Source organism: Haliotis rubra, unplaced genomic scaffold, assembly GCF_003918875.1.
Source record: "Haliotis rubra isolate DU_JTF1 unplaced genomic scaffold, ASM391887v1 Scf70, whole genome shotgun sequence".
Lineage (NCBI taxonomy): Eukaryota > Metazoa > Mollusca > Gastropoda > Lepetellida > Haliotidae > Haliotis > Haliotis rubra.
In genome coordinates this window covers 2,324,777-2,396,865 of record NW_025767413.1, presented here as the reverse complement: position 1 = coordinate 2,396,865, position 72,089 = coordinate 2,324,777, and the positions used below count along the sequence as shown (strand labels likewise).

Sequence of the window (72,089 nt, the reverse complement as noted above, 5' to 3'; positions counted from 1 at the left end):
CAACATATATGGCGGCGGTCTGTAAATATTCAATCCAGTGATCATCAGCATGAGCATCGATCTAATATAATAGGATATGATGCAAATGTTTGAATAACATGTATACGAATGCCACTGTTGCGATGGCCTTTCAGTCACCTTACCCCGTGCCATGATACTTTTGAACATACATACTTTCAATCATTTACAAACTCCAAAACATACGTTTTGCGCAAATGTAAACATTCTCGCCGGGAATGGGCGAGGTAACTTAAATTTTAAGTTTTCGAAAAAAACAAATTCATTTTTTCATCCTTATCATATATTCATGATAACTGCATGTTGAATTTGTCATATCCTTTCTCAGAAACTGGTCACAGTGCGAGAGTTTCTTGACTTCTGGGTTTCCAGAATTAAATTGTGACGTGTTAACTATTTATTGAACCCGGAATTTCTGTTCGTAGTTTATTTCCTTGCACCGGTTTAGGAAGAAAGGCAGCACGTAATATCAAACCACTAGCAACTCGCACAACAGAAATATTGTGATTTGAAAGAACACAGCGGGCGCTCGGTGAGTAAAAAGACTAGTATTGTCTATCACGTGACATACAAAATATACCTTAGTATGTCCAAGTCAGCGAATCTGACCAACCGGTCCCGTTAGTCGCCTCTTACGACAAACATGGGTTGCTGAAGACCAATTCTAACCCGGATATTCACGAGTCCATATACGTCATATAGTCACACTGACACTTCTTGTCATTTCTTCTTTAGATGATTGTCTTACGTTTGAAGTCAGCATTCCAACCAGCTTTACCTATTAATATCTATCTAGGAAAATTATCTTTAGGTTTGTTTGTTTTCAAAACCTTTCAGCAAAGTAAATGGAAAATGTTTTCTTTTCATATAAAAAAAAACATGTTGCGAGTGAATTTGTGAATTTGAGACAATAGATCAGAGCATAAACTGCACACTAGTGACATTTTCATATTCGATTACTTTAGGGGGCGGTGGAGTTCTAGTGGTTAAAGCGTTCGCTCGTCAAGCCGAAGACCCGGGTTCGATTCTCCACGTGGGTACACTGTGTTCAAGCCCATTTCTCGATGACATGGCTAACAGAATACATGTTATTATGAATATATAAGATGTCGTTTACTGCAAAATTAATGGATTAAATTAGAAATGTACAGATACTTATTATACAAAATTGTTGATTGATTTAGATATGTACAGAGACTTATTTATAAATGTATAAAATGTAAAGTAATAAGAAATATTGTGACTTGACGCTTTGTGGGGTGGCTTGAGGTGAAATTGGGTTTAACGTCGTGCTTGAGAATATTTCGCTCATATGACGACGTGCATGCGTGTGTATGTGTATGTGCAGCTGCTTGTACTAGCCCAGACTGAAGCTGGTTTTATAGTGCTAGTCCACTGAGATACCATGCCGCAGTGAAGCATGAATACCCCACTCAGACACATTATACTGACTCCGAGCCGACCAGTCCTTGTTGTACCCATTATTGCCGAGCGCCAGGCAGGGACCAACAAGTACCATATTTTAATGTCTTTTGGTATGACGCGGTCGGGGATCGAACCCGCGACCTTCCGGTCTCCGGGCGGACGCTCTTACCACTACACCACCGAGGCGGTCGACGCTTTGTGAGTACAAAGACAATATTTTCTACTCACATGACAAAAAGATACACCTCAGTATGTTTTGGCGTTTCTTAAAATGTATTGAGCTACCTAGAAAAGGAGAAATATACAAGGGATATATAAGGAAAGAGATTTTTTTAAATAGGCGATAACAGACCTTCTTATACTCTCTATCAATACATTTATTTAAAAATACTTACTTGTTCTATTAATTGCTGAAGGTTGTCGGTTTTTGCAATTATTGGTAATTAATATGTTATTATATTTTTGCAATATGTACATATACGTGTGTTACCGTTTCTAAATTCAGATTACTAAACATATAGTTTCATTCTTTGTTTTTTTGTTTTTTTCAAAAATTTTCATTCAAAATCAGTAGATACATGTATACAAAGTACATGATGCAACAACACTTGTACACCGTAGAACAGAAATTCATATGGGTTGGCATTACAGATATTGGGATCTTCATTAGGCTGGGAATGTGTGCAGTAGAGATGACCATTTTCTGTCAAATTGTAATATGTTTTGATTCTTACTGGCAATAAACTTTTCTGTCTTGAAAATATCACTCAATATTTTTACAAATGTATCCAGTGATAACTTATTTTTTAATACTTGATATATGGATATATTTTTTACTGGCAAGAAGTATGTGATTCATAAGGTCGTTATTATATCCGCCAATTAAGACTGTATATTTTGTCAGGGTAAAATTTTCTGATGATTTATCTTAAATATATTCTTTCAGTTTCAGCCAGAACGTTTTCACACGCTCACATTCCCAATAAACATGTATCAAATTTTCTGACATTAAATTACAAAATGAGCAAAGTTCATCATTTACTAATTTCATTCTCAATAATTCTTTCTTTGTGTAGACAATATTGTGGATAAATTTAAACTGGAAGTCAATCAATTTAGTATCTTTTGTACATCTTCATCTAATATCTTGCCATGGAATTGCAATATCAAAGATATTTTGCCATTTTTCACATGTTGATGGTAGGTTTTCAGTAGTTATAAGTTTATCATAGAAATATCTGGATCTTTTTGGTGCTGAAAGTCAATCTATCAGTGATGTGTTAAGATAATGATTATGAACAATCAATAAATTCTTTCTTATAGTTTCTTTCCATTTTTGGGGTATATTTGAAAGAACCTGATAATAGTCAAGAATTGTGCCTTTAATTTTGTAAGTTTTCTTAAGTTCACTAAATAGCAAAATACCTTGATCATTACACAAGTCTCTTATAGAGTGAATACCTTTGAGAAGCCAATGTCTTATAATGAAATTACTATTTTGGAATTGGTAATTGAACCAAAGGGGTTGGGATAAGATTTGATCAATATCTGTAAAATCAGTTTTATGTGTTTTATAGAATATTCCCCATGCAGCCAATACATCTTTCCAATAGGGATTCTTAATACTGACATAATTTTCAATATTGGCTCCAAGCAGAAATATATCTTTAAATGGAAAGATACTAGGGCTAGAACTGCTATTATTTTGAAGATATTTATGTAAAACTGACAGTTTTAAAGAGTTTATGAATACCTGTACATTAAACATTCTGAGTCCCCCCTCTTCATATTTTCTAATAAGTGTCGTTCGCTTTATCTTATCCCGCTTATCATTCCAGATGAATTTATAAAATATATTGTTTAATTTGTCAGTGAATTCCTTTAGAGGATTTGGGAGTGAAGTGAATATATGCACCAATGATGAAAGTGCTAAAGATTTGATAACAGTTATTTTCCTATTAATGTCAACTTTCTTTTCCTCCAATTCCCTAGAGTTCTATTAATAATGTCTAGTCTTTTTCTTGTATTAATTACCCAAAGGTTATTTAAATTAGGATTAAGTCTTATTCCTAGAATATCAAAATCCCCATTATGCCAATCAAGATTAAGATCCTGGCATAAAATCATGCTATTACCTGCCATTGAGCCTATCCACACTGCTTTCGTTTTATCTATATTTATTCTTAAACCAGACATTTTGTAGAAATTATTGAGAGTGTCAGTTGCTGCCCTTAAACTTTCTTCACGCCCATCGAGAAAGAATTCAGTATCATCTGCATACTGTCCAATTTTATGTTCAGTGTTATTCAATGTAATTCCTTTTATTGCAGTGTTGTTACGGATCATTATTCCTAAACTTTCAGCCACTAAGATGAATATATAGGGAGAAACTGGGTCCCTTTGTCTGCAGCCCCTTTCATTGTCAAAAAATTGTGATAAATGACCATTCTGTATAACACATGATTTAGCATTATTGATTAATATTTTGATCCATTTTTCCATATTGGGTCCAAAGCCAAACTTTCCAATTGTTAAAATTATACAAAAATTTAGAGACAGTGTCAAAAGCTTTTTCAAAGTCACTAAGTGACAAGAGTCCCTTTTTATCTAGTACTTTTGCTTCAAACATAATGTCGTATAATAGTCTAATGTTCTCGCTAATACACCTTCCAGGTATAAAACCTGTCTGAGTTTCATGAATAAGAGTATTCAATGTTGTTTTAATTCTATTGGCTATACATGTGCTGAGTATTTTATACAAAGAATTCAGTAGGGAAATTGGGCGCCAGTTTTTTAACAACTGTCTATTTTTGTTAGCTTTTGGAATACATGTGATGACGCCTCTGTTTATTGTTGGACTTAGCATATTTTGCCTGAATGCTTCTGATATATATCTACAAACCCAAATATGAAGATGTTTCCAGAAAAATTAAAAAAATGCTATTGGGAAACCATCTACTCCTGGTCTTTTGTTATTTTTCATTGATTTAACGGCTCGTGTTATTTCATCTATAGTAATATCACCCTCAAGATTTTCAGCCTGTACAGTGTGCAGTTTGGGTGTAATAATATCATCAAATATATTAATATATTTATCTGTTATTTTACCACCTGATGAGTATAGATTTTCATAAAATTGTCTTTGTTCATTTAATATAGCCTTACCATCTGATATTACTTCCCCTTTGTCATTGATAACTCTATTCATAAGCTTACTGGTATAATTTCTATTTTCGAGATGACAGAAATAGTTGGTTTGTTTTTCTCCTTCCTCGTACCACTGAATTCTATTTCTTATCTGTATACCTCTTATTTCATCTTCTTTTAATTTTTCAAACTCTAATTTACATTTGGATAGTTCAGAAAGTTTAGTTTCACATATGGTTTGGAAATTTTCTCTGATTTCTTCTTCCATTGCCAAAATTTTTCCTTCTAAATTTTTGCTTTTTCAGTTTTGATTTGTTTTAAGTAGGAAGAGAATGATATTGTTTTCCCCCTTACTTTCATTAAAAACGTTTCTAAGAACAAAGTGTCGCTTATATTAAGTTGTAGTTTAGAATCTTCAATATCACCTAGTTCTTCCTCAGTGCAGTTACAGTATTCTAATTTTGTTTCAAAAAGCATATCCTTGACTGTGTTTACATATTCTTGGTTATAAAGTAATGATGTATTTAGTTTCCAGTATCCTCCACCCCATTCCTTATTAAGTTGATTAGAAAAAGACATGGTAATTGCTGAATGATCAGATTTATATCCTGGAAGTATTGAACAGTCAGTTGTCATGTTTGCTAAATCTTGAGAAACTAAAAAGAAATCAAGTCTGGATTGTTGTTTAGGGTTTCTTTTCAACCATGTGTATTTCTTTACATCATAATTTCTCTCCCTCCAAATGTCTGTCAAATCATACTTTTCTATATTATCTAACACTACTTTTCTTGCTCTTGGATTATTGATATTTTTATAATTTTCTAAGTCTATGGAAGGATTAAGAACTAAGTTCCAGTCTCCGCATATTATGAGAGATTCATCAATTTTATGAAATAATGCATTATAAAAATCAGGTTGATCTTGATTAGGATCATATATATTAGTCAATGTGATTCTTATTCCTTCTATAGTTACATCTGCTATTATATAGTTTCCACTGTTGTCAGTCATGAATTTGTGGATACTTACTTCCAAATTATTGTTAAATAAAATAGCGACCCCTCTTGCATTTGATTTATATGGCGCTATAATGCTTTGAAGACCCCATTCATTTCTCATGTAGTTTCATCTTCCTTGGAAATATGAATATCTTGCAGACATATAATTGAAAACTTTCTTTTACGCCAAAGGTTCAATATTTCTTTACGTTTTGTCATTTCTGCCAGGCCTCTACAATTGGCTGAAGCTATTCATATCTTATCACCCATATTGCTTCATAATGTGTGTACTGGTATTATAACTCAAATGCCTACTGATATGAATGTTTATCATGTTTTTGGAGAAAACAAGATTGTTTGTTTACTATGTGGGACAATGTAGCAGGAAGAATGAAACATTGAACAATGGTTCTAGGTGTTAATTTAGTGTTATGTGCTATTTCCTCCTTGCAAGGAAACAGACGGACGTTATCAAATCCTATTTTTGTTGATGATATGAATAAAAAAAAAATGCATACGGATGTCACTGTATTGAAGGTCTTTCAATCACCCTACCAACAAACAACTTAAATGTGTGCCGTGTATATATGATTGTTTTTTATGTTTTGTGTTTCTTCAATATGCTATCTATAAAGGACTGGGAACGGTAGGTTGGCCCGGTGGTTAAAGCGTTCGCTCACTATAAAGAAATGATGAACGCTGAACGTTTGTTAAGGCCTTGTAGCCTTGATTAAACAAGAGTACCTCCAACTTTGTTAAAGGCACCAAATGCTGGAGCTACTGTAAGATTACTCGACATAAAGTAAACAATGGCTGCTTGAACGCCGTCAGCAGTGTCCAAAATCAGACACGAGTGACAACGCCTAGGGAGGATACAGACCTTCTCAGAAGACTTCATCCGTTCAGGTCATGTGGGGTTTTAAAACAAGAGTGGCTCCCACATCGTCGTTTGTCCAATAGAATGGTCCCCAAACCCCTAAATTCTGCCTCGTGTAGAAACAGACGGACTATCAGACGTCCGTTGTTTACTTACAGCACAAAACAGCATGACTACTTTCAAATTCGACCTCACTAGAATTTGAGGTCATCGATTAGGGTCCACTGATTGGACGAAATTCGAAAGTACTACATATATCCAGAGGAATATCTTGGAGAAAGTACGGGGATTTATTGTTGATGGGAGGGTGACTCTCACATGGCTGTAAAACATGTCCTTGCGACAATCAGACAAAATCTGAATGGAGAACGGTACATGAATGACTTCCTAGACAGGGTTGTTGTTCCACAATGGCCATACCCTGAACACAATGCCGGTCTACAGGGACTACAATGCTAGGCCACACCCTGCACGTGTTGATGGCGATTTCTTACGTCGAGGGGCAACTCCGCCTTGTTTGGGACATTATGAGTCGCAGAATACGCCAGAAATATAATCCAGTACAAAATATTGATGTACTGTAACAAGCTCTCCATCACAAATGGAAAGCAAATGGCTCAACGATGAACGCAATACCTGAAGTGAGAAGGAGGGTCGGGGATGTTATTTGCAGTTGGCGGATGTTACGCCTGATATTTGCATTGTGATCGGTTATTGATACTGGTGTGGTTTCTTGAGGACTGTGTGCCAGAGTCTTCAAAACGGTCGTATTTGCTAACAACATACTGCCATTGTTATAAACACCACAAAGTTTCGTTGCTATGGTGAATGGTAACATATTGTAACTGTGAAAAATATGGGATGTTGCGATACTTTTTACCATGTGTATATTTCGAATGTAATGTTAGGGGGATACATATGCTGATTTAATAGTCAGACAGCATTTAGGTATGTGTCCAGGAGGAAGTAGTAAGTACTATAGACGGGCATTATAGACGTGTATTATTCTGAAATATTGACAGATGTATTGAATTACTATAGGGTTTAACATTGACAAATACTACCAGCGAATGACAACACAACATACGAGTCTAAGCAATGAAACTAATGACAGCTGATACTGAGTGAATGTCGTACAATTATTATTAGCTTACTTGTGACTGACACTTTTAAAACTATGGGGTGCTGCGATACTTTTGTGAACGTGTATTTTTATCTCTTACAGGTCTATACAAAGGCACCTCTCCCTCAACAACATGGCTGATAAAGATAAAGATCTCCTCTACCTCTACAATGACACACAGATGAACAGTGCGCTACCTGTAATTGTATTTCTATCCTTGATAATGCTTACAGGTTTCATTGGAAACTGTACCGTTTGTTTTGTGTACCTTACACGGTTCAAGCCCAGTCCTCTGGGATGTTTTATTTTGATTACGTCGTTGTTTGATTTGTTCATTTGTGTTATTGATCTTCCTCTGGCCATTGTCAGTATGAGGTATTTGTACAACTCTGGAGAGTTTCCTGTATTGTGCAAAGCGTTTCATATGTTCCACGATTTCAGTTCCATTACATCAATGTTCATGCTTCTAGCCATTGCCGTGGAAAGATACAAGAAGATATGCCAGCCCTTTGAAAATCGCATGACTGTACCAAAGGCCCGAGTCGTTATAGTTGTTAGTTGTTTGCTAGCTCTGCTTTTATCAACCCCTGCTACCATTATTTATGGAGCACATTCATTCCCAATCAATGGTACCAACGATACCATTATCAACGCTACTCAATGTACTCTCGATGATCTTCATGTGTATCATATTTACATAATTACGCAAGTCAGTTTTGTGTTTTGGATTTCACTGGATATAGGTATGTTTCTAACCCTCGTTGTGCTGTATTGCCTCATATGGCGAAGATGTTGATCTGATGAGAAAGAAAACTCTTCCCGAAAGTCAAATTAATGTACCTCATGGGTCAGGTGAACATGCTTCTATTTCTGACACGCGGATAGATGAAGATGACAATATGACGACGACAAGCTCTGTCTCAAGTTCTGTCCATCGTCCCAGAACAACCAAGAACCAGTCCCCTACAAAGAATACCCATGATCGTCGAGGAACCCTTACAAAAGTGACCTTAACAATGTTCTATGTGAGTCTGGCCTCTCTTGTCGCCTACCTCCCCATTGTCTGCTTGATGTTCATTGGTTTTTTCGCTCCAAGCACAATGACGGCATTTAGAGAATCGGCTACATGGTTGTATTACATTGTTTGGCAATCGTATTACATTCAATGTGCTTTGAACCCTCTAATCTACGGTTTCTGCAAAACTGCCTTCCGGTATGAAATGAAACTTGCGTTTAAAAAAATAACTTAAAATTAAAATCAAAATCAGCCCTTTTTTATTGAGACGATTGCACGTACCCTTTGTCATATTGATAAAGAGGAGATCAGCACTGATATTCTAACATTGTCTGTGGTCTCAAATCATGGTTTGTGATTCTTATTTTTCTCCATTAGATATTTTGTTATTTTTTTATCATCAAGTCATATAATTATGCTTACATGATGCGTTGCATTGGGGCAGAACCTATGACAAATCGAATTGACGTGTTCCTGACAATGACACACACAATGACACATGTGTACGAAATAAAATGTAAAACATGGGTTAAAATTACGCATATACCTTGTTGAGCACCTTCATGTGCAAATGTTTCTTATAAAAAAGTCAAAGTTTATCACAAATGTTGCAGCATTGATGGCAATATGGCGGATTAAGCTGGGTGGTCAAACAGCTCCGTGTGTAGTACATATATCTGGATATGAATGTATATGCATATAGTAGTACAGTGGAAATATGTGTGGAACAGTTTCGTATGAAGATGGGATGTTTTCCGCAGTGTTCTGGATCTGGAACAGATTGTGTAACAGGGCAGTGGCACCTCCAGCACCACGGAAATGTGTAATGATGAACATGGGTACAGCCACCAACCTGAACTTGATTTTGATGTTATAGTTTAGTGCGGGTGTGGAATCTGACCCATTGCAAGGGACCCATTGATATTAGAGGGCATTAATGCTTTTGACTGATCCAGAACAATTTTGAAAGTAAAGGTGACTAAGTGGAATATCTTGAATTATCATCAGAGACGATCGATGTAAGATTATGACATTAAAAGACACATCCATGTTGACGAGTCAGAGAGAAGAGAAGACGTCTAACACAGATATTGATGCAACCCGGAGAAACGTCAGTGAAATCGAAAACATGGACTTTCAACATGTCTTGTACAAATGTAATTTTTCCATGACATACTTGTAAATATTGAATATGCAGATGTATAATGTGCTTCAAATGCTGTGTCAATTGTTGGAGAAAACAACATGTAAAACTGCTGTAGACAGTATATCACACTGCCTTGGTGATATTCTATTCATATATTCTTCATACTTCATACATTCGTGTATAGATACACACATAGATAGACAGATAGATAGACAAATAGATAGATAGATAGAAAGATGGATGGAAGCGGATATATAATCACTTGCTTTTTAGGCGACTGCTGACATGTGAATTGTAAACGAAAAGAGGCTGTGTAACAGGCATCCATTTGTACAATTAAATGTTTGGTGGTAAGTGAGAATATCATTTCATGTTAAGCAATCGTTTCTTCTCTGTTCCACGTATATTGTTTCAACGTTACTGGGATAAGAGACGGTTTCCAGCTCTGCGTTTGGTCGTCATTTGGTCAACATAACTTGATAAAATATCATTTTCTAATTGATAAATAAGATGAAAACAGGAAATATTACTCTCTTTGATTAAATAGATAATACGCTGATACTGTCATTATTAAAGTAGAGATCCTCACTTACAGAGAAAAACATAGTTTCAAGTGTTGCGATTGTGAAGCACTGTGTTCTGTTATTATGTTTGTACTTCCTTATTTTCCACTTAACTATTAAATTGTCAAATGCTATATTTACATTCTCGTTCTGTTGTACTCCTGTAGCTCCATGGTGCCATGAATGTCCGTGTGATCTATTTGTGTAATTTATCCCATGTAATCAAGCTGGGACTGGCGTTATTACAGAGTCGCTTCCCTTACGTGCGCTGTGTCAGTAACACGACCATTTGGTATGTTATCCCATACTACCCGGCAAATCGCCGTCAAACGAATTTAATACCCTTGAGATCTTTTAGGTGCCAAATTGGAGCAAACGCCATAACACAGTTATGCATGAAAGGTTTCTGTTCTATTTCTGCCTCGGTATGGGACGCACTTACTGCCTTAAGGTATATGCTGTCACTAACGGGGTCTTAGCACTATAGAAAAAGGAAAGGGATGTAACGAGGTCAACAAACCAAGTTCGGTTCAGGGCGAATTCAACAATGCTCACTGTACTTATCCCATTTAAAGTATGCACACATTTCAAGCTCATAGCTTTACCTACCAAAAAAGACATACAGCATAAATCGTGATTTCTCGATTCCGAGCCAAAATCCCTGCTCAGAATTTGGAGCGGTAACTCACTCATTTTCTTTTTTATTTCACAGTATACACAAACGACATGCACCAAAACATGTTGAACTGATGGCACCTGTCAGCGCGCTAGCCGCCATTCTTTCGGAGACATTTACACCTCACTGTCATTATGAGTTTACGTACATTATTCATCGCAAAGAGAATTGTGTCGTGCCCGTTCGCCATTGACGACCTTGGCCTTAAGCCTTACAAGCCCCTGTGGTGGCAGACGAACGCTACCGATCGATATTCGAAGGGGCATAACTCTTGTAGGCTTAAAAAAGTAGGAAGATGTTGGAAGCTGGAAAGTTAGGATGGATGCATACCACCTGTGAAACGGTTCCATATGCTACATTGACTACAATCCATCAGAGGTCTTCCATTTAATCTTCAGGGTAATAATACGAGTTATCATGGTTTGAAATCCCAAATTCTGCTGGTCAGCAACATATTCATGCTCGCGGCTTTCACACATTGGTTGTGTTGTCCCTTACACAACAAGCTTAGGCAATTTGGTGCCTGACTCTGAGAAAGTGTAATCTCAAATATCACATATGCTACATCAACCTTGTAGGACCTATAAACGACAAAGTCCTTGCCAAAAGGAGTCTCTGCTTAAAGCAGACTGGATTCCACCAGCACATGAGTGAGTGAGTGAGTTTAGTTTTACGCCGCTTTTAGCAATAATCCATCAATATCACGGCGGGGGACACCAGAAATGGGCTTCACACATTGTACCAATGGAGGGAATCGAACCCGGTTTTTCGGCGTGACGAGCGAACACTTTAACCACTATGCTACCCCATCGCCCAACCCTGTATAATATTGTTCAACACTCAGTGCTCCAATATTCAGTACAGTGTGGTGATCACCGTTATAAGATTGGGCGACTGGTAAGTAAAACTGAGCCTCCATTCTGAGACCCAGAATTGATTGTTACATCGCTACATTGTCGGATGCCCATTTCTGGTACCCCCAGCGCGTGATGGCCTCCATATTGATGAAAACATGCCACAACCACTCCTCGATGCCACTGTTAATGAGCGTTTTAGCAGTATTGGGCTTCACACATTGTACCCATGTGGGGATTCGAACCCGGGTCTTTGAGCGAATGCTTTAACCACGAGGCCAACCCACCGCCCCTACTGCGAAAGAAAGAAAAGGATCAGAATTGTACAGTCTGAAAATCATAATTACCCTGTACGTTTGCATAAGGCCTGCATGTGATTGTTGATGTGTCTGTAGGTGACATACTGGTGGATTTAGTTGTCAACGTGGGATTTCTGGTTAGAAGAGGTCCCTAGGGCTCCGTTCAACACGCAGCGGCTATCGTAAAGCCTTGCTTAGTATATGGGCGTTGGAATCGCCTTTAGCTACGGAACCAAGAAACCTACATTTGTATGCCTGAGGCGACCTAATCTTGATCGGGAGGTCAGGCTTCTTGACACAAAGGAATTAATAGTAAGTAAACGTCCCATCTCCGCCCTTGCTTAAATAGCTTCGAATTTCGATCGTAGCGCCACTAGTGGCTATTGTGAGTCATGCCCATTCTGTGTTCTTCCGACTGACCATTCAGATTCCACCTATGATAATGTCACATGCATTTATTTCATTTAGGGGCGACCTCTAGCATAATGAAACAGGTCACACCAAGCGAAGTGCATCAGATCATGTGAGCACTTTAATAAGGCATTAAACTTTTTGGAAAATATTAATCGACGACCAGTTGATGGTACAGTGGAGAAATCCTGCAACCGATTGAAATCTACAGTCACTATGTTGGTTAAAAATCAGACATCGAATTCGTAACGCGACTTTTTGAACTGCGCATAGACGTTTGGCTACAGTCAAACTATAACTCCATAGTTCGAACAAAGGTTGAAACTGGTCTTTGGAAATCGGTTATCTCCCTTGCATTAGGAAGCTGTCCTGGCCGTGGATCGCTATTCGTAATATATATCAATGGATTGTCTAGTCCGGACTCGACAATTCTATATAGCTGGAATGTATCTGACTGCGGTCTTTAAAAGAGGTTGATATGGTCATGGTATGCGTCAACTGTGGCCATTCGCTACATGGCTGAGACGCCTATTTTCGTTACGAAGGCCTCAATTACTGTCGATGTGACTTTAAATTGTTTTGTGTGAAACGTCACTCACTCATAAAGCAGTAAAAGCCTTATGTCTTCCTACAAACAAGGAATATAGTCTTTACTATAATACTTTGTAACTAAGGAAGCTGAATCTAGGGGTTTACCAAGATCAAATAATAAAAAATCGAACATGTTTTTCCTTATTTCGAGGATGTTAACAAATGTAACATATGTTATATTTGGGATTACACTATCTCAGTAAAGTACAGATTCTAGTGGCTGAGCGGGTTAGGCGGATGGCTTTGTGTGCTGGCGATTAGGTGCCTGACTCTGAGGTTGTGGGTTCGAATCCCGAATGGGACACAGCCCAACAAAAGTACTAGAATATGTACTTTACTGAGAAAGTGTAATCCCAAATATAACATATGTTTCATCTACCTAGTAGGACCTATAAACGACAAAGTCCTTGCCAAAAGGAGTCTCTGCTTAAAGCACACTGGGTTCCACCAGTATCATGAGTGAGTAAGTGAGTGAGTTTAGTTTCACGCCGCTTATAGCAATATTCCATCAATATCACAGCAGGGGACACCAGAAATGGGCTTCACACATTGTGCCCATGTGGGGAATCGAACCCGGGTTTTTGGCGTGGCGAGAGAACGCTTCCACCACTAAGCTACCCCACCGCCCCCACCAGTATCATGAGCACGCTTTAAAGAATCAGTATCAAATGATGATGACACCAGGTGTTTAGGAACAGGTGCGTGTATCCTGCCCAACTGGTTGCACACGTCACAAACACATACAAAGGAAAGTCAAGTATAATCATAACACATTTCATTCGGACATAATTTCGTCACTAATGCGCTTAAATTGGAAAAGTCTTCCACAGATCCACCGCAAAGCCTTCTGAAAGCTTTACTGAGGCATTTAAGTATTGAACAAGATTCGTATAGATTAGTATAGCCCTTTTTCAAACTTTCGTAGAAACAGCATGCTCGAAACAGCAGCTGGTGTCTTGCTCATTCTACAAGTTGTTCAACCTTAAGCTATGTAATACGGCATGTTTGTGTTTGTATGTGTATAACATTCCGTATTGATAACCATCCATCAACGCAAATCAGAATTATCTGAGAAATATTTTCAACACAAACACAATGATGTATTGACTGAATGTACAATCTGAAAACATGTTAAGAACACCGATACATTTAACAACAAACTTATTTGCAACAAAACTGTAGAACAGGGAAAAAGAATAATTTTATAATCAATTCACATTTGAACTGTCTATTCAGTTGGAGCTGCTAAATACCGCCCCGCTATTTAAAAACATCGCCTCTCGTGCTCAAAAAAGAGTAGTGTCGGAAATTGCAATGCTCATGGTAGAATCCGTTCATCAAGAAAACGATGTAAATGAAGGTTCTTGGGTAATTTGTACGCGACGTCGTCTACAGCACAGAACAGTTCTGAACAACCACACTGATTCTTCCCTGAATTTGTAGTTCAGGACGCCGTATATTATAGGATTAGCTACAGAGTTGACAAAGTAGGAACGAATGAATATATTGAATGCAACAAGAGACGATCCCCTTAAGTCATGGTCAAAGTCTTTTATGATGGCTCGGGTGCACATTAGAGCAAGATGCGGAAGAAAGCTCAACACAAATACAATCGTCACCAAGAATGCAATTACAGTCGTCTTATTCCGTCGCTCGCTTGTCTTGAAGCTGTTCTTACTATCGAGTCTATACTGTGGTTCCGAAATACCTTTGTTTGACATTTCTATCGTTGAAACAACCGTATCAGATGCAAAAGAGGCACGTGCTTTCATATGGCTTCTATGAATCCTTATGGCTTTAAGTATGAACACATATAACACTAAGAGCACAGTTGTTGTGACGAGAAGACCAGCCACTAACACAACGTTATATATCAGGGGATAATGTGTACCAATCATTTGGTCAGCTGTTGAGCAGTCCCTGCCTGTAATATGAGGCTCATCTGTATCCGCAGATCTTATTCCATAGATGAGCAAGGAAGGCCATGAAAATCCAAGTGCAACAAACACAACAATGACAATCCAGATCCTCACATGCTTCACCTTTACCTGGTTTGTTAACGGGCGGCACACTTTGATGTATCGGTCAATTGCGATACCCAGTAATGTAAATACAGAACACATTGCACAGAAGGTCGTCACGAAGGTTAATAATTTACATGCAAATTCAGAGTCAAACATGTAGAAGTAGCGGACGTCAACAATCTCTGTAGGCATTGCAATCACACAGCTGATCAGATCAAACACTGCTAGACAGGTAATAAGGAAGTTTTGTGTTCCACGTCTGAATTTGAAGATGAAGACGTAGACTACCATGACGTTGCCGACGAAACCAACGATCATTAACACTCCAATGTACAGCATGACTGGAAGCAACGTCATGGCCATAGCGTCATTGACGTCCTTCAGGGTTCTGTTCCCGTTCCACGGAGGATCCGTTTCATTGTTAGTCGGGGGAAGTGTGGACGTGTTCATCCTGCTCAGCATTTAGACCATTGATGCAGTGAGTGGTTATAAGTCTTATTTCAGCAATATCACGACTGGGGACACCAAAGATCAGTTTCACACACTGGACATTAACACAACCACAACTGTTGTTTCAGGAGCGCCAGCATCCGATCATCCTTTGTCCATTACAGTTGTTCATTGAAGGCAGACAGCAACCCGCTTGTACATGTCACGGTATGTGTTCCAAGTGTCCTGGAAAACAAGATGCAAAACAATTATATAATATATCATTAACAAAGTGATAATTATATCGGATTATTTAGAAAGTCTGATACATATTTGTAGTCAAAGTTAAGAGGCGATAGGGTGACCCAGTGGTTAAATCAGTTGTTGCTCATCACACAAAAGACCCAGGATAGGCTGTTCACGTAGATACAATGTGGAAGAATATTTTAGTGTTTTTACTGGAATATTGAAAAATACAGTGCGAAGTCAAACAAACTCGCTCGCCTCTGTCTAGCTTACTTATTTCAGTTGTCCTGCCTCATACATATTAAAAAGGTTTGGAGAGGGTTGGAAGTGCATGTGTTCGTTAATTGAGACGAAATCTGTAAAAACTTGAGGCGAAATACAAAGAATTGTAACCACTTTCACACCACATCCCAAAACATTCCACCCCATCCCAACACACCCCGCCACATGTCACCACGTCCCACCCTCATCTCCGGCCCATTCTCCAGCATATCAGGTGGTTGATCCCCTATTCGCTCATATTCTACAATGATATAGTGATATATACTGTTGTGTCTAGACGGGATTATCCCCTGCACCTGCAGGACACAGAAAATATCACTAAACAAACACTGCCGGTCATAAATTTCACTCACCTCAGAAGAGAAAACGGATGCACAGACACGAGTCAAGGCGGAATGAGTAACGAGTACACGGTCGGGCTGACACAAGTAAGGCATATAGAAGAAACCGTCACCTTATCATAGCTACGACTCTCAGGGGGCTACAGAGCATATAAAAGGTCCCAGGTAAACCATGCAGATCGTAAGACCCGACAAATATAGACAATAGTTACCTTGTTTTACCACATCATGTGTTAGACAATTGTTACAATGTGTGATCTGATTATGTTTTAGACAATCGTTACAATGTGTGACCTGATTATCTGTCAGACAATCGTTACAATGTGTGACCTTATCATGTGCCAGACAATCGTTACAATGCGTGACTTTATTATCTGTTAGACAGTTGTTACAGTGTGTCGCTTGATTAAGTGTCAGAAAATAGTTGCAATGTGTGACCTGATGATGAGTCAGAAAGTAATTACAATGTGTGACCTTATTATCTGTCAGACAATAGTAACACTGTGTGACCTGATTATGTGTCAGTGAGTCACATAGTTGTTCATACTATTAACCACAGATACGCCTGGTAAAGGCTGAATTATTATAATTCTATATAAGCCGTGAAGGAAGAATATTTCTCCGACATCTACTTACTGAACAACAAGCTTTTCACTTGTTATAAGTGTCTTTGAGAAATATTTAATAAAACCAGATATTTACCTTTGACGACACAGTAAGCACAGTACAAGTGTCATCATGACTGATTGGGCGTTGGCTCTCTACTGGTTGGTAGCGTCCGGTTTGGAGGCATATATGTATACTAAATCACATCATAGCGTCATGGTTAACATAGTCCTTCTTTCACTGCGCACAAGGAAGTACCTCTATTAATGGGCCACCAGGGACTGAGGGATTGTTTGTTGATCCAGTTAGAGGTTTTGTCCTGATTATCAAGTTTCATTATGGAGCAGCTTGATAAGGAAAATATTCACTCATATTTATCAGTAATATTCACGATGTGATCACGTTTGTCCGAATCAGGTTCCTGGTGAATATAACTACAAGTAACATAAAAGCTGCATATGAAGTTTATCTTCAAATATTACATCCGTTGTCCTACTGCAACAGTCGGTATACATGGTGTATGTTCTACCACTGACTATTAAAATACTGGGAGGCAGTTGTTACTATGATTATTGTTTTTCATCATGTTGACCAAATCCTTTACCTTCAACCTTAGCGGTACCCCGCCCAACCGGGGATGGTGCATCAGGCTGTAAATTTTAGGAGAGCATAAACAAGGTTCCCATCTAAGTCAATTTATATTACTTTAAATACATTATAATTTACATGTTAAAAGGTTAAATTCATATTGTGAAGAAAATATTCAGTCTGCATGATTCAGTACCCCTATTCATTTCGCCTAGTAGTATCAGTTTCGCACGCAGGAATTAGTCTGTCACAGGCGAATAGAGGGTACCCGTGAATGTATGGATATACAGGCCCCCTTGAACTAGATTAGAAAGTAAACACCCACCTATACTACGGTATCCATTGCCCAGTCTACATATTTCCAGCATTGAAGTGTTTACAGATCAGCCGATTTACCCAACGGGAAAAAGAAACACAACGATGTTGACATCCAACAAGATTATATTTGATATCACAGATGACATTACCAAACCAAATAATCAGCTCGTGGTGTAAATGCACTTCATATTCATTTAAGCTGCCAAGTAAATGAAAGTATGCACGTTGTACCCATCCCATATGTCTGACCTCCTTCCTTCAATTCTCTTTTTACGTTGTACCCATCTCATCCCTCTGAACTCCTTCTTTCAACGCCATATAGCTGGAATATTGCTGAGTGTGGCGTAAAACTAAACTCACTCATTCACTCCTTCTTTCAACTCTTTTCTTATATTGAACCCCTCGTGCCTCGCTTAACTCCTTCCTTAGTCTTCTCCTTTCGTTGTACCCATCTCATCGCTCGGAACTCCTTCCTTCAATTATTTTCTTATGTTGAACCCCTCATGCCTCGCTAAACCCCTTCCTTAGTCTTCTCCTTACGTTGTACCCATCTCATTCCGCAGAACTCCTTCTTTGAATTCTCTCCTTATTTTGAACCTCTCACGCCTCGATAACTCCTTCCTTAGTCTTCTCCTTACGCTGTATCCATCTCATCCCTCGGAACTCCTACCTTAAATTCTCTCCTTACGTTGTACCCATCTCATCCCGCTGATCTCCTTCCTTCAATTCTCTCCTTACGTTGTACCAATCTCATCCCTCTGACCTCCTTCCTTCAATTCTCTCCTTACGCTGTACCCATCTCATCCCGCTGATCTCCTTCCTTCAATTCTCTCATTACGTTGTACCCATCCCATCCCGCTGATCTCCTTCCTTCAATACTCTCCTTACGTTGTACCCATCCCATCCCGCTGATCTCCTTCCTTCAATTCTCTCCTTACGCTGTACCCATCTCATCCCGCTGATCTCCTTCCTTCAATTCTCTCCTTACGTTGTACCCATCCCATCCCGCTGATCTCCTTCCTTCAATTCTCTCCTTACGTTGTACCCATCCCATCCCGCTGATCTCCTTCCTTCAATTCTCTCCTTCTCCTTCGTTGTACCCATCTCATCCCGCTGATCTCCTTCCTTCAATTCTCTCCTTACGTTGTACCCATCCCATCCCGCTGATCTCCTTCCTTCAATTCTCTCCTTACGTTGTACCCATCCCATCCCGCTGATCTCCTTCCTTCAATTCTCTCCTTACGCTGTACCCATCCCATCCCGCTGATCTCCTTCCTTCAATTCTCTCCTTACGTTGTACCCATCCCATCCCGCTGATCTCCTTCCTTCAATTCTCTCCTTCGTTGTACCCATCCCATCCAGCTGATCTCCTTCCTTCAATTCTCTCCTTCGTTGTACCCATCCCATCCCGCTGATCTCCTTCCTTCAATTCTCTCCTTACGTTGTACCCATCTCATCCCTTGATCTCCTTCCTTCAATTCTCCTTACGTTGTACCCATCTCATCCCGCTGATCTCCTTCCTTCAATTCTCTCCTTACGTTGTACCCATCCCATCCCGCTGATCTCCTTCCTTCAATTCTCTCCTTACGTTGTACCCATCTCATCCCGCTGATCTCCTTCCTTCAATTCTCTCCTTACGTTGTACCCATCCCATCCCGCTGATCTCCTTCCTTCAATTCTCTCCTTACGTTGTACCCATCCCATCCCGCTGATCTCCTTCCTTCAATTCTCTCCTTACGTTGTACCCATCTCATCCCGCTGATCTCCTTCCTTCAACTCTCTCCTTACGCTGTACCCATCCCATCCTGCTGATCTCCTTCCTTCAATTCTCTCCTTACGTTGTACCCATCCCATCCCGCTGATCTCCTTCCTTCAATTCTCTCCTTACGTTGTACCCATCTCATCCCGCTGATCTCCTTCCTTCAATTCTCTCCTTACGTTGTACCCATCTCATCCCGCTGATCTCCTTCCTTCAATTCTCTCCTACGCGCTGTACCCATCCCATCCCGCTGATCTCCTTCCTTCAATTCTCTCCTTACGCTGTACCCATCCCATCCCGCTGATCTCCTCCTTCAATTCTCTCCTTACGCTGTACCCATCCCATCCCGCTGATCTCCTTCCTTCAATTCTCTCCTTACGTTGTACCCATCTCATCCCGCTGATCTCCTTCCTTCCTTCTAGCCATCCCATCCGCTGATCTCCTTCCTTCCTCTCCTTCACCCATCCCATCCCGCTGATCTCTCGTTCAATTCTACCCATCCCATCCCGCTGATCCTCCTTCCTTCAATTCTCTCCTTACGCTGTACCCATCCATCCCGCTGATCCTCCTCTCCTTACGCTGTACCCATCTCATCCCGCTGATCTCCTTCCTTCAAGTCTCTTCCTTACGCTGTACCCATCTCATCCCGCTGATCTCCTTCCTTCAATTCTCTCCTTACGTTGTAGCCATCCCATCCCGCTGATCTCCTTCCTTCAGTTTCCTCCTACTGTTGAGCCCCTTATTCAGTTCTGGCCATCTTCTGTACCATTCTCGTGCCTCCGAACTCCTTCCATTTTTACATCTGTATGTTTTGCTCCTATCCTTTCTCTGACATCCTCCTTGGCCAAAGACGTTTATATTTTTGTCATCAATCACCTTGTAACACACCACCCACAACAGAAGACACGTCCAGCCGTCATGCATGTCTGCTTTGTCCGTGTACAATGGAGACTGAGTGATATGCACTCAAACATGTGTGAAATCAAGATGAGTATGTCGTCACGAAACGTCACAGCAGCGTGGTGTAGTTAATGAGTACCGTCACTGGATTCAGGTGTGAGCTATTTATATCGGTTTTATAGAGGAAATGGTAAAACATCACACAGACGCACACACAGGGACAAAACACACCAGACCTACACACGCATCGCCATCTAAAACACCCCCGCATGCATGCATACATACACACAGAGAAACACATACATACATCCATACGCACATATATATTTATATATATACACACGCACGAACGCACGAAGGAACGCACGCACGCACATACATACATACATACATACATACATACATACATACATACATACATACATACATACATACATACATACATACATACATACATACATACATACATACATACATACATACATACATACATACATACATACATACATACATACATACATACATACATACATACATACATAGGTAGGGGATAGATAGATTAACACAGATATCATTGCAAAGGCGAGGTATCCGAAACGCGTATGATTGATCGAAATGACATATATTGTAAAGTACAGGAATGCGTCTTGGAATATTTGTTGTCACATTGCCATAAAGTATGATTGAAAAGGGAATAGCATTACTCCAGCAATGGCTGAGCTGTGAAACTGTCGATAACGAGAGAGGCGCATGTCTACACAACGATGAATGTTAAATATTGCATTTGTGTTGCATATCCGTCGCTGTTGTTCCCAGTACAGTGAATGACCTGCCTCCCACAGCTGGCAGACATTACATTCTTTGAATGATTAACGTGTTTGTGGGCGATATAGGCACACAGTGTCTGCATGCTCTGGTCTGTAGCGGTTACAGGTTACAATATGTCTTTACAGTAAAGTACGTATAACGAACTAAAATGGACATTTAATTTTAGTTCGATATAGCCGTAGTTCGGCTGTATGTATGTATGTATGTATGTATGTATGTATGTATGTATGTATGTATGTATGTATGTATGTATGTATGTATGTATGTATGTATGTATGTATGTATATGTATGTATGTATGTATGTATGTATGTGTATGTATGTATGTATGTATGTATGTATGTATGTATGTATGTATGTATGTATGTGTATGTATGTATGTATGTATGCATGTATGTATGTATGTATGTATGTATGTATGTATGTATGTATGTGTGTATGTGTATGTATGTATGTATGTATGTATGTATGTATGTATGTATGTATGTATGTATGTATGTATGTATGTATGTATGTATGTATGTGCATGTATGTATGTATGTGTGTATGTACGTATGTGTGTGTATGTATGTGCATGTATGTGTGTGTATGTATGTGTGTATGTATGTGCATGTATGTATGTATGTATGTATGTATGTGTATGTATGTATGTATGTATGTATGTATGAATGTATGTGTGTGTATGTATGTATGTATGTGTGTGTATGCATGTATGTATGTATGTGTGTGTATGTATGTATGTGTGTATGCAAGTATGTATGTATGTATGTATGTATGTATGTGTGTATGTATGTATGTATGTATGTATGTATGTATGTATGTATGTATGTATGTATGTATGTATGTATGTGTGTGTGCATGTATGTATGTATGTAGGTAGGTAGGTGCCTGCGTGCGTGCGTGCGTGAGAGAGAGAGAGAGTGTGTGTGTGTGTGTGTGTGTGTGTGTGTGTGTGATCGTGCGTGTGTGTGCGTGTGTGCGTGCGTGCGTGTGTGTGTGTGATTCATACGGTTTGTTCCAAAGCAGCATACGGCTTGTCATAGTCAGAGATTTGGCTTCAGGTGTCAACCAAAAACGTTTCTTCCGTTATCCAAGCTTGCATTAGTGTAATATAATAATATATTGCGAATGCCTTTGTTTCAACCATTGTATCTAAACATCCCTTGTATGAAAAAACGTCAACGCAACGCCAGCTAATAACCAGTCTCGATTATCTCCGAAACAAATTCCCCTTGGTGTTTTGATAAAATAGAAGTGTACGTTTGACGAACGGATCTGTGAAATTTATTTTGACAATATGTCAAAAAGGCTATTGTCTTGACACTCAGATATAGAAATATGTCCTTATCAACTTGTTCAACATGGTGCTATCACATGACAATATATATCAATAACAACAACCACAGTTGTGTTTCTTTCATGACCTTCAAGTAACTCTATGTACACAAAAGCAAAAACGACCACTGAGTGACATGTTAATACGTTCACAACTTGCATTCATCCCCTTTCTTAAATATGTTAAGTGAATTAATGTTGTTATGGCCAGGAGATGAACTTTCTAGATTTTCTAAGGATAAATCATCCTTTGAGTATGAATTTCAAATGTTACACATATAAATACATGATTATATCCCAATAATGGCGGTTGGTTGGTTCGTAGAGAAGGAGTGGGTGGTTTTGGTTTTACTTTTTGGAATATTCCAGCAATATCACGGCGGGGGATACCAGAAACGGGCTTCACACATTGTATCCATGTGGGGAATCGAACCCGGATCTTTGGCGTGACGAGCTAACGCTTTAACCACTTGGCTACCCCATAGAGAAGGAAACAGAGAAAGACACTTTTATCATTTTTCTACACCACCACGGCAAAAGGTTACACTGTTGTGGAATCAGAATATTGACGAATGGGATATTCCATATCATCATTAATTTCCCATTTCAATCAATTTAAAATTCGATATGTATGAACGATCTTTCTAACGTTTTATATAACTGAGGTTAGTTATTGGTATGAATACGGTTGCCAGTTTAGTACAAGAAAAACTTCAATACGCACTGTATTCTGCAGCATGGATGTTGGCGTGAGTGTCACAATGTAGACATTTATCATCCATTGTTATGTTAAACATTTACTATTATCTCTCTGTTCTCTTGTGGTTTGGTTCAGTCGGTTTTATTACACAGGTAGAACGAGACACGGTGTTGCTTTACAGGTAGTGTTATTGTCATGGTAATACAGTGCTTTTGAGATACATAGCGTACCCCGTGTGTTGTCAGAATGTGGGACAATGACAAGTTGATAATCTTCCACCACCCCCATTGAATACTCCGTCAAGCTAACCACTGGGGAGGCTAATATCACGTGTGGAATTTTAATTATACCTGTAGGCCGTTGTGCTATGCAACGCAATGAATAACCGAAAAAATAAGGAATGACTTGCTAAATCATATATTGTGTTTTGACCTTAAACTCCCGAGGCTGTATAGAAGATGCATTATGAAAAACACGGGACATGAAATGTGACATTCTTCTTAAATTTTTTTTATAATAGTCCAAATTTTGCCCATTAAATACGCTACCGGGCAAACAAAGTTTACACTGAAGATTTCATTGGACCAAAACATAACCAATATAATCAAGACTTGTCTCTGCTGAATTGTTGTGAAATATTCTTTGATTTGCATGTAATATCTCCTATGATATCCGTATCACATACATCACTATTAAATAGTCATTTCATGTTTGTTTAATTATTGTCACCAACAAACATGGGCGTATACTTCCCAGAAACTACAGAAATTCCCACACTGGATAACGTAATGTATGGATACACGAGGTTTCAGTTTGTTGTTGTGAATGTTACAATGATCCTGAACCCGTTAGATTGTATTCGTGTTCTATTTAACCTCGAAAGATAAACAGCATGATATGCAAAACAAGCTTGATGTCATAATATCCCTAGGCAACGAAGTTTCGCATCATTTAACTTTACAACATCAGTTCATGATAACTGTGATGAGCACTGAACTGAACTCTGGCTAAAGTGGTTCTAACATTTGTCCTGCTCTATATGACACACAGACCATCTGTGGTAATAGACGCCAAATTAACTATGCTACTACCTTTCAAATAATATCAACATTAGTCAGAGCAATTATCATCGAGTGAGTATGTGAGTGAGTGTGGTTTTACGCCGCATAGTATTTTAACAATATCAAGACGGACACCAGAAATGAGCTTCACACATTTTACATATCATCCCACGGCATTCGGGTATGATAGTATTACATTTGATACCCCCAACCCCACCCTAAAATAGTACCTGGTGGATGTATGAGTTCAAATAGGTATAAGTGTCTCTGTTGACCATAACAGCATATTACTAATGATTTTGTTGATAACAATACCAATAAGTTAAAACCTATGAAAATTTAGAGAATAAATCTATATTTTGTAAATGTGTTATAAAGATCGAAACAGGGTTATCTCCAGTGAGTGAGTGCGAGCGAGTTTAGTCTTACGCCGCTTTAAGCAATATTCCAGCAATATCACGGCTTTGACACTAGAAATGGACTTCACACATTGTTCCCATGTGGAGAATCGAATCCTGGTCTTGGACGCGACGAGCGAACGCTTTAACCACTAGGCTACCCCGCCGGCCCTATCTCCAGTGGGAAGTGTAAAGGACATAGTTGAAATCTTAAACTCATACTATGACCTTCTATCCTGAGCAGTTATCATCAACAATGTTGACACAATAGGTGTATACTGACATATTATAATACGTATATATTACGTAGTGACAACTATTTCATTTACCTGTATTGTGTCGGTCTTGAGGCCACCTGTAAGGAGGAACAGCACATTGGTAGAGCTCTCCCATGTGGACGTTACGATATCACTGTCTGTGTAAACTCACAACAATCGTGACATCTCTGTTAACACACGTACGTTCAGGTAATATGTCATTAGCCTACGTAAAACCCTACTGCCTGTTTAGTCATCTCAACAGCATGACATATGGCCGGTGTAGGTAATAGTAGTTGCTCTCCCGGATCTAATATTCTAACCCCCTTTTCCGGGAAAACCACCTCATGAATGCCGCTACGGTTAAATTTTGCTGTGCATTTCTCGTGACCAGTGGAGCTTGACACTGCTTTGACCTGAAATTAGAGCTGTCGTATTTTAAGACTAATATTGCGTTATTCGTGACAGGGGCGAGGCTTCTTTTAACTACAACCCTGATGATGGATATTGGGTGAACTATTGTTGTGTTTCCTTCGCTCTGTGACAGGGAGTAATTGCTACAGGCGTACACGTTTGTACAATTCGAAGTAACAATGATTAATATTTATGTCAAGATCAGTCCTGGTGTGATCAGATAAGCGTACCGTTTAGAATGTAATAAAACACGCTGGGAGATATTAATGTCTCGAACTGTACGTCATATTTCTTTAAAAAGACATGCATTTGGTAATCGATACGCCGCCCTAGGTTTAAGACGGATGTGGTTTGGAGGTCTGGCGATTTGTCGTTCCCCATCAATAAACAGCCATTGTCAAAACTGCACCTACTGCCTGACTCCTATGTACTGCCTTACATTATATATACTTCGTGTTATATACGGGCATAGGAACGAATCGATTAAAGGATAGGTCCGTGGAATGTGGCTTTCCTCGTTATATAGAAGATCCGGGTTCGATTCCAATATGCATGTACAATCAGTGAAGACGGCTTGTATTTGGGATTGTGAAAGATATTTACATGAACTTTGGCGTTAACGAAGAAACGCAGTGTTCATTCAGAGCCATGATTTATTATTAGCTGCTTGCTAGATCAAATACACCCGATGCGTGCACATTTCGCAGGGTAACCGATATATAGTGGGTAGGTAAGTTTTTAGAATTTTATTTAGAATAAGGTCAGACGTATTACCACGAGACGTGAATATGAACAATCAACCGAGAGATCCTTGGAAATATCAGGGTTAGCATTCACCTCAAGTTCATATAGCCTTGGTGTACCTTCTAATTCAAAGTTGGGATATGTGTGACCTAATCGACGTTAGCGCCGCAATTCGCTATACAGAGTGGTGCCCCTGGGATATGGCAGGAACCTATCCTGGCCCTCCCTGATATGTGTCTAGGTTTCTCAGCTCCATACCCCTGCTCGATGGTTTCACGAATGTGATGAACATCTTCGAGCCTTTCTCCCATTTCAAGCTAACATAACATAATGTAAATGGATAGTGTTCCGCGCGGGGAGGTTGGCCGGATAGCCAACTGGTTAAAGCGTCCAGTCTTTGTGCAGAAGATTTGGGTTCGATTCCCCACATGGGTGCAGTACGTGATGTCCATTTCGTGTGTCGTCCGCCATGATATTGCAGTAATATTGCTAAAAGCGGTGTAAAACCATGCTCACTCACCCACTCGTTTCGGTACAGACCCATACTTGTGCATAAACGATGTCTGGCGTCCATGTTGGTGTCCTCTGTCGATATGTTGTTTGAGTATTGCTAAGAGTAGCTTAAGACCCACTTACCACAGGATTACAATCACGAGTGGGTACGTGAGATCTTCATTGTGTTATCCAGCCACACGAACACACCTTTACATCTACTGTATACGACATTGGCAAATATCTCATTGCCAACGGGTATCTCAGCGATCTCAACATACCCGTTACGCCTGACTCCACTGTTACTTATCGTGTTTTCAGGTGGTTATGTTGTGTGATTGTCTAATGTAACTGATGACATGGAGTGTGTATATTTGTTTGATCAAGTTTCGATACATGGGTAGCTCTAATTGGTCTGGCTGCGGTGTAAAACTACATTCACTTACTCGACAGATGGTGTAATATAACATAATATGTACATGACTGGGAATAGAATTATCCGCGAGAATACTTAATCTTCGTCAGCGCATTTCTTTATGTATGTGTGGTCCAGTGGTCCAAAGGGTGGAGACTCGTTGAGGAAAGCCCGGAGCCAGGATCAATTGCCACCCAAGTTTCCTCACGGTTATGAGGCTTTGTTCGTTTGTTTGGTTTGCTTGCGTATCGTTAATCAAAATAGGACCTGTACGAAGTTATCCTCCCTCGTTAGAGCACACTATTTGATGCTTAGGATACCACGGATGTTCTACGGAGACATGTTTTTTTCATTAGCTACATCCGCAAAACGTGACATTTTTTCAATTAATACTATGGGCTTATATATTTTGCTGCAAAAATTAACTTGCCAAAGAGTATTTTGTTGCTAACAATATCTTTTTGATAACAGTAAGGAGCACAATTAGGATTTTTAACAAAAACAATTCTGGGAAAATTTATTTAAAATGTTGATGTATTCAGTTACGAATATAAAACTACGCATGTGACTTACATTAAATTGTCTTTTTTTGATTGACGACCTGGAAAACAAATTGAAAAAAGAATAACAATTTTCTCGATTTTCACTTTGAATGGATTCTGCTGGGCGGAAAAGGCAAAATATTCGATGCTATATGTCGACAATCAATAACTTCATACACGTCTATATATTTATCAACGTCATATCGTGTTGTCACCATCATTTAACCCCAGGCTACAACACCTGGACAACTGACGCTGTAATTTACTTACTGCATTTCTTCAGCCTCCACATCCAAAAATAAAGGACATAATGATTTTTTGTTTACTTGTTTGTTAATGCAGACATCTGTTTCTTACACAGCCTAAATTCGCACCATTGTAGCATCGAATTGATGCATATAGCTGTCTTTTCTCATGACGCATTTAAGCATAACACACCGTCATTAATTGACGTCATTCGGTTGATTGTTTATTGCTCATAAAAAAGCGTGCCAACGAAAAAGATTTCAGATACACCTGTGCAGTATTGCCGATGATGACAATGCAAGCTAAGTAATATCGAAGAACATTCTTAAACTCTAAATTCGTAAAGTTTCGCCACAGATGTAAACTTACCATGAAGTGTAATAATGAAGTATCTGACTTCGGGTCACCACCACTAGATATTCGTGGACCTCGAATTCGATTGCCCACAAATGTTTAATACTTACTTCAATGCTTAATCTCAAGTGGATTTCACCCAACAGGTGTGTCAGAAAAAATGTGTGACAAGAATGCAAGCCTTGTGAGCAGTGATTCCATTCAAGCGTGTAAGTTTTCTCCCGGCATGCTGACGTTACAATGACGGTATCCTGACGTTATCCGGACACGCCCTGATATTACAGAAACAGTGTTCAAACAGCGTTACCAATTGATCACGTTTATCTTTGATGACATATACCTGTCTGACAATGTTTGTTCCTTCTGTACAAGAACGTATGTCGAGTTAAATTTTGTCGTCTTTGTGCCGTGTACACATCACTTGCTTCTCATCGACATCTTTAGTACTCCAATCAGATATTTACAACTCAGAGCGTTTCGATTATATATCGCGATTTGATCATTCAGCCATAAAGAATGACGGAGAAGATCAAAGAATGGGCTTCACATATTGTATCATGGGACTACCCAGATCTGAGGGCTGACGAAACTGTGCTTTAACGACCTCACGAATGAAACACAACTAGGGATATGCATATGTGCCCCAAATGAGAAGTACATGTATGTCATCGGTACATCTGACAAATCACCGTATCCCTTCACAACATTTTGAACCCGATGACAGCTACTATTCACACTAACCAATATTCACTGGACATTTACAAAACCAGTGTTTCAAGAAATCATCTTTTGAATCCCAACTGCTTAGGATGCTCACTTTGTGTGAGGAATTGTCAATCTCATAATAAAAGTTCATTGTTGCACTGTTTACGCTGAAGACTTTGATTGTCGCTTACAGGCAGTTTCAGTTTTGACAATAAAACTTAATGGCTGTTTTAGTGTCACATATATTATCATCAAAGGGGTTTTATTGTACACCCCGTTGTTCTGACTGTAACTAAACCGCATAGATAACCTAACGTACCGCATATTCGGATTAACAAAACATGAGGCATATATGCAGGGGACTATGAATTTTGTCCTAAACAAATGAGTCTTTAAACTGGATTTAAAGCTGTCAAGATCCTGGAGTGTTCTTATACTTGGAAGTCTATTCCAAGCAGTGTGCGAAATAGTTTCTAAATTTTGCTTGCCAGTCGATCTAGCTATGCCTGAACATTACTAGCCAACAAAATAATTCACTTGCCCAAAATCTGAATGTAGAAACTTAGCAAAAGATTACGAAAAGGTAAAATACCATAATTTATCACGCCATAAGTTTGCATGATTTAAAAGTGTATTATGACTTAACAAGTCGGAGAGTGATATATTTTTATAAAATGATCCCACTCGCCAGTCGGGCCAGGGACTGTGGAGATTTAGTGGCCCGATTGGATTTTTACTAGCCACAGGCTAGCGGGCTAGTGGCTATTTCGCACACTGATTCCAAGGGAATGGTCGTGCAGCCTGAGATGCCGAATGGATTAGTTCGTGTACTAACCGTCCTGGTCACACACTGATCAGATGATCATGTTGTTGGTGTATATTTCTGGAGAAGACTTGCTGAGTAGACGGGTCTGTTTTTATGTTGAGGGCCTTGAACATCAAGACAAGTAGTTGCTGTACTGGTCAGCTTAATTAAGTACTTCCTTTTGGCTTGGTCCTCTGTCCATCTTGGAGTTGTTTGTGTATAGTTAAACTAGTCCTCCTCATTTGCATCTCATCTTTCGACAATTTCGCTCTACCGAACTTTTAATCGTAGCACATTCGTTGTTTTTTATGGCTTAACTTTCCTACAATCGCCAGCAGTTGAAGGGATGGTGTAAATCCAACTAGGGTCCATGCAGGTAGCAAAGGTACTGTAAGTCCCCATGATCCCTGGTATGGTGATCTACCTTCAGTTGTTGGCGATCTATAGCCTGTTTTTATATTGTATTGTCCAAATAGTGATATTAGTTTTAACTTTCCTCGCTAGTTTTAATTCTAATTGTGATATTTTAGTTGTTTTACTGTCCTTTGACGACAGGTTTATATGATTATGCTTCATTTCAATGTCAAATATGTTCTCGCCACGATATGGCTGAAATATTGCCGATGTGACGTTAAATCTTAACTCACTCACTCACTCATCTTTCGACGTTGTTGCTGTCCATTGTACTATTAAGCATCAGAATATAATCTAACAGTGTGCCTTGATAACAGAGCATGCTGCTCAATAATATTCGCAAAGACACTGTTGTCGATCAACACATTCAGATGTAGAACTGCTTCTGAAATCTGTCAATGCAGCCTCAAGATCCCGACTGAAACTCTGCATGTTCTTTCACTTTCTAAACACAATTTCCTCCCTTAATCCACGGGGTACAAGGGTATGAACACTGAACAAAACAGCAATATGATCAGTCTTGACATTTTAATAATAGTGGATATTTGTAAAGCGCCAATGTCCACCCACTCATGCATGCTCATGGCGCATCCAGGCGATACACTGGATGTCAACGTCATCAGTTCTAGTGACAATTAAATCCAATGTATGGCACATGTGTAGAGTATGCATTCTGCTGTGGAAGACTTTATGATTGCAGAATACTATTGACCTTCCAGGCCTTGATTATGGGTGTGACCATTACCAGCCACAAGGCGGTGTTTCCGGAAGAACGGGTGTCTCTGTGGACACACATATATGCTGCACACTATGTATCAATGTAAAATGTCAAGCTCGGAAATACACGTAAATAGTCGTTTTATGTTGTAGTATATTAAGTTAAATATTTTGATGAGGTACATGCCGAATTAGCTGTTGTATACATTATACATTTACAAAATTGAAAAGTGGCTTTCTTCATTCAAATGTTTAAATACGAAAATAACACAACGACGTCCAACATTAATTAGCAATAGAAGTATCAGTTACGAAATATTCTCAAAATTAGAGGACTTCAGTGTATATTTACAATATTTCAAATAGGTGCTTATATGTACAGCAACGAGTGAGACAGGGCATGGGACACACATTCCAGGAAGTATAAGACAAGCATGACTTGTGTGCTGATATTAACCGTAGTTAGTTCTCATTGTTAACATGAAAACGAAATAAGCATTTTGTGATTTGTTAAAATTGTGTACAGCCTGTAAACAAGCATGTCCCTTATACATTTTCCTTTCCGCATTTGCCAACTTCCTGTGTATATATTATCCATGTGTATAAATACATATGTAACAATCCGCTCAAACGAAATTTCATTGTTTCACTAATTTCACTGTACCCTCTTCATGTAACTAGGCGGTGGGGTAGCCTAGTGGTTAAAGCGTCGGCCCGTCACGCCGAAGACTCGGGTTCGATTCCTACATGGGTACATTGTGTGAAGCCCGATCCTGGTGTCCCCCGTCGTGATAACGCTGAAATATTGGTAAACACAGCTTAAAACCAAACTCATTCACTCTTCATGTAACTCCTACATAAGCAACTGTATATCAAATTTTGATACTGATAAAAACATTTTGTTCTTATATAGGTGCATGTAGCTCCCAGTAAACTTATTTCCCCTTTCGATATCAATATAACTCTAATAATATATAGATGCAGTGAGAGAGTCTAAAATCCGGGCTGTGAAGTAACCAGGAGTACAGCCCGGATAACACATTCCGGATCGTAATCCACGGAAACGGGTTGTCTCCCTTTAAAGGTTTATGGACGTTCATAACATATGGAGTTTCGCGGTTCTTCTAAACATGTTCAGCTTAAACTGATGAAAACATGACTACTGTCTTGATGATATAATGAATTCATTTCACATAGCCGGTGCGAAGTAGTTGCTTTGAGCTGATCCACTTGAAACAATATTTCAATAATAATAATGATCCATCACCTGTCATGTTACGTCATTTCCGTTGTAATCCTTTCATCCGGGACAGACACTGTTGAAGAAGTAATCCTTTTTGTCTATTCTGTACATCACAATCGTCCGCAACAAAACACATTTTTCAGCACTTTGCAACACTCACGGCGAAATCTGACGTTCATGACACCGTAGATGATGGGATTTGCTGCCGAGTTCACAAAATATGAGCGTAAGAATATATTAAAGAATACAGTGCCAACATCATCCAGTTTGTAGTCAAAGTCTTTAACGGTAGACCTCGCAATAACTAAAGATAGGTGAGGCACAAAACTGAGTATAAATACGATCGTTACCATGAATGCTATCGTGGTAGTCTTGTTGGTCCGTCTCTGTGACGTCATACCTCGACGCGGACTATGCCCTGTTTTGTTGGGTACACTTCCGTCGCTATCCGCAGACGACAACTCCATAGTGGTACCAGTTGACGGTGTGTTTTGACCAACCTGTCTTGAGGTTTTGGTATGTTTCTTAGCAGTCCGCCACACTAAGAAATACAAGACACACAACACAACAGCAGTAATAATGAATAACAAAGCCAGGACGCCATTGTAGATCAGAGGATACAGAGTATGTTTGAGAGCATCGCTTGTGGAACAGTCTTTACCAATCAAGTGCTCAACACCAGTGTCCGCTGATCGGATACCATATATCATAATAGCTGGCCATGAAAACAAAGCGGATAAGAGAATTGAAACACCTATGACAATCTTCATCTGGTTAATGCCAAGTTGTTTCTTGTGAGGACAACACACCTTCCGGTAGCGATCAACTGCTATACCAAGGAGAGTGAGTATGGAACACATTGCGCAGAAGGTGTTGACACATCTAAACATTTTGCAGGCGAACACGGACTCGAACATGAAGAAGAACCTTATGTCCGCTATCTCTGTAGGCATGGCGATTATGCAGCTCAGAAGATCAAACACTGCCAGGCAGGTTATCAGGACACTCTGGGTACTGGTGGTCAGTTTCGTTGGGAAGACGTACACTACGAGAACGTTGCCAACGAAGCCCACTATCATCATGACACCCACATACACCATAGCGGGTATGAGCAGCATTGCCATGGCGTCGTTAAGTTCCTGTAACGTCACGTTGCTATGCGACATGTTCGCCATTTTGTCTCCTTCTAGTCTGTCTTCCAGATCCAAGAGAATAGATAAAACAGGTGTGCTACTGATGCCTAGAATGATTTTGCAAGTCGAGATATTCTCAGCTCTAGAAATAAAGGATTGTCCTGGGCTCCATTTGGACTGTTATTTAGATATATATGTTTTAATAAAATATCTTTTTCTTGTACTAAATATCAGTCCAGTCTCTTTGAAGTGCACACTGTTACTGGTGTGTGATTGCAGGGAATGTCGTCGTGTTTTGGAATTTGAATACAAGAGGTTTAATTAACCATTTTGAAAATTCCTTAACCAGTTGACATTATGGCCTAATTCATGGCATTATAATTATGTCCGACGAAGTGGCACAACGTTTGCAGTGGCATGACCTTTCGTAAAATGGCCCATGAATCACTGTTAATATGAAGGCGGCCTAGAGTACGGGTTGAGTTGTCTCCCTTTGAGTGTTTTCTCGTCACCTGAAACAAGCAATACAAACCACAGTTTAACATATATAGCAGTTAACATATATATATAATAAGCATGCTACGCACAGATATCCGCTAAAATATGCACCCAATCCTTTGGTATGATGTAAACATCTTGAAATCTACTAATCCACTGACGTATATATCGCTTATCCTAATATCTGAGGAAAATGCACGTTATGAACCGGGGGTAAAATGCCCGGAATACTGATGTTATTATAGTCATATTCATGTCATCTATTGCCCTTCATACATGAATCATACCTCACATAGTTATCTCTGGACACAAGTTACACAATATATGTTTATATTATCATTAATTATTTAGAATCCTTCTACAGATACTTAAGTTTAGCACTAGAAAAAAAACTACCACAAGAGATTTAATATCATTGCTGGTTTGTTTATTACCAAGTTGAACGAAATTCTTCCGTCACATTCATTACTCCAAAACACAGTATGTTCTTCACTCATCAATAACAAACTGCCTTAGTTTAAACCACTGCAAAATCATATTTGATTTGCTCTAAACACCAAGCCACACCTACACTTCGGTGTATGGTGATGACCGCCAATATTATACACGTTGATACCCGTCAGCCAGAGTAGTCAGAGTTATGTCCCTTGGGTGTGAGAGCATCCTGAATGTATCCTTAATTTGTCTCTATGAGTTCCATGGGGTTGCCCAGCGATGACACACTCACACACTCACTCACTCACTCACTCGCAGTATTATTTAAGACAGAATGGGTTCTACAGTAAACTGGTATTTATTCCCCATCTCAAATTGCTGTATGGTAGATATGTGGAACACGCATCAGTGATAAAATCATTTCTGATGTCATTCCCTACTTTGATTCAACATACGTTTCTGTGCAGTGATTGTTTTGCCTTTGCATGTGTTTTTGTCAGTGTCACTGGTTGAGAAGAATACGCATGAATCAAACACTTATTGGCATTATTCATAAACACAATTTAAGTTAATACTATAATGGAAATCGAGTTGAGTTCAACGTTTCACGAATGTTTCTTACCATTTGTGAAACGTTAGGGTTTATTCGCTTTATTCACAGGATCATTGTTCAAGATATGCTATGTTCACAGTTTTCACATGAATAAAATCCAAAATCAACGTGAATTGTGTAGAATTTGAATGAAAGTGAGTTTAAAGGCTTTTGAAATAATCCAAGGCAATTTACGACCGGTGACACAACGAACGAACTTCAAAACTTTAATAGCATCGAACATTAATCGGCGAGACGAGCAAACGCTTTACCCACTAGACTACCCGTAGACCCAGTTTGCAGTTGTCGGTTGATACGTAAACACTGTAAATGTTTCTATGCGTCAGCGCCAGCTAAAATTGAATGAAACAAGATCTCGGCTTCTTACGCCAGACGTAAGAATCACTGTGAAAAATCCAACATGGCCTACGTGGTTACCTCAGCAATGTGAATATAAGAACAATAAGCTTATATTAACGTACACCTGGTATCCCCAGGGACTGTCAGGTTGCAGAATGTTGACTAAGATGTCGTATAGATAGCTGATATACATTTAAAGCCCTTCATGCAGTACAAACAACAAAATACGATTATGCAGCCTCCTACTTATGTGCAAGTGTGTATCTTTTGTCGGGGTTGCTCGACAAATATTAAACACAAGTGCAGGAGAACATCCAGTCTCGACAGTCTATTTAATAGCTTCTGCTGGGTATAATAACAACAAAGTTTGGAAAACAACTTGTCACTAAACAACAGTTGTTCGCGGCAGAACCCGCCATTGTCACAATTTGCAATAAAAGTTTGATTGTGTTGTTTCACTGCAGCGTACATCAGTACACCTGTCGTCGGCCTTTACACAAGGGAGACAATCAAGTTATGGACCAGGTCCTAGATCTTCGAAGCTCTCTTAGCCCTAAGATAGTCGTAAGTGAATGTTAATGAATGGCACTTACGAATATCTTAGCGCTTAGAGAGCTTCGAAAATCTAGGCCGAGAACGTCGACGAGCATTTACCGTTTTGTTGAAGCAAAAACTCATATTAGAGCAGTAGTCACATCTTACTTGGTCTGATATGAGATCAAACATGAACACTGCAGTATTACCAGTAATCATTAATCTGGAAGCCATTGAGCCCTACGTTTATCAACGCAAATCCTTAAGACCACTCCCAGTTCTCACGTTCGTAAACGCTGCGTACAATTCCAATCTTAATCGCTCATCTCTTTGTACCGTTGTGACAGTGGATATAATTTAGTGTTGACACCCCATGTGAACTATGTAACCTGCAATCATATCCTTCTGTCAATCTGCAATGGGTGTTCATTATTGAATATTGGATGTCGCTACTTCTTTCATTGCAGCCAGCCACACCTGATAAGAGTGTAATGTATGCAGTAAACCGATACTTAGGTCTTTCATGTACGTCTCCATGCCTTGTGCGAAGAAGACTCATATGTCATTACAGTGTCAGAGAGGGCAATACATGTGCATATGTTGTACATTGCTAAGTATACGATAAATATTCATGGACATTTGCCCACCACAGTATCAAAGATAAACGATCATGAACATGAAATGCATGGATTTTAAATTTGAAAAACGAAACATCTTTCGTTTTATCAGAAGAAAGTTCGTTCCTGATTCGTGCGTGCATAAGGACGTGCGTGATTGCGTGTTTGTACTCGTCCGAACTAAGGCTGGTTCATAGTGCTGGCTGCATAAAGGGTTGGGGTTTTGTACATGTATCATGAGACCGGGAATCGAGCTATCTAGGCAAGCACTGTATCCACTGAACTAAGGAGTCGGTCCGGGCACATGTAACCAGTCAGAATGATGCATTGCATTTGATCCCACATGAGGTCGATGGGATTCCACTAGACTAAGGCTTAGTCTCTGAATATATATAATTTTGATAGTAACAAACAAGCCCATTTATATTGAAAAGGAACCCTAAGGAGACCTGAGGAAATCTAGACTTGCTTTATTTAGGGCTTTAGCACTGCAGAGAGGGCTTGGCAGTAGGAGAAATTATGTGGTTCAGGGACTGTGAGACAGACTAGGATTCCACGTGTGGTCGATGGGGACTAGGGACCAAACTGACCAAGGCATGCAGACAATGGCTTCCTGCTCTAAGTTGGTATCAGACACTTCTTGGTGGATGAAGTCCGGTTAAACTGCTCCAGTAGCATACAATCTCACGTAAACATCGTGAATCCCTGAAGTGCACACCGCGGAGGTCAGTTCCTCGAGTTGGACCGATCCTTCATCACATCATGATCGCCCACCTCTACTGTGGCAATGATCAACTACCGGTAGGTTAGACTCCTGATAACTATATCTTTGTCTACACCACACTCGGGAACGACGATCTGTGAAGTTTCATCAGTGAAAGATACTGGAACCCAGTTCAGGTCTGTCCAGTTGACATGATCTTCATCCTCATCCAAACTCGCCCTTCTGTAACGTTAAATCAGTGACATGCGAATGCTTCTTTCCGATACCAACCTCACGGAGGCTGAGCAGACAGGTCAGTCGTGTCCATTTCTGCGTGCGATGGCAGTCACGGACTGATGACAAAATGCGGCGATCAGGAGAAACCTGTCTACCCGTTGTCTTAGTCTGTCTCACAGTCCCTGAACCACATTATTTTCCCCACAGCCTAGCCTTCCCTGCAGTGCTAAAGCCCTAAATGAAGCAAGTCTAGATTTCCCCAGGTTCCTCTGGTCTCCCTGGGGCTCATTTTCAATTTATAATAGGTTTGTTTGTTACTATCAAAATTATATCTATTCAGGGACTAAGCATTAGTCTACCGTTGTCTGTACGCCTAAGGCCACCTACATCTCACTGGTTAGCTGATGCCAACAGCTGATACAAAATTCAAGCCGTGAAGACCACACGTTGGCTGAGACCTGCAGAGTGAAGGGTTGGTGCATATCTTTACAAAATCGTTCCGTTATCAAACGATGTCTTTGGCTCTGAGGGAGTATTTAGAGCATTCAGTTGTTACGATCCTCGGTGACACACGTTATTATGCTCTCTGATAGTAATGTACTACGATTGTGTCACGAAAACACCAAAAGGTTTGTAAATAACTTATACAAATCATGCACGGCTATATTCGTTCATTATAAAACACAGGTGTTATGGGGGTACCCAATAAAGATGCTGTTCCAGGATAATCTGTTTTTATTTAACATATATGATATGTTGTATTTGGGATTACACTTTCTTAGTAAAGTACAGATTCTAACATATGTTTGGCTGAGTCCCATCCGGGATTCGAACCTAAACCCTCAGAGTCAGACACACTAAGTCAGACGCCTAACCGCTCAGCCACCGCGGCTTCCACTGAGCTGAGGGGGCTAGGCGTCTGACTTATGTGGTTTATGTGCTGGCGATTAGATGCCTGACAGCGGGCGCGGATGGGACTCAACCAAGCAAAAGTACTAGCTATAGAATCTGTTCTTTACTAAGAAAGTGTAATCCCAAATATAACATATGTTACATTTGACCACTTTCCAAATGGCACTGTGTATGCATATTATTTATTTGTTGGTTTCATTCGTGTCATCAAACCTGATCTCCTGAAAACTTTGAGTGGCACATGCACACCTACGTTATGTTATATCATGTAACATCTAGATGAATGACGTAATTTGAGAATGCAACATTTTAGGGAATTCATGAATGCCGATAACTGATTACCCGTTGTGAGACACATCCTAAATATATGGGCAGCTATTACACCACTTGATGGTCATACAACATTGCCTGGAACATTAATAGCCTGTCAGCACATTAGTGTCATGTATCAATTAAGGTATGACGCCCAAGGACAACCATTAAGCCCATGTTCACACTTTTCTAACATTTCAGACAAACGTAGCATATATCTATATTTCAGTTTGCAAACGGAATAATATGCAAACGGTCAAGGAAGATTGCACTATATCTATAACAGTTTCGTATACAATATAAGTATATTTATAATATACTACCCACCAAAAGTTTAGACTCACTAGTGTAAATGTAGCCACTTGCTTCAATCAACTGTTCTGAACTAGATTTTGCAAAATATTCCATATTGTTTAAATGTAGTGTTTACACATGAACTGATGTATTTTAACACAAATGCGTAACGTTGAAAAGATTATTGTCATTTCAATAATGATGAAACTTAGTGAAAATTGGCTAATTCTTAACCAAACTTTACACCAAAACGCATCTGTTCACATGCACGATATTTGCACATGCTTTTCAGCAATTTGATGCATGATCCTCGTGAAATTCATCTGCATAAGGTTTGCAGTTGGTTCCCCAAAGTTCGTGGAGAAATTAATCTTCGATGTAACCACATATATATACATAACTTACAGTGAGTGCTTTAAGTGAGTCTAAACTTTTGATGGGTGGTATATAATAGCTAATAGTACACCAGATCGAATACACATTCTAAAGGTCACAGTAAACAGAATTGTAATTTAGTAAAGCAATACAGTGCCTACAAGGACGAGTGACAGACAGGTATGCGTATTGCCCCGTGTAGTGATGATTCGTTGTATACTGTTTGCAATGTACTCTGTTGCGATTGTGAAATGGGTTATCTATATCCGTATCACTGATGTGTCATTATCTGAGGTGGATGCGAGAAACTTGAATAGCACACATTGCAATAGGATTACGTCATGCTGAGAGGTTGACACAATATGTATGCATCTATGTTGCGTTAAGAAAGTTCCCTAGATTAAGAATAAGAAAGTGAAATATACCTGCGTTATTGAAAAATCAATCGACGTTTAAGTAAACTAAATATGGTGTTTTACTGAACACGGTGCTATTGGCATTTGCTTTCACCCTTATTTCAGTATGTAATGGAAGCGGAACATATCCCTATCAAATAAAACACTCCAGTAATGATTTGTGCTGCTAATTACTATTTGTAAATCATAACCATTACACAAATCTTTGGGACTAACACCAAGGACTATATCAAAATGACAACAATTAAAAACAATTATTAAGAACATTAATAAAACAGAATATGTCTAAACACACCTTCGCCATGATGACTACCTGGCATATCGTGAAGCCTTACCTCCGTGTGCCTACATCCCAGAGAGCACCTGCCTTGTATCATCACACATGTAAGACCAACATGAGCGATCAAAGTGCATGTATTTCATGTTTTATCCACAACACAACCGACTGTTGACAGTGACCAGAGTACAACGCTACATAATCTCTGTCAGGGCCATGATGTCCTACCCTTGCGCCCCGAGCGAGGAAGATCACAGTGATAACCTCGTCGAGCTGTGGATTCATTAAGCTGTCAGGCAATGTCAAGTAGACTGATGGGGTCTATTTATCTATCCCGCCAGTACGGCCTGACTGTACATAGAACGGAGGTAACTTTATATTGCCGTGGTCAGACGTGGATTATATTGGCATAGAAGATAGGCGTTGGTAGATATGCTGTTTATTTCCTTAGTTATAGGTAGTGATTGAATATTGTAAGCATGGGTCATTTACATGTCACTGAAGCCAACAATATACATACTAAACTGAATATATGTATCGGTTTCAACAACAATTCTATCGAATTTAGGCAACTGCCCCGGAAATATTACCAATATCGTTAGTGTATGTTCCCATTTATGAAAGAATAGAAGGGAAATATTTTTTATTCTTTTTTTCAATATTGTGTACGTCCTTTGTGGGTCATTAATGGCTTTACACCGAACTTAGCAATATTCCAGAGGGCATAGCAGGAATAGAATTCCTACATTGTACGGAATGGCGAGGGATGGTAACGAGCGAGAGCTTCAACTGCAAGGCTACCCCTCCTCAAAATGTCCTTTAAGACAGTCCTTACCAACTCAGTTTCAAGTAGTATCCAGCATCGTCTTCCAGAGTGAATGAGAAAAATGAAGACGCATTAACAATGATGTTAATCAGCATTAAATACAAATACATCAATAAATGTTGGTGTTGATGATAGCGTGAGCAGATTTTTAAAAAAACAACTATATCAGTTTTATGCATGCATGCATACGTGTGCATGTTCATTGAATGTCGATATACTGCATCCAAAACTGTTCCACCAACAGGCAAATGTATAAAACTATTTCCTTACTGTTAATTAAATGTCGTTAAAGCATGTATGTGTTCGTATGCGTGTGAATGTAATTATGAATGTAATTACTCCAGGTATAAGTACCTTCAAAATGTCATATCTAAGCATGTGTGCACACCCTTTGAACACTTTGCGAAAAGGTACATCCTTGCAAACTCAATCACTTGTGCTCAGTACACTGGCACGTGTGCTCGTACACGTATACTAATGTACATTGTATATTGTATGTGATTAAATCTTATTCATAATAAGTGTTAATTGAAATAATATTCATTTCGATCCCCATCTACAAATTTCACACAATAAAATTAAACTGTTTCATTGTTCACAATGTAGACCCACTAAACCATATAACTGTATCATTCTTCATAACGTACCAACACTGTACCATATAACTGTATCATTCTTCATAACGTATGTACCATATCTTCATAACGTACCAACACTGTACCATATAACTGTATCATTCTTCATAACGTACCAACACTGTACCATATAACTGTATCATTCTTCATAACGTACCAACACTGTACCATATAACTGTATCATTCTTCATAACGTACCAACACTGTACCATATAACTGTATCATTCTTCATAACGTACCAACACTGTACCATATAACTGTATCATTCTTCATAACGTACCAACACTGTACCATATAACTGTATCATTCTTCATAACGTACCAACACTGTACCATCAAACTGTATCATTGTTCATAACGTACCAACACTGTACCATATAACTGTATCATTCTTCATAACGTACCAACATTGTACCATATAACTGTATCATTCTTTATAACGTACCAACACTGTACCATATAACTATATCATTCTTCATAACGTACCAACACTGTACCATAAAACTGTATTATTCTTCATAACGTACCAACACTGTACCATATAACTGTATCATTCTTCATAACGTACCAACACTGTACCATATAACTGTACCATTCTTCATAACGTACCAACACTGTACCATATAACTGTATCATTCTTCATAACGTACCAACACTTTACGATATAACTGTATCATTCTTCATAACGTACCAACACTGTACCATAAAACTGTATTATTCTTCATAACGTACCAACACTGTACCATATAACTGTATCATTCTTCATAACGTACCAACACTGTACCACATAACTGTATCATTCTTCATAACGTACCAACACTGTACCATATAACTGTATCATTCTTCATAACGTACCAACATTGTACCATATAACTGTATCATTCTTTATAACGTACCAACACTGTACCATATAACTGTATCATTCTTCATAACGTACCAACACTGTACCATCAAACTGTATCATTGTTCAAAACGTACCAACACTGAACTATAAAATTGTAGCATTGTGCAAAACGTAGCCCCACTGTACCATAAAAATGTATCATTGTTCATAACGTACCAACACTGTATCAAACAACTGAATCATCGTTGATAACGCAGCCTTTTCCATGTGGTAATGCAAGGCTAGATAATGCTATTTCGAACAACGTGTAAACAGCTTCTAAGAAACAACTGCCAGATGTACAAATAATCATCATAGAATAGAGATGATACTTCTCCAGGAAGGGTCAGACATACGAAACACGATGACAGTCATTAAATGGCACTGTCGAAAGGGCAGTCGGTTTATATGTCTTGCTGACAGGGAATTCCACCAGCTTCTGTATTTTATGTTTCTGCGCAGCGTTCGAAATAGCTACTGGCCCGCTAGCAAATGCTAGCTGATTGTGAATCAGACCAATAATATATTGCTAAAGCGATCCCAACTCGCCAGCTAAAAATCACGGATAATTTGTTCTTTATTTAATGCTCATGAATATAATGAAGTCAATTATTAAGGTGTTAAAGTCTATCCGCAAAGGTAGATATATTTTCCTCTTGTCACAAAGGAAATCGCTAAATGCAGCACCGTGACAAAAGCGTTGCAAGAAAAATGGCGGCCGCTCTAAAGAGAGGTTCTCACCTGAAATTTTCAAGCAATGAATACGACTTTAAAATATTTTTTTTCTAACCTTGTTTTGACTAGTATTTGGTGATATAACCTCTCTGAATCCCTACACTTCTTAATCTCAGTGGAATTGACTGGTATAAACTAGATATATACACTGGGGTCAGGCTTTGCCAGATCTTAGTTACACAGTCTATGAGGTCCTGGCGTGTTTTGAGGCTGGCGGTTTCTTTTTAAGTCTAAGTTTGACACATTTTCACACATTTTCTATAATGTTGAGGTCTGGAGATTGTGCAGGCCAGACAAAAGTAGTGAGGTTGTTTGCTGTTTTCCACTCAGTGGTCAGTCTTGATCTGTGGGGTGTAGCATGGTCATCTTGGAAAATAAATTCATTATTTCCAAACACTTTGGTTACAACAGGCCATAAATGTTCATCAATGACTTCAATATACTTTTGTGAGTTCAGGGTACCCTCAACTGGTACAAGTGTTCCAAAGCACTCCTTCGTTATGCACCCCCAAAACATACAGCTAATCCGAGCCAGTACCTTCAGTGCGTTCAGACACTCGGGTCTCCACTTCTCATCAGATTTTCTCCAAACATAAACAAATATAGATACTAGTATACAAAGTCAGGGAGTGCATGACTCCAGCAGCAAACTTCATGGGTTGCAGGCATGCTCTAGCTAGTTATACATTAGCAGCAAGGAGTTACTAATTTCAAAGTGTGAAAATGTAGGTACACAAAGTCAGCGAGTGCACCACTCCAGCAACAGACTCCATGGATTACAGGCATGCTCGAGTTGGTTATACATCAGCAACAAAGATTTACTAATTTCAAAGTGTGAAAACATAGGTACACAAAGTCAGGCAGTGCACCACTCCAGCAACAGACTCCATGGATTACAGGCATGCTCGAGTTGGTTATACATCAGCAACAAAGATTTACTAATTTCGAAGTGAGCTAACATAGGTACACAAAGTCAGGGAGTGCACCACTCCAGCAAGAGACTCCATGGGTTACAGGCATGTTAAAGCTGGTTATACATCAGCAACAAAGAGTTCAAATTTTCAAAGCGTGATAATATAGGTATACAAAATCAGGGAGTACACGACTCCAGTTGCAAACCCCATGGGTAAGGCACGTTAGAGCTGGTTATACATTGGCAACAACAAGATACCAATTTTCAGAGAGTAAAAGTATAGGTACAAAAGTCAGGGAGTACATGACTCCAGAGACAAACTCATAGGTTACCGACATGTTGAGTAATTACTATTATTATGTTTTACAGATTAGAGATACTATGCAGCAGAGAGAGTTCGGGTGATCCTGGCACAGTCAGGCTGGTAAGGCTCATCATCAGCTCAGGGCGCTCGCCCCCTCTACACGCAGCCCAGACAGCGAATGGGACTTCTCCCAGGAAACAATGCCTAGTCGAACGCACCAAGAAACTTCCGGAGAATGTGAAGGCTCCCCAACACTGCAGCCTTCTGCATTACCCAGAGTGTCAGAAGGGCTGTGCTCCCGGTGGAGAACCCGGGCACTCTCCTGATCTGCGCCAAGAGATCAGTAGATACCAAACCAAGGGCACCGAGAACAATGGGGAGCCTGACGACAGTGTACTTGGGATGCAAGCGAGACATTTCAAAGGCGAGGTCCGCATACTTAGTATGCTTTTCCTGAATCTTGCCAATCACATTGCTGTCAAACGGGACAGAAAATTCAATGATATAAATAAATTCATTGGCTTTATCCAAAAGTACAAGATCAGGTATATTATTATTATAGGATATTTGGTTATCATTGACAAGAAAGAGTTACTAATTTCAAAGTGTGAAAGGATGGGTATAGAAAGACAGAGTGCAAACCTCCAGCCGCAAACTCATGGGTCATAGGCATGTTGGAGCTGATTATTTATTGGCCCAGAGACTTGCAGATTTTCAAAGTTCGAAGTAAAGCTATTAGGCCATTTTCTGTGAAATTTATAAATTCTGTTGTTTTTCTTAGCTATGTATTTTTCGACAAATAGAATATGCTGTATTGATTTCAGAAATCGTGACAATTGCAGCCGTCTGTTGTTTATACGTGAGACATATATGAATGGTTTCCCAGCGAGAATAATGTTGTTAATAAAATCATAGCCAGTGATAAGTCCCAACAGGAGTGTGAAATCTGACAATACAATGTCAATGCTAAAAGTGTTTTAGATAAAAATCCTTAGTTTGCTCCAGAACATCTGAACATGTTCACACGAGACAAAAACATGGATAATATCTTCTGGTTCTGATTTGCAAAATGTACAAATATTTTTGTCAATCAATTTCATTTTCAGCAATTCTTTTTCAGTATATATAATCTTGTGGATGAATCTACATTGGAAATCCAATAACTTAACATCCCGAGTACACTTTCTATAGTTTGTAAAAACAATACTCCAAGGCAATGTAATCAGAGTCATACTTTCCCACTTGTTGCACACATCAGGTAGCTCACATATTTTAATCAATTTGTCATAGAACCTTCTACAACCTTTTGAAGGTATAATAAGTTCATACACTGTGTCATTAATACCCAGATTCTGATTCTCATTAATAGAATTAATGACTGTATGTCTCTTTGAGACAGGGATATTTTTCAAAAGTCTACAAAATGTCCCTCTAACTGGATATCTGTTCTTAAACTCATTAAAAGAAAGTAGACCGGCAGGATTACAGAGGTCTTTAATTTCAGTGATTCCATACTCAAACCAACTTTTAAGAAAAAAAGGATGAATCAACAAACTGGTGATTAAACCAGAGGGTCTCAGAGAGTATTTTAGACAGATCATTCTCGTCAGTTTTGAATAGGCTTCTGTATCTCTTCCAAGATAGAAGAACATCTCTCCAATATGGGTTGTGCACAGTGCAGAATTGATCAATGTTTGAGCCAATCTGAGCAAGTTGATGAATAGGAACATTGCAAGGGTTATTAACGTCATTGTTAAAATACCTCTTAATAGTGGCTAATTTCAATGCAGCAATAAAAGATTTTAAATCAATCACCCTGTTTCCTTCTTCCCTGTAGTCCTTTCTTCATATTCCTCCTTTTAATCTTATAAGGTTTACCACTCCAGATAAATGTGAAAAACATTTTCTCAATATCATCCATGAAACATTTGGGAGGATTAGGGAGTGGTGTAACAATGTGTACTAAAGTAGATACAGCCAAGGTTTTAATAACAGTTATCTTCCCAGTAATAGTCAACTTCCTTTTACGCCGATTCCCAAGAATGTTCGATTTAGCCTTTTCCTGGTGTTGATAACCCACAGGTCATTCAAATCAGCATTTAAAACAATACCCAAAACCTCAAAGTTCCCTGAGTGCCAGTCCAGGACATATTCACTACATATTATATCTTTACTGTTAGCCATAGCTCCAATCCACAGGGCTTTTGTCTTGTCTACATTTATGTTTAGTCCGGTCATGCGATAGAAGAGAGAAAGAGTATCCATAGCAGCCTTCAGGCTGACACCGGAGCCATCCAAAAAGAACTGGGTGTCGTCAGCATATTGACCTAGCTTATATTCCTTGCTATTCAAGATAATACCCTTAATACTTACATTTGCACGAATCATGATACCTAGGATCTCTGCTACAAACAAAAATTGATATGGCGAGATCGGGTCCCCGTGCCTACAGCCTCTATTATTAGGAAAGAATTCGGAGAGATGTCCATTTTGGATAATGCAGGAGGTAGCATTTTTCGTTAGGATAGATATCCATTTCAGCATGTATGGACCAAATCCAAACTTTTGTAAAACCTTGCTAACAAATGTTTTTGAAACTGTGTCAAACGCTTTTTCAAAATCAATTCATAGTAAAAGGCCATTCTTATTTTGTTGTCTAGTTTCGAACATGATATCATATAACAGTCTTATATTTTCACTGATACATCTACCAGGGATGAAGCCTGTTTGATTGTCATGTATCAGATGGTCAAGTGTAACTTTCAGTCTATTAGTGATACAAGTAATTTACTTATAATCTTATAAATGGCATTTAACAAAGATATAGGGCGCAGTTCTTCAAATAATTTCTATCCTTTCCTTGTTTAGGTATGCAAGTTATGACACCCCTATTCAAAGTCAAAGTCAAGTGATCATTTTCAAAAGATTGATTTATATATCTAAGAATCCACTTTCCCAAATCCAGCCAATTTTTTTTGAAGAACTCGATTGAATAGCCATCAATGCCTGGACTCTTGTTATTTTGCATTGATTTAACTGCTTTAAGAATTTCATTGGCATTAATAGGCTTTTCCAGTTCATTTTGTAAAAGTTTTGGAAGGACAGGGGTGTTCAAGTCTGATAACGTCTGTGCACCTTCACGGCCATCGATACACTGCTGTTCAGAAAATAAATCCTGATAAAAGGCCTTTTGTTTATCTAATATACGTTTTCCATCAGTGATGATTTCCCCTGTATCAGACATAAGACTGGTAGACTTACTAACAAAGTTTCTGTTTTCTAGATTACAAAAATATTGGTTTTTTCTCCTTCCTCATACCATTGGATCCTATTTCTATTTTGCAATCCTTTAATTTCCTGTTCTTTAATTTTTTCAAATTCTAACTTATATTTTGACAAGTCAGCAAGGATGGTTTCGTCAATGTTTTGCAAATTGCCACGTATCGTATCTTCTAGATCATTTATTTTAGATTCTAATTCCAAAGTGTTTTCCTTTCTTTCTTTTTTTCACAAAAGAACTGTACGAGATAGATTTACCTCTAATATTCATTAACAAAGTTTCCAAAAATAGGCAATCATCTATGTTTAACTTTAAATCAATATCATCAATCTCGCAGATTTCAGAATGAATTTCATATTGTCTTTTGGTTGCCTCAATTTCATTTTTGACTATTTTAACGTATTCATGATCTCGTAGAAGAGATGTGTTAAATTTCCAGTAGCCCCTCCCTCTTGACTTATTGTCAGAGGGAAAAGTTAAAGTAATGGCTGAGTGGTCCGATTTATATCCTGGTAAAATTGCAGTATCAACAGTTACATTTGATATATCTTGTGAGACCAGAAAGAAGTCCAGTCTAGCTTGCTGCTTTGGATTCTTTTTCCACCATGTATACTTCCTGGCATCAATATTGAGGTCACGCCAAATGTCAACAAGATTAAATTCATCAATTTTCTCCATAATTATATTTCTAGCATTAGGGTTATTTACATGCTTATAGTTTTCTAGATCTATTGAAGGATCTATGACTAGGTTCCAGTCTCCACAAAGTACCATCGATTCATTATCAAATTCGTCAATTGCACCAAATAGGGTGTTATAGAAAGCAGGGTTATCTTTGTTTGGCCCATATACATTCATTAAAGTCAGTCTTGTACCATCAACACTAGTATCAACAATTATATAATTACCACTAGCATCTTTCTTGTATTTGTGTATGTCTATTTCTACATCATTGTTAAATAGGATTGCTACGTATACACCTCTAGAGTTTGAGCTAAAAGGAGCTATGATGCTATTAATTCCCCACTCATTTCTAATGATATTTTCATCTTTTTCAGAAATGTGGATATCCTGCAAACATATAATCGAGGCTTTACGTTTCCTCCATATATTCATAATGTCACGTCTGTTTTGTTTTTCTGCCAGACCCCTGCAGTTTGCTGAGACAATTTTAATTCTATTAACCATTATCCAAATATTCTTTGAACAGTTCTTTTAGATAATACTTGGCTGTGTACCTTATTGAATTCATGAGTCCAATCTATCCAACACTGCCTACGATTACCTTGCACCATACGACATAGTCGGCGATCACTTCTCTGGTCAGCCAATTTGGGCCTCCCACTTCTAGCCTTGTTTTCTACTGAACCGCAGGCAGAAGATTTCTTCCAGGCTCTACAGACAGTAGATTCATGTATCCCCAAAATCTTAGCAATGTTGCAATTTTTTTTCTCCACTCTGTTTCAAAAATATTAACCTTTCTTTCAACCTGGTAGTCAATTCTCTTCTGACAGCAGAGGGCGGTGGGGTAGCCCAGTGGTTAAAGCGTTGGCTCGTCACGCCGAAGACCCGGGTTCGAATCCCCACATGGGTACAATTTGTGAAGCCCATTTCTGGTGTCCCCCGCCGTGATGTTGCTGGAATATTGCTAAAAGCGGCGTAAAACCAAAATTCAGTCAGTCAGTCAGTCTGACAGCAGCCATGATTTCATCTCCAGAGTAAACAGGATGTCGTCTGCTCCACCTACTTCCTGTAGGTGCTAGGTGAAAAAGTAACCCCTAAAATATGTTCCCATATCAAAATTTATTTTTTTGATGTAAACAGTGTAAAAATTGTATCCAAATACCTAACGGCCATCTCAGCTCAAATACAGTGGCAGCCATATTTCTTGCAACACTTTTGGCATGGTGCTGTAGAAAAGATGTTAATAGGGATGCGCGAAAGAGGCGTCAATACCTCAGCATCTTCAACTTCCAAACACAAGGGATAAGTATTTCAATGTCAAAAATTGAAGGACCTTTTTTATAATGTTAGTTATCATTTAATAGTTGAATTTTTAAAAGAATTAGACTTGTTGACTGATCTGTAAATAGCTAAATATTTTATTATTGGTAGTTTATTATTGTTCGTGGCTGTACACTCAAAGGGGGTTGAAGTAGCGTAAAAATATTGTCCTCCTGAGAGGGTACGTAAGCCCCCAAACTTTCAAAGTAATATATAAGTTATCACATTTTAAACGTAGTATTTTAGTTATTTTAACTGTTTGCAAAATTTCCTACAATCGCCATCGGCTGAAGGGATGGTGTAAATCCAGCTAGGATCCATGCAGGTAGCAAAAGTAATGTAAGTCCCCATGGTTCCTAGTATGGTGATCTACCTTCAGTTGTTGGCGATCTATAGCCCATTTTTACATTGTATTGTCCAAAAATTGTTTTGTACTTTTACAAAGATATATGCAAGCTAGTTTTAACTCAATCTGTGATAATCTAGTGGTTTTACTGTCCTTTGCTGACAGGGTTTTATATATTATATGTATGTATTATGAATTTAGAACTAGTTTTAGTCACGATACGGCTGAAATATTGCCGATGTGACTTTAAATCTTAACTCACTCGCTCACTCACTCAACTGCCAAACATCACACTAATTCTGATGGATGTGCATTTTGAAATTGATATTTTGAAGGGCCAGTGAAGTGTGATGTGTTCTAGCAACATTTTTACTTAACTAACCCTCCTGGCCAGGGACTCTTCAAAATTAATTCATACGCTGTTTCTGTGTATAAGATTCCACTAAGAAATGAAAATTAATGAATTTCAATATATTTTGATATACTGGTTCACGAGGTAATAGACACAAACCTATGTATAAGGGAACCAACCTAGCACAGAACCCATATAATAAACTGACGTACTAAAGGAAGTATACACTTGATGCCTGGGGATAGTTTTGCAGAAACCGTATATTTTTAACGTATTTTGATTGTGTTTTGATTTGACTTACAATTCACAAGTTAGTGTCCGTGTTGTTAAAAATTCGTTTTGCTTTCAGAAACGTCCGTGTTTAAAATGCACGAATCGGATATCTGCCCCTGTATATTCCTGCTTTCTATACTAATATTATAAATGCTGATGAATATTTCGATGAACTTTGGCCCGAATTTTATCGGTCAGGTTATACGTGTATATACATACATATGTGTCCAACACTGTAGGTGTTGCAGACTGGATTCAAATTGAATGCTTACAGTATTGCGATCCTATTAAATCCCATATTTATCCTATTTGTTTATATGTTAACAAATAGAATCAGTATAATCAGACCATGATTTCAGTGTTTTAAAAGTTCATTCACTTGATGCAAAAATCACAAATAGACCACTTAGCATATTGAACAGGGTACAATTTTGTAGCGTGATAGTTGGCTTATGCTGAAGTGGGAACCATTCCATCTGCTGCAATATCAACGTTATCTGCATTGCACATTATATACTCACCAGAGGCCCTCCAGTGTCGTTAAGGAAACATTATCAACATCGTACATTATATACTCACCAGAGGCCCTTCCAGTGTCGTTAAGGAAACATTATCAACATCGTACACTATATACTCACCAGAGGCCCTACCAGTGTCGTTAAGGAAACATTATCAACATCGTACATTATATACTCACCAGAGGCCCTTCCAGTGTCGTTAAGGAAACATTATCAACATCGTACATTATATACTCACCAGAGGCCCTTCCAGTGTCGTTAAGGAAACATTATCAACATCGTACATTATGTACTCACCAGAGGTCCTTCCAGTGTCGTTAAGGAAACATTATCAACATCGTACATTATATACTCACCAGAGGCCTTTCCAGTGTCGTTAAGGAAACATTATCAACATCGTACATTATATACTCACCAGAGGCCTTTCCAGTGTCGTTAAGGAAACATTATCAGCATCGTACATTATATACTCACCAGAGGCCCTTCCAGTGTCGTTAAGGAAACATTATCAACATCGTACATTATATACTCACCAGAGGCCCTTCCAGTGTCGTTAAGGAAACATTATCAACATCGTACATTATATACTCACCAGAGGCCCTTCCAGTGTCGTTAAGGAAACATCATCAACATCGTACATTATATACTCACCAGAGGCCCTTCCAGTGTCGTTAAGGAAACATTATCAACATCGTACATTATATACTCACCAGAGGCCTTTCCAGTGTCGTTAAGGAAACATTATCAACATCGTACATTATATACTCACCAGAGGCCCTTCCAGTGTCGTTAAGGAAACATTATCAACATCATTATCATCGTGTGTCGTTAAGGAAACATTATATACATCACCAGAGGCCCTTTCCAGTGTCGTTAAGGAAACATTATCAACATCGTACATTATATACTCACCAGAGGCCCTTCCAGTGTCGTTAAGGAAACATTATCAACATCGTACATTATATACTCACCAGAGGTGTCCATTCCAGTGTCGTTAAGGAAACATTATCAACATCGTACATTATATACTCACCAGAGGCCCTTCCAGTGTCGTTAAGGAAACATTATCAACATCGTACATTATATACTCACCAGAGGCCCTTCCAGTGTCGTTAAGGAAACATTATCAACATCGTACATTATATACTCACCAGAGGCCCTTCCAGTGTCGTCAAGGAAACATATTCAACATCGTACATTATATACTCACCAGAGGCCCTTCCAGTGTCGTTAAGGAAACATCATCAACATCGTACATTATCAACATATATATACTCACCAGAGGCCCTTCCAGTGTCGTTAAAGGAAACATTATCAACATCGTACATTATATACTCACCAGAGGCCCTTCCAGTGTCGTTAAGGAAACATTATCAACATCGTACATTATATACTCACCAGAGGCCCTTCCAGTGTCGTTAAGGAAACATTATCAACATCGTACATTATATACTCACCAGAGGCCCTTCCAGTGTTAAGGAAACGTTAAGGAAACATTATCAACATCGTACATTATATACTCACCAGAGGCCCTTCCAGTGTCGTTAAGGAAACATTATCAACATCGTACATTATATACTCACCAGAGGCCCTTCCAGTGTCGTTAAGGAAACATTATCAACATCGTACATTATATACTCACCAGAGGCCCTTCCAGTGTCGTTAAGGAAACATTATCAACATCGTACATTATATACTCACCAGAGGCCTTTCCAGTGTCGTTAAGGAAACATTATCAACATCGTACATTATATACTCACCAGAGGCCCTTCCAGTGTCGTTTAGGAGGATACCGGAGCTTATTTAGCTCACATTTAACATGCCGTGCCTCCTCAAGGCGAGGACGACAATGCAGAACCAAACACGTCCGAGCAAGTGCAGTGTTCGGATCCAGATTAACCTAATGTCCTCTGCAGGATACCTCCTTGCGATTTCACTCTTGCTAAAGTTATGACCTCAGGAGTATATATTACCAGACACGTCACAAAAAAAGCATTTGATTGTTGACTGTATTGTTCATACGTTCACCTGATGGAGACAAGGTCAAGGAGTCGGCGGAACATGTTCGGCTAAACCGCCTGGGATAGTAAACGTGAAAGACCAGGTTGACTTCCCTTTAACAAAGACCAAACTGTATGTTACAATTTGTGAGTCAGCAAGGGAACGCGGAAACGAAAATGATTTACAAGGGCTCATGCAAGTCGCTGTGTCAACTGGCTTTGTTGTCGCTGGCCTCTACATTGCTGGAGTGTCAATATGTCCTACACAGGGTGTAACGAGTTAAGTCACGCTTCAAAACGCAAGCGAAAGCTGTGGGATTTAACTGCTAATACCTTAAAATTGACTGGAAAAATGTCTGCTGTAGTAATATTGGCATTAAATTTACCACTGTGCACGCGTGTAATTGTTCTAACAATTTTCACCCTAACTTTTGTAAAATGACAGATCTAAACACTTTGGGATTGTAACTTCGTACGTTTACACAAAGGCAATGGTGTTTCTTCATTTCTGAAGAATAATTATACCTCTGTATGAGTCCGAAACACATAATAGCGTCAGTGGCTTGATGCTCATTATGTCAATCACTAGATTGTTAGATTCTAACTCCAATATTTACAGACTGACGTCATGTACCTGGAATATTGCTGAGTGAGGCATTAACAAACAAAGCTGTGGGCAGATGAGCCTTGAAATATGCAAGATATTATAATGATAATCATTTTAATTCATGTACTGAGTATTACATGTTACATACCTTCACTTCAATGTGTGGTTCCATATTTACGTACAAATAGAATCTCGCATATCTTGCACTATCGATTATTCGATCAGGAATACACGATAACATGTGAATATGGTTGTGTTTGCAATGATGTTTATGTGTACACTGATCACTAAAGCATATATTCAGTGTCACATACTTTCAATGGAGATAATTATATCTTCTGTTGGTTTAATGTACGTTTGTTATTATCAAGCTGAAGCTGGAGATGGAACTACTTCATGGAACCTAGTCTCACAATGGTGACAAGTAGATGTGTTTAAAATTGCAAACAAAGCGAAGTAGTTAATTTGTAGTTGTATTTAACTCCTGGTGGATTGCCCCCTACTTCAAGGAGCACCTGGCTTACATGGGTGGCCAGCCGTGGCACTCACAGCCTACAGTGGGAATGGTCGAGGTGATATTTTCACACACATAAACCTTATCACTATCTGCAAGAACCTCTAGTATCTTGAGTTCCTCTCGGTTATGATGCATATAGATATGTGGGCGGGTGCTATTGTGAATATATGAGCCTAATGAAGAAATGTGTGAAATGGATAATGAAATAATTGGTTGTTGTGTTGTGTCAGTATATATATGTGTGTGTGTGTCTGTGTGTGTGTCTGTGTGTGTGGGGGGGGGGGCATGCTGAAACATAGGGTATCAACAAACAAACAATATCAATGTGACAGTGGGCGCGCTGTGTGTGTGTGCGCGCGCTGTGTGTAGGGGAGCTCTCTCTCTCTCTCTCTCTCTCTCTCTCTCTCTCTCTCTCTCTCTCTCTCTCTCTCTCTCTCTCTCTCTCTCTCTCTCTCTCTCTCTCTCTCTCTCTCTCTCTCTCTCTCTCTCTCTCTCTCTCTCTCTCTCTCTCTCTCTCTCTCTCTCTCTCTCTCTCTGTGTGTGTCTGTGTGTGTGTGTGAGTGAGTGAGAGATATCACCCTGTTAATGACAGTGTTACTTTACTTTCTTTCACGGTGTATAATAGCACCTGAACGAACGGGGCTATGTTAGTGATGAGCTGGTGTTGGCTAGCAGTGTAATATCTACTGTACTTCCAATGGGATCCTACCGTCGACAGAACTGCCAATCTTCATGGTATAACAGAGACCCGTTGAACATATAAGTATATCTTAAAACTATGAACTTGATTTGCCAAGGTCGCCAGTTGTTGCAATATTATGTTATTTAGGTTCAGGCATCACTGACCCGTGAAGATCCGGGTTAGAATTGGACTTCAGCAACCAATGCTTGTCGTAAGAGGTGAGTAACGGGATCTAGTGGTCAGACTCGCTGACTTATGTCATCGTATTCAAATTTCGTAGATCGGTGCTCTTGATGTTGATCACTGGATTGACTGGTTTTACAGATCGCCGTGATGCAGCTAGACTATTGTTGAGTGCGGCGTTAAACAACAAACAAAACAAACATCAGGCCATCACAAAATACAACTTGTCGAGGCATCATAGAACATTCACCTCAGAGGAACTCCGTGTTGAGTGTGCGCGTTGGGGACAGTCATTGTAAATGTCATCCTTATTGTGATATTGCACGCTTACCCTTTTTGCCAACACCTGGTGTCATCACTTCATAGTAATCAGTTATACAGTTCATCACTAATTTGCCTTTACGCCTTTGCTCGCAGTATCAAGCTATTCGTGAACACTATCTATCAAATCATATCAGTGTTAATACAAATATGTTTATGGTGATTCATCTGTTGTAATAAGCAGTATTGAATCATTCAGTATCGCTAAGAGTATTTATTATTATATCATGAATATATACATTTAAAGATAGAGAATAATTAACTAAATATCTAAGTTGAACAGCCTCATTCATGGGCTGTAATCAGTCAACATTAATTACTCGCTGTGTGACCGCCTCCGTGGTGTAGTGGTTAGAGCGTCCGCCCGGAGAGCGGAAGGTAGCGGGTTCGATCCCCGACCGCGTCATACCAAAAGACATTAAAATATGGTACTTGTTGGTCCCTGCCTGGCACTCGGCATTAATGGGTACAGCAAGGACTGGTCGGCTCGGAGTCAGTATAATGTGTCTGAGTGGGATATTCATGCTTCACTGCGGCATGGTATCTCAGTGGGCTAGCACTATAAAAACAGCTTAAGTCTGGGCTAGTACAAGCAGCCGCACATACACATACACGCACATGCACGTCGTCATATGAGCGAAATATTCTCAAGCACGACGTAAAACCCAATTTCACCTCACCTCACCTACTCGCTATGTGTATGCATGCATAATGATCATAACCATAATCCATTGTTTTTTACCTGATGAATTTTTGTCTTGTCTTTGTCTTAGTTATGATGCGTGTACACTTTAAACAAGTGTACTTCAAGAGAAGACAAGATGGTACTTAATGCACAAAGTGTACAAAACCCTGTAAGCCGCACACTTACACACATGTGCATGTCGCATTCAAGTTACATAACTACACTGCTTTGTAAAGAACACTCTCTACATATACCGTACATGAAGCTGCACCATGTATAACAGCTACACATATACATGTATACATGTTAACGTATGGCGAAAACCCATAATAACTTTGCCACAATAGACAATCATACATTCAAACTATGAATAAATTGAATACTGTACTGGATCAGTAAGGAAGCCAAAATCATAAACTTGCTGACTTCCATGTTAGTCTGTCATACAGACCCTGAAGCAAATATATCCAAGAAAGCCCACGCAAGTCTAGAAAATGTGGCAAGTCTAGATTTCCACAGCTCAGGGCTCCTTTTCATTATTTATTTTTTACTATGAACTTTTTTTCTGAAAGTACACCCAATTGGCCGTCTGTGGTAACGTATTGTTTTGTTTTTTAATTCTGTTGTTACAACCCTTCACGAATACATACAGGTGCCTTAACCAGGAAAGAAAAGAACGGGCAAGAACTACTATGTTTCAAATGGACATAAAAGAATCAAATGCGTTTGTGTTACGAGAAAATGCGAAGTTCTTACCTTAAACCGTCGACGCCATGACGTATTCCCATGCTCTACATTGACACGACTCGTTGTACCAGTGGAGTTCAGTATTTTGTCTTGTTTTGCTTGAGTGCGTTGTCTGTCCCAGCCTACCATATCCCCCGTCCTTAACCCTCTATGTTTAACAGTCTAACGGTGAACTAAACACCTCCTTTTACAGAAACACAAACATTTACACCCTTTATGTCTTATGACTGAAATGCTTTAAATCACAGGTAATCATGCTGAATTATTGTATTTATATAGCTCGTTTCGCCGCTTCCTCTTCCATAACGCACAAAGGGTTAACCGTATTATCATTCATGACACACAGACCGGGCGATATGCGTAACCCCACGTTTTGTAATCCGAATACAGTGGTTGTTCCCGGTTTTTAGGCGCTGTGTTTCAGAAATGATTGAAGCTAATAACGTACAAGTAGCTACACAAACAAGATGTAGACTAACGCTTAGTCTCTAAATATTTAATTATATAATTTCGGTAGTAACAAATAATCCTATTTGAATTGAAAAGGAGCCCCAGTGATATGGGAGATTCACTTGAGGAAATCTAGACTTGCTTCATATAGGGCTTTAGCTTTACAGGGTGAACTTGGCAGTAGGGAATGTAACGCGGTTCGGGGACTGGGAGACACACTAGGAGAGATGTAACCGACCTCTGCCTGGTTATATGACAGTTTAGCACCTTTAATGACATTCTTATTATGTTTGTTCTTGTTGTAATCCCTAGCTATATAAACAATATGTCTGTAGGCTTTTAACGTAGACAAACTTATATATTAGTGTATGGGATATATGTCTGCATGCTATGTTTACACATGATATATGATAAATACCAAAAAGCACCGTGCATTTCCGAGGTATGTGTAATTGAGTGATACTGAATTGTTCTGTATTGATGTTGTCAGGGGAAAGTGGTAGTTTTCCTTAATTGTGCTTCTTTCAAATTGTGAATGACATTGTATTGTATTGATACAGGGAAGTATTTAACATATTATTAACATAACCTTTTTTCGTTTTACATGCTATTGTGAAGTGAGTAAATATTTTCTCACAACTGTATTGTGTCCGTAATCAATATGTCAGCAATACGAAAGTAGCCTGGCATAATAAAACATCCTTAATCAGTTCATGGTGAAAAATAGTCAAAATATACCCTTCAAAAAATGTAGGGGAACCTGAACTTTCAATTTGGAAAGGACCTATAAGCATTAACAAACTTTTCAAAGACAGACATCTTATGAACACACCACCACTTTCTCTTTATCACCACCCCTTTTTTCTTCTTTTTTGTAGTGTATAACACGTATATGTGCAATATTTTGCACAGGTGCTCCCCACAATCGTACACATGCAAATTTCACGTCATACACCAATCACTAGTCTGTCTCACAGTCCCTGAACCCCATTATTTTCCCTACTGCCAAGCCCTCTCTGCAGTGCTAAAGCCCTAAATAAAGCGAGTCTAGATTTCCTCAATCTCTGGTCTCCCTAGGGCTCCTTTTCAATTTAAATGGGCTTGTATGTTACTATCAAAATTATATATATTCAGAGACTAAGCATTAGTCTAACCAATCACCTTCCAAGAGGTCATAAGGAGGTGCAGGTGGTGATGCACTCCCTAAACATTCATTATTATCATATCAACCTTGAAACCTTGATTGACTCTGATATATCTCCGAATTGTTTCAATCGTAAATAAAAAATGGAGTTCCCCTACTTTTTGTAAGAGTATATTTGGATATTTGGCGGATAGAAAGCACATACATTTTACATCCTTTTTCACACATTATGAAGTGGAATATCGAATTTACCGAGAATAATTAGTGACCAGTGCCTTGACCGTTTTCTCCCTTATATTACGGGTGCAGATGTAGCCGGTTATATCCCAAAACTTCCACATCCCAATACTACCACACACTGTGAAAACAACAACTCCTCATCACCCCTTTTTAGGTAATAGGGGGGCGGTGGGGTAGCCTAGTGGTTAAAGCGTTGGCTCGTCACGCCGAAGACCCGGGTTCGATTCCCCACATGGGTACATTGTGTGAAGCCCATTTCTGGTGTCCCCCGCCGTGATGTTGCTGGAATATTGCTAAAAGCGGCGTAAAACCAAACTCAGTCAGTCAGTCAGTAGGTAATAGGATAGCCCAGGAAGTTCACTGAACTGAAAACAACAGATAATGATACATCACCTGACTTAGCAGAGTAGAGATATTGGTAGAGAAGAGAGCAGTTAGTTAAAAAATCTGAAATATATATAATATACGTGTGTGCATATTTCATGTAGGCAAAAATTGTAAATTTTGTTTTCTTGTTTTACCTTGAAATGTTGTTGATTACGTTCATAGAATTCTGAATATGCAAAGCATAAATTATGCAAGCTTAATGTACATTTGATGTACATGTATGTCAAAATATGTAGTTTTACAATATGAGTTTTCAAATTTTATATTTATTGCTTAAAAGGGGCCAACAAGCCAAACAATTCCTTTCAATTCTGATTTGCAAATACTTGCACTACCAAATCCAGGCATAAACACATAAATCAATTTTATTTAATAAGGAAATTGATAATGTTATGGTATGGACATTGGCATTGATTGTTACGGTAGTGACATTTGTAACAATAGCCAGATTTATGTTTACTTTAAAAGATGATTTAATGAAATTTGTCAATCAGATAATTCAGAATGTTTAAAGAATATGTAATAAGCAAAAGATTTACATATGGGTGTCCCTGTCATGTATAGAACAGGTAAAGACTGCATGTTACGGCAGTGACACTGTGACGGTATATAATGCTCCAACAACAGCATAGAGTGACAGGGTTATGACTGTCAAATGTGCCGGTGAAGTATTGGACATAGGACATAAGTTTCATATAGATGTTCTACATAGGCTGTTATATGTAACAAGGGTGGTGCGCATGCGTCAAAAGAGACAAGACGTGTTCACGTCGAGCTGAAGAAAATGAGCCTTTTGGTTTCAAAACTGCTTTTTATCCAACGCAACAACGTAGTTGCGGGGAATATAGAAACGAGTTCCGTCCGTCCGTCCGTCCGTCCGTCACACTTTGTCCGAAGCATATTACCTAAACTATTGGTGATAGCTTAACCAAACTTGGTACACATGTCAACCATGATCCCTAGATGTGCCTTTTGGGGGTTAGACCTAGATGCGAATTTCATTTTTTGCGGTTTCCATTGAAACATGACTTAGGCTGTGACTATGAGGATGTCATCTTGTCCGGAGCAGATCTCCCAAACTATACATGCTAGCTTCATCAAACTTGGTACATATGTCAAGCATGATCCCTAGATGTGCCTTTTGCGGGTTAGACCCAGATGCGAATTTAATTTTTTTGCGGTTTCCATGTAAACGTGACTTAGGCTGTGGCTATGAGGAAGTCATCTTGTCCGGAGCAGATCTCCTAAACTATACATGCTAGCTTCATCAAACTTGGTACACATATCAAGCATGATCCCTAGATGTGCCTTTTGGGGTTTAGACCCAGATATGAAGTTTATTTTTTGTGGTTTCCATGTAAACGTGACTTAGGCTGTGACTATGAGGATGTCATCTTGTTGCATTTCCATGGCAACAAGTTAGGCGTCAACTGAATTTGACGGTAGTGCTCCTCTCTGGGGCAGATCTTAAAAACCTTTCAATACTCTCCTTCCACTTTGCTGTATACACTCCAAAACATTTGACATAATCATAACTAGTAGACATATTCATAAAGAGTATTGTGCCGTTGCGAGGGATATTGGTGACTTTGTCTTCTTGTTAACAATGTACTGATGAACAAGTGTCACCAGAAATGCTCTAGTAAGTAGTATTGAACCGAAATATCACAGATCGAGTGTATTTTGAAGACTTTTGAAGAAATTATGTATATACACTTTTGTACTTTTGGACACGAGGTCTTGAATACGAATAAACTTCTTCTTCTGATATGTAAATAGAAAAGACATGTATTTTTGTTAATAACCCTGACTTAATAAAATATATAATTTATTACTAAGTGACGGTTTGTATTCATTACCGATTAATGGGTTAAACCATTACAGACTGAGGTAATGCAGTATGCTGAAGTGTGTGCAGTCAACCAGAAATGTTGTGTTTATAAGCTGTGGAAGTTTTGGGATGTGGAAGTTTTCGGAGGAGTTTTTAGTGGTAAAGCCTAGGCCCGGAAGTCCGATTTCGACTACGACTGCGAAAATTGGTACAATGTGTGACTATATTCAAGGTTACCTATCCATGATATGGTTTGAATCAGGTATAAGACTGCAGAACTCTCAATAAACAGTCTGTAAAATCAACTACTTGTTCTCTGATAGTGACTTATGTATTCGTGAAGGGATCTGGTATAAGACTGCAGAACTCTCAATAAACAGTCTGTAAAATCAACTACTTGTTCTCTGATAGTGACTTATGTATTCGTGAAGGGTTCTGGTATAAGACTGCAGAACTCTCAATAAACAGTCTGTAAAATCAACTACTTGTTCTCTGATAGTGACTTATGTATTCGTGAAGGGATCTGGTATAAGACTGCAGAACTCTCAATAAACAGTCTGTAAAATCAACTACTTGTTTTCTGATAGTGACTTATGTACTTCTCGTGAAGGGATCTGGTATAAGACTGCAGAACTCTCAATAAACAGTCTGTAAAATCAACTACTTGTTTTCTGATAGTGACTTATGTATTCGTGAAGGGATCTGGTATAAGACTGCAGAACTCTCAATAAACAGTCTGTAAAATCAACTACTTGTTTTCTGATAGTGACTTATGTACTCGTGAAGGGTTCTGGTATAAGACTGCAGAACTCTCAATAAACAGTCTGTAAAATCAACTACTTGTTTTCTGATAGTGACTTATGTACTCGTGAAGGGTTCTGGTATAAGACTGCAGAACTCTCAATAAACAGTCTGTAAAATCAACTACTTGTTTTCTGATAGTGACTTATTGTAAAACCTCTAAAATCCGTTGTTTCAAGGCTATAATAGCTGGAGAGTGAGGACGGGGGATCACAAAACTTAAATGATTTGTGACCGTGGTGGTTTCAATATTGGAGTCTTATACCAGATCCCTTCACGAGTATATAAGTCACTATCGTAGAACAATTAGTCGGGATTAACAGCAAAATAGTAGCGATCATTTTGTGAACGGATTACTTAAAATCATTGATGACACCGGGTGTTCGCGAAAAGGAAAAACGTCCCGCTCGTCAACATGTTTGAACAAAACTTGAATTCATATAGAACGTATGTGTACACACTTTGTAATCCGCTGCAGTACAAACACGGATTACGAATACTTGAAATATGTCCTATTTGGTGCAGGCACACAGTGTTTGAATAAGGATAAGGGCAAACTGACTTGAAATCCCAGCCTAAATGCTGTCTGTATTGTCTGCAACCTGATCCTTTACACTTGATTTCGCAAGGTCCCAGTCCATAGATAACTAATAATCCCCTATACACATACACCACAGACACAACCCACCGTGCTTCGTTTGGTTGTATTGTTACACTTGCTGCATAACAGACCCAAAACCGCAGGTATTATTGTACGAAAACCATTCTACAGCTGTTTGTTCCCTGAAGAATACACGGTCATATCTGTTCCTCTTTACGCTCAGTGGGTCCATGGGAAATCTTGTCAAACCAATCTCCTCACGGCTTTGTCCTTCATATTAAATCATAAAGTCACAATACAGCGGGTTGTCATATCAGTAAATATCTATTGGGGTGTGTAATGCCATTGTGCGTTATGTGCTTTGACAGAGGGGCCTGGGGTCTGGTGGTAATTATGGCAATGATAAGAAAGGATACTGATTTGTTCGAGGTAAGGGTTTGAGACTGGCTATATTATCTATATTGTCTGCCGATGAGAGTTCATCATTCATCATTTATGCTCAGTAAGGAAAAATAAAATCATAATTTTATGATAGCATAATTGTATTACCTATATACAAATCTATAATGAAAGTATATATTAATACAGAGTGAGTGAGTGAGTTTAGTTTTACGCCGCACTCAGCAATATTCAAGCTATATGGCGGCGGTCTGTAAATAATCGAGTCTGGACCAGACAATCCAGTGATCAACGGCATGAGCATCGATCTGCGCAACTGGTAACCGATGACATGTGTCAACCAAGTCAGCGAGCCTGACCACCCGATCCCGTTTAATACAGACACCTGTATGAAGAGTGTATCGACTGAGTGAGTGAGTTACGTATCCATGTCACATGTTACGTGGCGGAGGAGTAACCTAGTGGTTAAAACGTTGGCTTATCACGCCGAAGACCCGGGTTCGAGTCCCCACATGGGTACAATGTGTAAAGCCCATTTCTGGTGTCCCCCGCCGTGATATTGCCGGAATATTGCTAAAAACGGCGTAAAACCATACACTTACTCACTCTGAGTGAGTTCAGGAGAGTTCAAAGTGACTCACAGAATGAACATTTAACACCTTGACGAACGCCACGAACAACACACGGCTTCCGTGGGCAAGTGTCGGTCCCGAGAACATGAGGTCGCTGGTTCGATTCGCTGGTTAAGACCTGTACAATGGTTTATGTTGTTACCTTAGAATCCACGATTTACCTGTGACAGGTGGGATAGTACCGTAAAAACCTGGTGTGTCCCATGGCCTCCATGGTGATGTGGATGTTGTCTGTCCTGAGAACAGGAGGTCTCTGGTTCGATCCCCTGGTCGATCAAAGACCTTTCTGGTTCGATCAAATGACGTAAAAGTGGTATTTGTTGTTACCGTACTACCCGTGTTCATCTCCGACATTTAGGGTAGGACTATTATATATAAAGAGCCCCGACCATGTGCGCAATATAGATAATGTCGGAAGCGCCTGTAAAATCTCCAAATCATCACTATCACAAGCAGACCTTTACGCAGTTATCTTGAACATCACAACCTATTATACTTACACTCACCTGATCAGACTCCCACCCGCATCCCAATCAACCCAACAGCAGGATAATGGTTAACTCTAACCTAGGATTATTATCATTGCGAAATGGGATTTCATGCCCGACGCAGATCATACTGTCATCTTCTTTAAAAGGCATGTTTAGAAGCTGGAGAATCAGGTAAGGGCAAACCTTTAAGGATGAACAACTTCTTTATACGGATGATGCGACATTTCGATACAGATTCTTGTATCGTTATACTTGCTTGACAACGATACAAGAATCTCCCATACTGTCATCCACTGACAGACGGTTGGTTGTTGTTTTAAGATGCGCTCAGCAATATTCCAGCTATATGGCGGCGGTCTGTAAATAACCCAGTCTGGACCAGACAACCCAGTGATCAAAATCATGAGCATCGATCTACGCAATTGGGAACCGATGACATGTGTCAACCAAGTCAGCGAACCTGACCACCCGATCCCGTTAGTCGCCTCTTACAACAAGCATGGGTTACTAAAGATCAATTCTAACCCGGATCTTCACGGGTCACTGACAGACAGTCGTGATACATGTGCAGTATTTCTGACTGTATAGTAAAACAACAGACAAACTATACACGGCACAACAATCATACCTTTTAAGCAGGTTGAACTTGTAATCTACCCTGACATAGGTGCCAGGACCTGCTGTTACTGTCGAAACATCTCATATTGATGTAGTCACTTTTAGCTTGAAAATGGTGTGAGAATCTACATCGAAACGTCGATCTATGCAGTAAACAAGAAGTTGTTATCCATAAAGTTGTATGCTTCATTTTTTACTTAGCAACATCTAGAATGCCGGTCAAACAGTTAAAGTCACTGATGATTTAATGTCGTCACGATCACCCATGAAGTCGTCATGATTTCTACACAACCGAAAAGTTGAAAGCGATGCTGTCGACATTAACTGTTAGGTTAATCCTAATAGGTCCACTATCCATCAGCTGCTTCAAGGAATATGCAACAGGTGTCAGCCCTTTCTGATCAACCAGTTTAAGTGTGTTATGATGTCATTAATAATCCCGTTTTGGTTAGTTGTTTAACGTCGCACTCAGCAATATTCCAGATATGTGGCGGAGGTCTGTAAACAATCGAGGCTGGACCAGACAATCCAGTGATCAACAGCATGAGCATTGAACCTGACCTCTCGATCCCGTTAGTCGCCTCTTACGACAAGCATGGGTTGCTGAAGATCAATTCTAAGCGGATCTTCACGGGTTGGTAATCCCGTAGGTTCTTGCACATATACATGCCAGTAGCAATGGTAGAGTGAGACACAAATGTTTTCACATTGCAGTCAGCCATTTCCGACTGTATGCCCGGCTGTGTGCCCGGCTGTATGCCCGACTGTATGCCCGACTGTTTGCCCGGCTGTATGTCCGGCTGTGTGCCCGGCTGTATGCCCGGCTGTATGCCCGGCTGTATGCCCGACTGTATGCCCGACTGTTTGCCCGGCTGTATGCCCGGCTGTATGCCCGGCTGTATGCCCGGCTGTATGCCCGGCTGTATGCCCGGCTGTGTGCCCGGCTGTATGCCCGACTGTGTGCCCGACTGTGTGCCCGGCTGTGTGCCCGGCTGTATGCCCGGCTGTATGCCCGGCTGTATGCCCGGCTGTATGCCCGGCTGTATGCCCGGCTGTATGCCCGGCTGTATGCCCGGCTGTATGCCCGGCTGTGCCCGGCTGTATGCCCGGCTGTATGCCCGGCTGTGTGCCCGGCTGTATGCCCGGCTGTATGCCCGACTGTATGCCCGGCTGTGTGCCCGGCTGTGTGCCCGGCTGTATGTCCGGCTGTGTGCCCGGCTGTATGCCCGGCTGTATGCCCGACTGTATCGCCCGACTGTTTGCCCGACTGTATGCCCGACTGTATGCCCGGCTGTATGCCCGACTGTGTGCCCGACTGTATGCCCGACTGTGTGCCCGACTGTGTGCCCGACTGTATGCCCGGCTGTATGCCCGGCTGTATGCCCGGCTGTGTGCCCGGCTGTATGCCCGGCTGTATGCCCGGCTGTATGCCCGACTGTATGCCCGGCTGTGTCCGGCTGTATGCCCGGCTGTATGCCCGACTGTATGCCCGACTGTATGCCCGACTGTTTGCCCAGCTGTATGCCCGGCTGTGTGCCCGGCTGTATGTCCGGCTGTGTGCCCGGCTGTATGCCCGACTGTATGCCCGACTGTTTGCCCAGCTGTGTGCCCGGCTGTGTGCCCGGCTGTATGCCGGCTGTGCCCGGCTGTATGCCCGGCTGTATGCCCGACTGTATGCCCGACTGTTTGTCCGACTGTTTGCCCGGCTGTGTGCCCGGCTGTTTGCCCGGCTGTATGCCCGACTGTATGCCCGACTGTATGCCCGGCTGTACTGTATGCCCGGCTGTGTGCCCGGCTGTATGCACGGCTGTATGCCCGGCTGTATGCACGTCTGTATGCTCGGCATTACAAGGACTGTTCGGCTCAGACTGAGCAAACTGTGTTTTGGTAGGGGTACCCATGTTAACCCGTTGTATATCACAGTATGTTAGTACTATCGAGGCAGCATCAGTCCGGACAATTAAGTATATATAACAACTCATAGAGACACACACACGTACATGCATGCACATGGCTACTAGTATATGCGCAATAATCTTGAAAGCAGCGATGAAACACATTCCACCTCAACTGATCTGCCTTCAGCTGTTGACCTGTAGCTTGTTATATAATTGTCTATAGGTTTATATTTGCATGCTAGTTGAAAAACCTCAGTATCTGTGATATTCTAGTTATTTGTAATGTAGTTCGTCAACAGGTTTTTATATTCGCGGTGTATGTGTCGTGAACAAATAACTTGCTTTGGTCACTGTATGACTGAAATACTGCCGATGTGACTAGAAATCTTTACTCACTCACTCACTCCTCACCTCAACTCACATCCCCTTACCTCAAGGTGTAATATCTTGATTAGCGAATTACTTGCGAAGGATGCAGATTGAATATTACACGGTAATCCATACAAGAACATTAGTAATATGACAAGGCTTGTGTCCTCATTATCTTCCCAACATTCTCTGTCATGTGTGTGATCCGAAGGACTCTCAGGATGGAGCAGTCCTTTGACCAACTGTTTCAGCTGTTCTGATTTTCAGATAAAAGCTGCAAAGTAGGGAGAAGTTCAGGGCCTAGATTTTCGAAGCTCTCTTAGTGCTAAGATAGTCGCAAGTTAATGTTAGGGCATGGCACTTACGACTATCTTAGCGCTAAGAGAGCTTCGAAAATCTAGGCCCAGGAATGTACGCTATTGAAGGATGTACGCTAGTAAGAATGGGTCATAAAATGGCTCCTTTCATCTCTGCAGCAGTTAACGGTATTTCTCATGAGAACACTCATGTGACCAGTAGCCAAACACATGAACTTTATTCCTTAACTTTGCACTCAGTAATATTCGAGCTGTTCGAGGGATATGATGGCGGTCGTAAATATGACACGCATCTACCAATCAACCTCTTACGACAAGCATGGGTTGATGAAAACCAATTCAAACCCAGATCCTCAAAGCTGACATATGGAAGTGAACATTTTGATAAACGTAGGTCAAATAAGTACTAGCAACAGTACCTGTAGGACCTAAAACTATTCCGTAAAAATGTAATGAAATAAGTGCATAAACCTGCACGATCCGTGCACGCAGGGTCACTATGGTGACACGTGCGTCATAGGTCAGGTACGGACGACAACATGAAAGGTAGCCAGATGGGAAGTATAAACCATACAAATTAGCTGAAAGCCGTTAAAAACCAATCTTGCTAAAGAAAATGTTACTGTTAATTATCCTGTATTAGCGTAACATGCGTATACATCGGCGTTGAGTTGATATGATGATCCTATTACAGCGGGGTTAACAGGCGCATGTGAGTTTCAATGATCCAGAACCTATCCGTGTTTTACATTAATAATTAGCAAGTGTTATAAGTTATATTGAATGGATGAATTATGAAGAGTGTTTCCCAGGTCTGTACGAGAGATTCTGGCATGTAGCTAGAGTCTGGTACCAGATGGTGTGAATGGTATTATTCCAGGTTTGCGGCATTTGATTCTATCACAAAGATTTCAGATAATCGTGGCACGGAGGATGCATACCTTGGCATCAGATGACGTGGAGGAGGATTCCGGACATCTAATATGAAGGTCCAAGAGCAAGGGAATGTAATGTTATGCTTCAGGTGATGGGTACTCCGGCAATATGACATTGTAAGATTAGGTGACAGCTGATGGCGAGGACGATGATGCCAAACATGTGACATGGTCCTGAAGACATGGACCAAACATATGATACCAAATGACATGGTCCTCGCATGGGTTCAGACAAGTGACCCTGATGGTCGAGGCCGAGGGTGTCCTGGGTCATGTAACACCTGACTACGTGACAAGTCCGTGTCCTATGGTTCAGACAAGTGACACCTGACGACGTGTCCTATGGGTCCAGACATGTGACACCTGACGACGTGTCCTATGGGTCCAGACAAGTGACACCTGACGACGTGTCCTATGGGTCCAGACAAGTGACACCTGATGACGTGTCCTATGGGTCCAGACACCTGACGATGTGACACTTGATGACGTGTCCTATGGGTCACAGACAACATGTGACACCTGACGACGTGTCCTATGGGTCCCCCCGATGACGTGTCCTATGGGTCCAGACAATTGACACCTGATGAGACGTGACGACGTGTCCTATGGGTCCAGACACGTGACGCCTATTGGTGTGGGTCCACACCTTTCACTATGTCCTTCATGGCGTCCTATGGGTGCTTACACTTCTGATGACGTTCCTATGAGACATATATCTTCCACTGGAATTGTACTTGTTGAGTGTATTTACAGTACACTCTGGTTATAATACCCCTGGTTTTAGTGCCATTGTTATTCCATGAATTCCCTAGATATTACGCCAAACTGGCTATAACGCTATCGCAAATCTTACTCTAAACAAATGTGTAAATTCCCTGGTTATAATGCCTGTTTTCAAGCTGAAAAGGTCGACTTGGCAAATATTGTGAGCACATAGTTAAATGAGGCTGTTGAAATGAGGCTTATATATTTATGGACCGGGGACATTCCCTAATCGAGTAAGATTTCCCTTTGAATAAACGCACTCGTGATGTATATCTGCAATTCTTCCATAATTTTCTTGTTGGTGCATTTTTCCGAAACGTGAAAGCACAGTGTATTCTGTTAATTAAGTCACCTACTGTTACACGCTTTCATCAACACATAGTGGTAAGTTATAGTGTAATATGCCAGTCTCCCTTAGAGACTCCAGAGTATATAATTAGTCATCCCCCATTCCGTTTAATCTCCTTCTCAGTTCCAGCAGCTCATATTCATCAGCTTTCAGCCATGAGGGGCGGTGGGGTAGCCTAGTGGTTAAAGCGTTCGAACAAGGCTCGAGTTCGATTCCCACATGGGTACAATGTGTAAAGCCCATTCATGGTGTCTCCCGTTGTGATATTTCTAAAACTGCCTAAAACCAAACATATTCACTTACTCCATTTCAGCCATGAAATTAGGTTCCTGAGACCTGAGGGTTTCCTTCCAGAATAATGTTTATTTAACCTTATGCATAACGTCGAAGACCCGTGAAGATCCGGGTTAGAATATTGATCTTCAGTAACCCATGCTTGTCGTAAGAGGCGACTAACGGGATCGGGTGGTCAGGCTCGTTGACTTGGTTGACGCATGTCATTGTATCCCAATTGCGTAGAACGATGCTCATGATGTTGATCTCTGGATTGTCTGGTCCAGATTCGATTATTTACAGACAGCCGCCATAGAGCTGGAATATTGCTGAATGCGGTGTAAAAATTAAACTCACGCATTCATAACGTCGGATATTATTGTATGTGTGACTGCATATTGTTTCAGTCTTTGTAAACATCATTTTGTACTGACTTGTGCCTGCAAAATAGCATGCTCAAAGTGCACCATTTTACACTGGTTATTGGATCATTGTGGTCTCAGTTACATTCTCAGCTCTCTGGCAAGTACCAGTCTTAGAGAGGTCAACATACACGATATACATTTATTGTAACATTTATCAAAAATCTCAATTACGTGAATAACTTAAAATATAGACTAAACATTTCTGTTTTGGAAAGAATATGATTAATTTAATGAATACTTTTTTTTCAGACATACCGTAATGACACAACGATAAGAGGCCACAGACGATAAGCTACATATATTCATATCTAAATGCATATCTCCAAGTAGCGAACAAAACTATCATTATGCTTTTTCATATGTCCTTAATAAACCCAGTTAGCGGGTGTTCCCATCAAGGGAAAACTGACGCCAATTGGATCTGTTAGTAAATTAACTGTCGCAATCATAGAACCCTGAACAGACCTATCATTCTGAGCGATCATCACCTCCAACAACACTTAAATGTATGGTCCAGTTTCACGCCACATATAACAACTCACTGTCTGAAACGTTTCGATGCATTTCTGTCTCACTTTGGCGAGTGGAATGTAGTTGAGGTGTTATCAGTTTCGGCCATCTTGCATCCTTGACTCTATGTACTTGTCGCTGGATGGATGATAAACTGGCGTAGTTAGGGTTAACGGCTTATTGATAGGATCACTCCTAGATGTAACAGTAAATGTAAGGAACATTTACTTCATTAATAGTGCTACCAGCGCTGACGGGAGACCATTTCGTCAGTTAAGCCAATTTGTATCTGATCAGAAAGACGTTTGTATCTTACACGGCATTTGCATTCCCATCATGATCCGCTAACGCGAAATTCAGATTATGAAAATAATTGTACCAAGGTGGACTTTGTTCAGAAAAAGATTAAAATCATGAAAGCACTTCGTTTCATTTATAATTCAAATATACATTAAAAGGAACGTCTGGTTTTAATATTCGCTATTGCCCGTGCTCGGTTTTACAAATGGTAATGACACACGGTAACACATTCAAGTGAATGGATCACGGACCCGGGAAACAACTTTAACATCCTTTAACAGGCATATGGAATTTACAGATTTTCTTACAAATCTCTTTTCTCATGCATGCATGCTCCCAATATTCAACCCCACTTCACACTGAAGGGTGATGCATTGCCGGTTCTGTTATCCCATCGTGGGAAATGCTGCTTGCACCGAGAGTCACATCTTATGTGTAATTGTACGTGTTTTCAAACATCCAGTCATCTGGTGTAATGTATTACACGTGATGTTTTCTGGTTGGGGTCTAATTAAAACAGGCCCTAGGAGGAACGGCTAATTCTTGAACTAAAGTGTAGTTTGTTTAGATATCGCTGTGAGATTTGTTTGGTTACCTAGAGTTGGTTTGTTTCTTATTGCCATGTTCCAGGGTTAATTTATTTTTGGTGCCAGAAATGTTTTTTAATCGGCCATGCGAACAGAAACAAGAAACACGCGTATGTTGTATTTACACAAGATCCTTTGATAAGATGTCTGAAACATGTTGTCAGTGATAGTAGAATTTGATGGGTTCAATTTGTGCATCTGATGTATTTTGTCGTTCAGGTGTAACTCCTTCTGTAATGGTAAATGTCAGATGTGAAACATGATGAAGCATGGTCTTCAATGGTGAAAATGGTGAAAATGGTCTTCAATGGTGCTTTCGATTAATCTGTGTTCTTAGTGCCTCCTTCCTCTCATTTGATTTATTTCAAAGATAACATAGATGGTTGGTTGGCAATATCCCAGCTATATGGCGGTGGTCTGTAATAATCGAGTCTGGACCAGACAATCCAGTGATCAACGTCATGAGCATCGTTCTACGCAACTGGGATATGATGACATGTATCAACCAAGTGAACGAACCTGTCAACCCGATCCCATTGGTCGTCTCTTACTTCAGACATTGTTGCTGAAGACCAATATCTTCATGGGCCCATAGATTGCGTGGATTCACATGTCTGCGACAATCAGTTAGGGTTCAACTTGAAACAATTACACAGAATATATAGAAAATGGCAGCTGTCAGTTCTAAATAATTTTAAAAACGTATACAAAGACAGAAAACGCAAGAGTCCCAATAAGCGACGTTCTAATGTACTGCAATTTCGACACATAAATAATTTCAAACTCATTATTCATTATTGCTATGTTCCTGTAGAGGCTAAGCACTTCCATTAAGCACATTATACGAAGTAGGTTCTATGTATTTATTTACGCATTTAATACAATAAAAAAAAATATTATGATTGTTTCAACATGTTCACTACTCTAACAAACCAATTTACTTTAGAGGACAGCTA

At 39.7% G+C, this 72,089-nt stretch overlaps 2 protein-coding genes across 6 annotated transcripts; both read right to left on the bottom strand.

Annotated features, from left to right (window-relative positions):
• Nucleotides 1–14,208: 14,208 nt before the first annotated feature.
• On the bottom strand, nt 14,209–25,546 carry LOC124258819 (orexin receptor type 2-like). Of its 2 annotated transcripts, none has more exons than XM_046692910.1 (2): nt 25,288–25,546; nt 14,209–15,843 (listed from the first exon to the last, which is right to left on the bottom strand). In XM_046692910.1, the coding sequence occupies exon 2, from the start codon at nt 15,628–15,630 to the stop codon at nt 14,482–14,484; it is 1,149 nt and encodes a 382-aa protein (XP_046548866.1). In that variant the 5' UTR covers nt 15,631–15,843; nt 25,288–25,546; the 3' UTR covers nt 14,209–14,481. The 2 variants fall into 2 exon arrangements, with proteins under 2 accessions (XP_046548866.1, XP_046548867.1); XM_046692911.1 differs by lacking the exon at nt 25,288–25,546 and adding an exon at nt 17,169–17,306.
• Nucleotides 25,547–30,859: 5,313 nt separating this feature from the next.
• LOC124258820 (trace amine-associated receptor 4-like) lies at nt 30,860–56,974 on the bottom strand. Of its 4 annotated transcripts, none has more exons than XM_046692912.1 (2): nt 56,821–56,974; nt 30,860–33,951 (listed from the first exon to the last, which is right to left on the bottom strand). In XM_046692912.1, exon 2 carries the CDS (start codon nt 33,479–33,481, stop codon nt 32,417–32,419), a length of 1,065 nt encoding a protein of 354 aa, XP_046548868.1. In that variant the 5' UTR covers nt 33,482–33,951; nt 56,821–56,974; the 3' UTR covers nt 30,860–32,416. The 4 variants fall into 4 exon arrangements, with proteins under 4 accessions (XP_046548868.1, XP_046548871.1, XP_046548869.1 ...); XM_046692915.1 differs by lacking the exon at nt 56,821–56,974 and adding an exon at nt 52,830–53,159; XM_046692913.1 differs by lacking the exon at nt 56,821–56,974 and adding an exon at nt 40,020–40,288.
• Between the last annotated feature and the right edge of the window lie 15,115 nt (nt 56,975–72,089).

What these genes read in the sequence shown, in the direction of transcription:
- LOC124258819 (XM_046692910.1), bottom strand. Translation starts at nt 15,630, where the DNA reads ATGCTGAGCAGGATGAACACGTCCACACTTCCCCCGACTAACAATGAA.
- LOC124258820 (XM_046692912.1), bottom strand. Translation starts at nt 33,481, where the DNA reads ATGGCGAACATGTCGCATAGCAACGTGACGTTACAGGAACTTAACGAC.